We start from the raw sequence: 72,089 nt of genomic DNA, 5'->3' as shown, positions 1-72,089 counted from the left end.
CTAACAAATGCAAAATGGGCCTGAAATGTATTGCTGTATTCCTTGATATTGCCTCCAGCAGGAGTGCCTGAGTAGACACTGATTGTATTTTGCTTTGGGACAATGGAGACAGGTGATGGAGATGAATAATGTGCAAGGATGCATCACTGTTCCAGCTGCCTTTATTCTCATTCAGAGGCTGACATGAGGGGGGGGTGTAGGGGTGTCGGGCTCTATAGTGTCAACAGCAATTCAGTTCCTGCCTCTTCTGCCTTTCACTCAGCCTTTCCTTATTTGCATCTGAATCCATATCTTTACATCTGCCAGGCTGCATTTGACCTGCAAAAATGTGAGTTTCCTTAGTCTCTCAATCATGTTCTTATATACAACAGTTAAATAATTCTGAGTATAAATGCCTTGTGGAAGGGAAAAGGACAAATGGAAATTCTTGAAAGAGGAAGAAATTCTGCAAGAGGTTGCATTTAGCCAAGGAACTAATGATAGTTTTTGCCACGGGAAGACCTCTAAGAAAATGTATTCTATAGTACTATTTACTATATGATAGAAATGTAGAAACCTACTTCAGGGTAATAGTGAACTGAATGTCAGGATTTCCAATTGGTGACTACCAATATCAGTGTCTCTGGCGATAGTTTCATTGGCATCCACCATACTCCAAAAGCTAGGTAGCAGAAGAGCATGTACTTAATTTCCAAGACAGACTCTGGATACTATGCAGACTGTGGAGGGATTCTTGAAAAGTAAGAATAGTGAATAGCTGCAGCCTAGTTTTTTATCTTTCTGAAAGGAACAGAAGGAACTGACTGACAGGGAGCATACTGACATATTAAAATGTGGTTCTGATATATATACTGATATATTAAAATGTAGTTCCCATCTTCAAAAAAGGAAAAAAACAGATCCAGGAAACTACAGACTTATCAGCCTAACCTCAATACCAGGGAAGATTCTGGAAAAGATAATCAAGCAACAAATCACCGAACACCTAGAAGCAAACAAAGTAATAACGAAAGCCAACATGGGTTTGTCAAAAACAGATCATGCCAGACTAATCTTATTGCATTCTTTGACAAAATGACAAAATTAGTGGACCAGAGGAATGCTGTCGATATAATTTACTTGGACTTCAGTAAAGCATTCAGTAAAGCATTTGATAAAGTAGACCATAACTAGATAAAGTAGAAAAATGTGGGTTAGACAGCACCACCACCAGATGGATTCATAACCAGCTGACCAACCACAGTCAACGTGTAGTCCTCAATGAAACTATATCCACATGGAGGGAAGTATGCAGTGGAGTATCCCAAGGCTCTGTTTTAGGCCCAGTATTCTTCAACATCTTCATGAATGACTTGGACGAGGGGATAGATGTGGAACTCATCAATTTTGTCAAATTTGCAAGCTGGCAGGAATAGCCAACACTCCAGAAGATAGGCTCAAGATACAGAAAGATCTTGACAGACTTGAACATTGGGCACTATCTAACAAAATGAAATTCAACAGTGAAAAAAGTAAGGTTCTACATTTAGGCCAAAAAAACAAAATGCACAGGTACTGTATATGTGATACCTTGCTCAATAGTAGTACCTGTGAGAGGGATCTTGGAGTCCTAGTGGACAACCATTTAGATATGAGCCAGCAGTGTGCAGCAGCTGCCAAAAAAGCCAACACAGTTCTGGGCTGCATAAACAGAGGGATAGAATCAAGATCATGTGAAGTGTTAATACCACTTTATAATGCCTTGGTAAGACCACACTTGGAATATTGCATTCAGTTTTGGTCGCCACAATGTAAAAGGATGTTGAGGCTCTAGAAAGAGTGCAGAGAAGAGCAACAAAGATGATTAGGGGACTGGACACTAAAACATATGAAGAATGGTTGCAGGAACTCGGTATGCCTAGTTTAATGAAAAGAAGGACTAGGGGAGACATGATAGCAGTGTTCCAATATCTCGGGGGTTGCCACAAAGAAGAGGGAGTCAAACTATTCTCCAACGCACCTGAGGGTAGAACAAGAAGCAATGGGTGGAAACTAATCAAGGAGAGAAACAACCTAGAACTAAGGAGAAATTTCCTGACAGTTAGAACAATTAATCAGTGGAACAACTTGCCTGCAGAAGTTGTAAATGCTCCAACACTGGAAATTTTTATGAAAATGTTGGATAGCCATTTGTCTGAAATGGTGTAGGGTTTCCTGCCTGGGCAGGGGGTTGGACTAGAAGACCTCCAAGGTCCCTTCCAACTCTGATACTACTACTACTACTACTACTACTACTACTACTACTACTACTACTACTACTATTATTATTATTATTATTATTATTATTATTATTATTATTATTATTATTATTATTATTATTATTATTATTGAGAAACAGGAAGCTACTTTACAGTTTCTTTTGGTACCTAGGCTTTTATAGTTGGCTGCACATTCCATGAACACCATTTTGCAATGATACACCTCATTTCAAATATAAACACTGGCTCAGAAATATTTGGGAGCCTTGGTTTAGGATTTAGCTCATAAAAAATTCTGCCATAATAAATTTGCTGAAGTGTCCCTAGACATTTTCATTGTCTTTCTCAAATAAATTGAACCTGCAACTTCCAGAATATCTTGCTTACTAGCTGATCATTTTGGGTTTCAGCATTTGAGAGGTTCTTATATTAAGGAAGACTAATTGAAATATTACCAGTTGTTTAAATACTTTGAAAATGGTTCTCTTTAGTAGCCAAATTGCTTCAGAATTGCATTTCATAAATCTCTACCTCAAATTCAAACAAAGTCCACAAGTTTATTCCTCTATATTAAACCTTTTCCCATACATTTTCCTTTTACCTTTGTATACATTTGTTTTGATAAGCGTCAGGAGGGAAGTGATCAGGTGCCCAGGTAATTGGTTCTTTTGGATCTAGAGACAATGAACATTCAAGTAAATATTTTAAGTTTTATTATTATCTCATGCAAATAGATTTAAAAACTGAACATAAAAAGCATACATAGCAAGTAAGATAATAATATCTTACAAGGTATAGAAGCCTCTTAATAATGACAGCAGAGACACCCTTAACGTGTACAGTTTCCAAAATACCCAATGCTGGCTTCTGTGCAGAACTGCCAAACAAACCACAACAGCCTCAAGGATTTTATCAAAACTTGGCACTATGCCCTGTTATGATCAGGGGACTGCAAGGCCTGACCTTGACTGAGTGGAACAAGGGGATGGGTATCGGAAATCTGAGATTTACATAGTGAGAAAAGCTTTGAAGCTATGTGAAAATCCTTACCCCCTCCTTATTCATTAAACAAGGAGGAGTGGGAGACTAGGCTAGCTCAGAATCAGCTCTAAATTTCTAGACTTTTCTTAATATTGAGAAATAAAAATATGTCACTTTGTTTTCTGCATTGCCACTACAACATTAAATGCTAGACTGGTATTATGCTTTGGATTTATTTATTTTTATTTATTTATTTTTGTTACAATAGTATATATAAGCATTAGCATGAAAATAACTATATAATATATAAGCATATATATGAGCATAAGTATGTAACAACTATATTAATTGGATATAATGAAAGGAAACAATAGGATAGGAATGGTAGGCATGTTTGTGCTCTTATGCACGATCCTCATAGACCTCTTAGGAATGGGGTGAGGTCAATAGTAGAGAGTTTTTGGTTAAAGCTTTGGGGATTTTGAGAAGAGACCACAGAGTCAGGTAGTGTGTTCCAAGCACTAATAACTCTGTTACAGATATTTTCTGCAGTCAAGATTGAAACGGTTAACATTGAGTTTAAATCTATTGTTTGCTCTTGTATTGTTATGATTGAAGCTGAAGTAGTATTCAACAGGAAAGACATTGCAATAGATGATTCTATGAGTTAAACACAGGTCTTGTCGAAGGCGGTGGAATTCTAAGTTTTCTAAATTCAAGATTTCAAGTCTGTGGCATAAGGTATTTTGTTGTATTCAGAGGAGTGGAGAACTCTTCTTGTAAAATATTTCTGGACATGTTCAATTGTATTGATGTCTGAAATATGGTATGGGTTCCAGACAGGCGAGCTGTATTCAAGAATTGGTCTAGCAAATGTTTTATATGCTCTGGTTAGCCGTGTAGTGTTTCTGGAGAAGAAGCTACGTAAGATTAGGTTTACAACTCTTAAAGCCTTTTTTGCGATGTAGTTGCAGTGGGCTTTGGCACTTAGATCATTGGATATGAAAACTCCAAGGTCTTTGACAGGGTGGGGGTCATCTGTAAGGTAATGTCCATCGAGTTTGTATTTAGTGTTTAAATTCTTTTTTCCAATGTGTAAGACAGAGCATTTGCTGGTTGAGATTTGGAGTTGCCAAGTTTTTGACCATTCTGACACAAAGTCAAGGTCTTTTTGAATGGTAGCTGTATTGTTGATAGTGTTAAATATTTTGACACCGTCAGCGAAGAGAACACAATTACTTTTAATATGGTCACAGAGATCATTAATGTATAATATAAAGAGTGTTGGTCCAAGAACACTGCCTTGGGGAACGCCGCTATTGACAGGATCAGGATTTGATAGGGCACTGCCTATTTTGACTACTTGTTGTCTGTTTGACAGGAATGCTGTTATCCAATTGTGGAGGGGTCCGAAGATGCTTTAGGATTTTAGTTTTAGGAGAAGTTTGTCATGTACCACTGAGTCAAAAGCTTTACAGAAGTCTATGTAAATTGCATCTATTGTTTTGCCTTGATCAAGAGCTGAAGACATATCTATTCTTTCGAGCAGGACTGGCTTAAATAGGGTTTTTAAATATGGATTTTATTGGGGTTTATTTTTTTTATATTTTGTATGGTATTTTAAATTTTAGGCTATTTTGAATAAGTTTTTTAAAATGTGTTTTATTGTAATATATTGTATTATTTTATTTGCCTGTTCACCGCCCTGAGTCCTTCGGGAGAAGGGCGGTATAAAAATTATATTATTATTATTATTATTATTATTATTATTATTATTATTATTATTATTATTATTATTATTATTATTATTATTATTATTATTATTATTATTATTATTATTATTATTAAGATTTGTAGTCCATATGTTTTTGCAGTGAAGAAGTTGTAAATTACATGATGATTTTTTCCTGAAACCAAATTGTTTATTAGAGAGTAGATTGTTTGTTTTTAGGTGGAGGGTAATGGATTGGTTGATGATAGATTCCATAACTTTACAGGTGACACAGCATAGAGAGATAGGGCTGTAATTTTCAACTAAGCTGGGATCTCCTTTTTTGAAGACAGGGATGATCGTGGCTAGTGACCAACGTTTGGGAAGGGAACTGGTCATGAAGGCTTTTCCAAAGATTATGCTTAGGGGTTCTGCTATATTAGAGGAAAGTTTTTTTAAGAAATATGCACATCAGGTCCAATAGATAGGGATGGTTTCAGTTTGTGAAGAGCTTTTTCAACATTATCTTCTGTGAAATCTATATGTGTTAGGTTGTTGTTGGTATGGTTTGGGAATGTTGGGTATGTATGTATTTATTTATTTATTATTTACATTTCTATACCGCCCTTCTCCGAAGACTCAGGGCGGTTTACAGCCAAGTTAAAAAGACATATACAAAAATTAAAACACATGGTATGAGCCATTACTGTTAACAAAGACTGAGCCGAATTGGGATTGGGAAAGTCGGGATTGGCAATTTGAAAGTCTTTTTCTACAAAAATGAATCCCATTGTTTTACTACTACAAATCAAAATGTGCAATGTTAAAAAAATCAAGAAATCAAAAGCAGCATTACAAAGAATTGCTACATAGCATCTTAGGCATTGCATACAAGGTTACCCTGAATAGAGAAGGGCAGAGGAAATGCCTCAGTTAAAGAGGCAAGTTTCTTTTTCCAATAGCACGGCCTTTATGATTTAGCAGCTTCAGCTGGGGGAGGGACAGGAGTAGAGGACAGGCAGGACTGAATCATCTTTATATAAGATGAATGGAGGAAGAATAAAACAGAGAGGTTTAGGAGAAAAAAGCAAATGGATGGAAGCTGGGCTACAGGATTTATGGGAGGACTGGCTTTCTATTAGGAGCTAAATTGTTACATTCATTCTAGAGACTTAAGCAGGTGGCCAAATGGCTTTTCATTAAGTCTGGGCGAAAAGGGAGAAAGCACTGTAACAAAAGTCCTGATTTATTTGGTTTCCTCCTAACATTGGTTTTCCTCCCATTGTAAAGTCAACGGGAAAAGGCCTGTTTTGTTTCTTTAGAACTGAGCGTGACAATTCTGCAAACTACTAGAAGAAGGCCATAGAAAAGTGCCAGTTAAATAAAAAAATATTGAGACTGGTGGCCATTCCCCACTATTCAGCCAGAACTGCAGAAGTTTCTTGGATGAGAAACAAAGAATTTTCAAAGAAAAAAAAACCCAAGAAAGTTCAGTTGCCTTTTGAACAGCACTTTTGGGACAACCATGATGTGCAAGCCTGAGACTTGCCATAGACACTTCTCAGCCTTATCTTGGATAGACAGAATATCTAGTCTTCCTAGATCTTTCAGTAGCATTTTGATGGCTCTGGTTTTTGTTTCGCAGTGACTCTATTCCTTAGATATAGCAGTTCTAATTATCATTAAGGTTGAAGAATTATCATTAAGGTTGAAGAATTATCATTAAGGTTGAAGAAAGGTTGAGCTCTTTAGGACTTGTGGATGTCTTAGGAATTGGCTCCCTTCTCCATTTTCTTTTTCCATTTCCATTTTTCCGTGCAGGACTGGCATAGAATTTTTAGACGTTATTATTGGGTTTTTAATTTTTAATTGGGTTTTATGGTTTTTAAATGTATTTTAAATTGGAGCCAAATTTAAATAAGTTTTTTAGTTATTGTTTCATCTGTATTGTGTTATTGATTGTTGTTTTTACTTGGCTGTAAACTGCCCTGAGTCCTTCGGGAGAAGGGCGGTATACAAATTAAATTACTACTACTACTACTACTACTACTACTACTACTACTACTACTACTACTACTACTACTATTATTATTATTATTATTATTATTATTATTATTATTATTATTATTATTATTATTTAGAAATGTATCTGAAACTATCACAAGAGAAAATCTCTTTGCTGGGATGAGGTATTGTCTGTATAGTGATATTATCTGGTCTAAAAGCCATAATAAAGGTTTTGATTTCTATACGCCAATGTTACTTGCAAACATCTAACCAGGCAGAAGCATAGAATTTTTTATTGGCCAAGTGTGATTGGACACACAAGGAATTTGTCTTGATGCATATGCTCTCAGTGTACATAAAAGAAAAGATACGTTCATCAAGGTACAACATTTACAACACAATTGATGGTCAATATATCAATATAAATCATAAGGATTGCCAGCAACAAAGTTACAGTCATACAGTCATAAGTGGAAAGAGATTGGTGATGGGAACAATGATTAATAGTAGTGCAGATTGAGTAAATAGTTTGACAGTGTTGAGGGAATTATTTGTTTAGGAGAGTGATGATCTTCGGGAAAAAACTGTTCTTGTGTCTAGTTGTTCTAGTGTGCAGTGCTCTATAGGGTCATTTTGAGGGTAGGAGTTGAAACAGTTTATGTCCTGGATGTGAGGGATCTGTAAATATTTTCACGGCCCTCTTCTTGATTCGTGCAGTATACAGGTCCTCAATGGAAGTCAGGTTGGTAGCAATTATTTTTTCTGCAGTTCTAATTATCCTCTGAAGTCTGTGTCTTTCTTGTTGGGTTGCAGAACCGAACCAGACAGTTATAGAGGTGCAAATGACAGACTCAATAATACCTCTGTAGAACTGAATCAGCAGCTCCTTGGGCAGTTTGAGCTTACTGAGTTGGCGCAGAAAGAACATTCTTTGTTGTCCTTTTTTGATGATGTTTTTGATGTTAGCTGTCCATTTTAGATCTTGCGATATGATAGAACCTAGAAATTTAAAGGTTTCTACTGTTGATACTGTGTTGTCTAGTATTGTGAGAGGTGGAAGTATGCAAGGGTTTCTCCTAAAGTCTACCACCATTTCTACAGTTTTTAGTGTGTTCAGTTCCAGATTGTTACGGTTGTACCACAAGGCTAGTCGTTCGACCTCTCGTCTATATGCGGATTCATCATTGTCTCGAATGAGACCGATCACTGTTGTGTCATCTGTGAACTTCAGTAGCTTAACAGATGGATCATTGGAGATGCAGTCATTGGTATACAGAGAGAAGAGAAGTGGGGACAGCACACAGCCTTGGGGGGGGGGCTGTGCTAATTTTACAGGTATTTGATGTGATCTTGCTTAGCTTCACTTGCTGCTTCCTGTTTGTTAGGAAGCTTGTGATCCACTTACAAGTCTGTTCCAGTACCTGTAGCTGTTTAGCTTAGTTAGAAGAATGTCTGGAATGATGATGAATGAAGCAGAAGATACAGTAAAAATCCTGACCTGAAGAGGGTCCCAATGGGATGGTGCAAACTTAGAAGGAATCCTAACAAGATGCAATTGTTTGTTCAGAAAACTTCTGATACTTCTTCAAGTATCAGAAATGACACTTGATCTTGGGGTCCTTCTTGACTCATATATTAATTGGTCACCCATGTATGAGCTTTACTGAATTAAGTATAAATACAGCAGCTCATACCTGTGCCATTCCCAATTAAACTACTGCAGGTCACTGAAATTGCTGCCACTGAAGATAACTCAGAAACTCCAGTGAGTATAGATTGTGGGTAATTACCTGTTAATTGTTGCAAACTAGCAAATGACATAAATTTTGCAGGGACAGCCTGATTACAGGTTTCTTTCCAGGCATGGTTCTGAATGGAGAAGTAAGGGTATGGAGTGAAAGGATAGGAGGTTGATTTTCTGAATGGCTCCATTGCTCTAGAATAGCTTCCTGCAAGTCCAGGATGGGCCTTGATCTGTTATTATTCATGAAAGTAATTAAAATTATACTTTCTTAAGAGCTTTTGGGGACAAAAGTGCTACACAATGCAATCAACACATTTTGCGGAGGGGGGGGGGAACTGTTGGCTTGCTATGACAAGTAGAGTACTATTAGTTATATTACTGCCACTGTTTTAGAATTCTAAGGTTCTTAGAATAGCTTTGAAAATGTATCCAACTATCATCTGATTTCTTATGGATCAAGATTTTCTACATTACATTCTACGCTAATGTGCTAATATAGTATAGTCTACAGTATTGTATTCTGCTTTGGGAATTGCTTTTCAGCTTAGTATGGTGTAGAAGAGACTTCAGTGTGATATAGTTTATATCTAATTATTTTTTAATAATTAACATTCACTCATTTTCTTACCATTTTGCAATGTTTCTTATTGTGCAATTTCAGAGAATAGGACATTGTCTCTTACAACTTTGACTTACTTTGAGAATGTCTCTGAGGATCTCCATGATATCTCTAGGATAACATATTTTTCTCAGAAGATTAAAGTGTTGCTTAACACAGCTGTTCTTCTGACTGATAAAAGGCAACTGGAAAAATCCTTAAATTTGCAAACTCTAGTTTACTTGATAACTGATCTGCATTTGACAAGTTCAGACAAGTTAAATTCATTATTCATGCTTTTCAAATCATTTTCTTAATAAGTGATTATTTTTCATTCTGCTTTTCCATAAAAGTTCTTAAAATTATTCTCCATTCACTGACTTATGGGAGAAAAAATGGAAATGTAATCATTTTGACAATATCCTTTTCTATTCTTTTATGAAGATGCAGAAGAAAATCAAGTCAATTTCATTCATATTCAAAGTAGAATTGGAACTTGCAGTTCCAATATGTTTTCTACCACATAATGTGCTAAAATAAAAATCAACAATCTGCATGGGACGATTCTTTCTTTCTTTCTTTCTTTCTTTCTTTCTTTCTTTCTTTCTTTCTTTCTTTCTTCCTTCCTTCCTTCCTTCCTTCCTTCCTTCCTTCCTTCCTTCCTTCCTTCCTTCCTTCTTTCTTTCTTTCTTTCTTTCTTTCTCTTTCTTTTTTTAAGTCAAGATTAATGCTATCATTGCAGTAAGAAAGCCAATGTAGCAATTTAGCTTTAAGTCCTCAATCCTTTGAAGAAAAAAAAATCTAAATAACAAGAGATTACAGAATTTTATATGTTTGTGTTGTTTTTGTTGTTGTTGTTGTTGTTGTTGTTGTTGTTGTTGTTGCTAATTGACAGGTGCTTGTTGCTCTGTGCAAAGTAACTTTGCTTCTCTTTGGTTCTTCAGGGCAAATGACCCTTGAAAATATCTGTACATATTGGTGAATAGGCTTTAGTTATTGCATTGATCAGGATAAATGAAGCAGTAAAATGCTGGGTGCCAGAAACTGCTACAGTGGAACATAAGTTCCAATGTATCCCCATAGAAATTCAGTGTTGTAATGTTAGGCCTCATAACTAAATCAACAAGTCAAGTGTATCACACACAAATGCCAACTACAGAAATTGTTCCTAGAGTCACTATGTTGTTTGGCTTTATAGATTCAAATATGTGTTTTTTTCTAATTAATCTGCAGAATTTTGGAATTCAGTTTTAACAGAAGATGCTCATGTTATGGTCCCTGAGGATGTAATCTGGCATTGGATGCAAAATTAATGCTAAATCAATTCATCTAAAACTACTGGCCAAATTGATTTGTGGCTACTAGATTATAAATTGTATATGAATCATGATTTTATTTTATTTACATTTATTTGTTAGATTAATTTTCTTTTTACCCTGGGTATGAAGACGATATATATAAGACTTCTTTCTCCAATTTTTCGAAAAACAACAATCCTGGGAGGTAGATTGGACTGAGAAGAACTGGTGGGCCCAAGTTCACTTAGTGAATATTGATGTATAGATTTGAACCTGATTTACTACAGTGCCTTAACTATATCATATCAAAACACTTTCTTTCATTATAAGCTATGAATGTCAAATGAAGCTAACATTAATAAAACAGTGAATGAGCTGCATGAGACAACTTTCCTACCAGAATTTATGCTATGCTAACAATGTAGAATCTATTTCTGTATTTCTATTTTATCTATTTAATCTTTATGTTTTATCTTATTGTTACCTCTCTGTCCATTAGTACAACAATGAAAGATGATTTAATGTTTTCCCTAGGGATTCTGCCAATGATATTTCTCTGCAAAGGGATTTTTTGCCCAATTCGAAAAGTCAAGATGGCAGCTATGACTGCAGGATTTACCCTTTGTAGATGTATATGCCAATGCATATACAAACAGGTGGAGCTTCATCTCCCAGTTGAAGTTGTCACTTTGATTATTTTAATCTATCCCATGCAGACTGTTCAGTCTCCAATGCAGTGTAATAGAAAAATTATATATGAATGACATTTGTACTCATGAACAAATTCCAAGATGGTTCTTTTGACCAACAAATACTTTAACAGAAAAGGGATCGGTTGACCTCCTTTTGTGCCCTAGTCTGAAATTCCTGCTTTATTCCTTTTGCAGCAAATACTTATATTCTATTATTATTATTATTATTATTATTATTATTATTATTATTATTATTATTATTATTATTATTATTATTATTATTATTATTATTATTAAATTTTTATACCGCCCTTCTCTCGAAGGAGTCAGGGCGGTTCACAGCCAAGTAAAAACAACAATGAGTAAATACAATACAAATAAAATCAATAATTAAAAAACTTATTCAATATGGCCCCAATTTAAAACACATTTAAAAATGATAAAACCCAATTAAAATTTAAAACCCAATAATAAAAATTCTAAAAAATTCTATGCCAGTCCTGCGTGGAAAAATAAATATGTCTTCAGCTCGTGGCGGAAGGTCCGAAGGTCAGGAAGTTGACGAAGTCCTGGGGGAAGTTCGTTCCAGAGGATGGGAGCCCCCACAGAGAAGGACCTTCCCCTGGGAGCTGCCAGCTGACATTGCTTGGCTGATGTCAACCTGAGGAGTCCCTCTCTGTGAGAGCACACGGGTCGGTGGGAGGCAAACAGTGGTAGTAGGTGGTCCCGTAAGTAACCTGGTCCTAAGCCATGGAGCGCTTTAAAGGTGGTAACCAGCACCTTGAAGTGCACCCGGAAGGCCACAGGCAGCCAGTGCAGCTTGCGCAGGAGTGGTGTTATATGGGAGCCACGAGTGGCTCCCTCTATCACCCGCGCAGCTGCATTCTGGACCAACTGGAGCCTTCGGGTGCTCTTCAAGGGGAGCCCCATGTAGAGAGCATTGCAGTAGTCCAAGCGAGAGGCGAATATTTTGCATCAACTCTCACTTGTTTTGAATTAGTAATCTGGAAAGCGTTCAACTAATGAGGAGAAATGCCTTACATTCTTCAATTTATAAATAAATAGTCATGTATTTTATATCTGGGCACTTCTTTATCAGGAACAATGATTTGGTCTTCCTTCTCAATGCACTGAGTCAACAATGCAAACAATTACAATAATTGTGAATCACTCTGAAAACAAACTGTACCAATTAAGCTCATAAAAGGAAAAGACCCACACAGAGGAAAAAAGTATGGCATTTGATAATATCCATCAAAAAATCCATCCTGAATAACAAGTTGAGAAGGAACACCAATCAGGTGCCCATAATTTTCTATTCTAAAGTGATGTGTAGTGGGTTGGTTTTTTTTGGGTAGTTATGTATCTTCTGTTGTTTTTTTGAGGGAAGTGCATTTTTTTTTTTGTGGCCATCTATCTATAAGCACCCTTTGCCTTCTAAATCCAGCACTGATTTCTTCTATCCAACACAAAAGGCCCAACTGAAAGGAAATAAAAAGTTGGTAAACCTTCTGCATTAGATCCATTTGACTTGGCTTGTGAGCTGCATGTAAATATGAAAAAACTAGTTTCAATCCACAAATTGCAGCTGGTGTTTTTCTGAAGGCATCTGGTTCAATTGCTATTTTTTTTGGTCCCTGATAGGAAATTATAATTGTACTTTTGGAAGATGAGGCTAAATTTTGCATTCTGCTAATAACACAAGATAATAGCAACAAACGTGTAAGAAAAACCGGTCAGAAACATGCCAATTTGGAATGACATTTCATGTAAGATCCTCCTCTTAAGTATGCCATATCTCTGGCTGCAGATTGAGATTCTCAAGACATTTAGCTTGCAATAGGCATTCTGAAATGAGCAGCATTATTTGGAGCATGCCGTTTACAGATTATATCTAAAAAGAACTCACCATCCGTAAACAATGCAGCATAAATGATAATCAAACAAGGAACGTGTACGTGTGTGTGTTGTGTGTGTGTGTGTGTGTGTGTGTGTATGTATGTATGTATATATATATATATATATATATATATATATATATATATATATATATATATATATATATATATATATATATATATACTGAGGTTTTCGCAGGTGTTTGTATGTAGGTCTTTGGTTATTCGGGTTTTCTCCCATGTAAAATTGGAAGTGTCTTGGTGACGTTTTGACAAAGTCTCATTCATCATCTTCAGGCTTCAGATTCGTGCTTCTGGGAGCAATGTGTGACTGCACCTGTTTCTTCCGTTTTAACTGCTAGAGGGGGTTTGAACTGATTGGATGGGGTTTTTTTGTGCTCTGATTGGATGGGGGTGTGTCCTGTTTGGGTGGGGGCTTGGTTGTGCTCAGATTAGTCTGAGTTGCAGGGGGATTTGAGCTGGTGAGCTGCATTGCTGTTGTTTGGCTTCATGTTCGTGCTACATCTTCATAGTGGGTGTCAGTCTGCTGCATGTATGGATTGGAGGGGTTTGAAATGGCTAATGTTGCAACTGCGGTCTGGCTTCTGGTCCTTGGTCGTGCTTCATGATCAGTGTGGGTTTGGGTCTGCTTTCTGGGTGGATGTGTGGTGGTGAAATCCTGTGTGGACCTCGTGAGTGTGGGTCTGGTGTCATTCCTCATGTTAGGGACTCGTTTGTCAATAAGGGTGGGTTTCCAAATGGCTGTTGGTGGGAGGTATCATCTCGTTTGTTCATGCTGTGTAGGTGTTTTTCTATCTCGATGGCTTCTCTGTGTCAGGCCTGGAAACCATACTAGACTTTAGGGTTCCAGACGCTGCCACATTTTTCCCCTGAGGGGAAGAAGGGGGGTTGAGGGGTATGGTAACATTCTTCAAGCGGTCAAGGTCGGATGGTGTTCACATCTGCAGGAGGAATGGTGAGAAGATATTCGAATGAACTGGGAGAACTTGGGACCATGTGACCAGCAAAGGGGTTAGGGGGGTGGAACTCTTTGGGTTTGTATAACTGGGAAAAGAATCCGGAAGTTCAGTTTTGGAATTTCACTCATCGTGTGCCAGTTTCCTCATGCTAGTAAAGAACTCTGAAAGACAATGGCTTCTGAGGTTTTTTTATGCAGAAGAGGTTTTTCTGGAACCTTGACACTCTGATTATTCTGTTGTTAAAGTGTTCAGTTTTATATATGGGAGGAGGGCTGTGCCATTTTCTTGTTCTCTGTCTTGGATTTTAGTGGGGGGTTCTTTTTGGATTAGCTTGGTAATCTTATTTCTTTGGAATACATTGGATGTTAGTACGTTAGTGAGAGTGTGTAGTTCGGTTTTTAGGTGTTGTTCGTCAGCTAAGCATTTTGTTCTGGAGATGAGTGTTATGGCTACGGAGTTGATCTGTGCTGGGTGGTGGTGTGAGCGTGCAGATAGCGGTTTGTGTATGTTTTCTTCTGGTAGATGGTGTGTTCTAGGGAGCCATTGGGTTTCCTGTAGACTAAGACATCCAGGAAGGGAAGTTGGTTGTTAACTTCTGTTTCCATGGTGAACTGTATTTTGGGGTGAAGGCTATTGAGGTGTGTGAGGAAGTTGTCAAGTTTTTCTTTCCTGTGTGGCTAGATTATGAAGGTGTCGTCTACGTATCTGAGCCAGAGTTTGGGTTTGTGATCAGATTTTTCTAGAGCTTGGGTTTCAAAGTGTTCCATGTAGAGGTTGGCAATGACACCAGACCCACACTAATGAGGTCCACACAGGATGTCACCACCACACATCCACCCAGAAAGCAGACCCAAACCCACACTGATCATGAAGCACGACCAAGGACCAGAAGCCAGATTGCAGCTGCAACATTAGCCATTTCAAACCCCTCCAATCCATACATGCAGCAGACTGAAACCCACTATGAAGATGTAGCACGACCACGAACACTAAGCCAAACAACAGCAATGCAGCTCACCAGCTCAAATCCCCCTGCAACTCAGACTAATCAGAGCACAACCAAGCCCCCACTCAAACAGGACACATCCCCATCCAATCAGAGCACAAAAAACCCCATCCAATTAGAGCACAGCCAAGCTCCCATCCAATCAGTTCAAACCCCAACTAGCAATTAAAAAGGAAGAAACAGCTGCAATCACACATTGCTCCCAGAAGCACAAAGCCGAAGCCTGAAGATGATGAATGAGACTTCGTCGAAACATCGCCAAGACACTTCCAATTTTACATGGGAGAAAACCCGAATAACCAAAGACCTACATACAAACACCTGCGAAAACCTCAGAAAACATATATATATATATATATATATATATATATATATATATATATATATATATATATATATATATATATATATATATATATATATATATATATATATATATATATATATATATATATATATATATACACACACACACACATATATTATTATTATTATTATTTATTATATTTGTATACCGCCCATCTCCCGAAGGACTCACGGCGGTTCACAGCCAATAAAACAACAGAAAACATATAATACATATAAAACAGCAAAAAAAATAGACAATTAAATTCAGTTGATGCCTTAAAACTTTTAAATACAAATTTACTAACTTAACAATTGCAACAGTTTATTTAACAACTGTGACAAGAAATGTCATAAAATAGGGCAAAACTCATAAATGTCTCACTTAGCAACAGAAATTTTGGGCTCAATTGTGGGTGTAATCTGTACAAATTTTTCAAGATCAGACTAATAATGTAAGTGCTGTCGCCTGTTGTAAGTTGGTTGTAAAAAGTAAGGGGCAGAAATGGGCTTTTAATATGCTACAGTAAATATTTGCTTAGAACATTGAAAGGAACATACGGCCCATTAGCACATATGAATGAAAATCAATTGAATTTCATTTTTCTCAAATTCTGAGTTGAGAGTGCTAAACTAAAAGCATCAATTTCATTGAAAGCAGAGAAGTTGGCTTCTGATTTGAGCATGGGTATTAGGATAATATTACAATAAATAAATTTGACTCTTGAACATGTCAGCCAAGCATATATAATAAAACTACCATATGACTGAGAATTGACCCTTTTTGAAAAATTTTTAAACATTTAAATTATTTTTCTTATCGGTACTATAATACTTTATTTTACGGACTTCCGGTGGTGCCACTTTTCTCGCCAGGCACCTAATTAAGGCGCTCCGTGCTGAAATCTCGTAAAAGCCGGTGAAACAGTGAAAATCAGCTGTTCGCCAGCTTCAACTTCTCTCCCTGGGAGAAAGGGAGAGGATAGAGCAGTGGGAGAGTGGTAGATCTCCCCAGGTGCTTGGCTTTGTGAAGTAGAGCCCCAGAGGGTTGAGTCCCACTGAAACCCTGCCAAGCTCTGAAATTCAGCACGCTCCTGCAGAAGCAGGAAAAGACTGCCCAATTGATTTTTTCTATGGATTTCTACATGCAGATGGAAGAAATGCGAGTGAACAATTATTGGATCGCAAGTATTTTTGACTTCCTGACTTCTACCTTTTAAAAAGTGAAAAACAATTTTTTTTTACCTTAACTGACTGTTTAAAATGGCATCTGAGAGGAAGTGAAAGTGAAAGTGAAGTGAAAGTGGAAACTGGCTGTGTAACTAAGAAACGTTATTTGTGGATTGCAACGAATTGAGCTCTCCTATATTTAAAAGGAAAAAGAAAAGTTTTAAAGTTAAATTTTGTGACTTTAAAAACTGAAATGGCTACTAAACCACCTAAGACTGCTGGCAGAAGGGGATCTGAAGTAGCTTTGGAAGATATGCTTAAAGAGCAAAGGAAAATGTTTGAAGAGAGGTTTAAGGAGTTGATGGAAAATAATGAAAAGATAAGAGAAGAAATGAAAGAGAATAATAAAAAATAAGAGAAGATATTTCGATGGCTTTTCAAGGTTTGGCAAAAAAACTGGAGGGGTTGGAGGAGGAGGTGCAAGAAATTGCCCAGTCAAACCAGCAACTAGAAAATAAAATGGGAGGAATGCAAATAAAATTGGACAAAAATGAAGATCAAGTGGTGGCGATGCAGTATAGGATGATGGAAGGAGCACTGAGAATTAGGAGATTACAGGAGGAAAAAGGTGAAGATTTAAAAAAAATTTATCAGAAGCCTTGGCTGAATTTATTGAATTTGATCCACGAGGTTGGTTATCAAATTGATAAAATATACAGAGTTAATTCCTGGATTGCTAGGCAGAAGAAACTCCCTAGAGACATTGTGGTTTACTTTGTGAAAAGAACAGTGAGACACCAGATCTTGCAAGTTGCATATCAGAAAAAGCTGAAAATAGGAGATCAGGAGTTGAAGGTTTTGAAAGAGATTCCTCCCAAGATGTTAAGGGACAGGAAAGACTTTATATTTTTTACACAAGAACTTAAAAAGTACCAGATTCAATTTAGATGGGAAGTTCCAGTTGGTTTGACAGTGTATTATCAAGGAAGAAGATATCATATTGATACTGTGCTTAAGGCCAAAGATTTTCTTTCTACTGTGTTGAAAGTTGAAATAGAAGTAATAGAAAAAAGAATTCAAGAGAGTCAAATGAGTGTGGAAGTTGAGGTGACGCCAGAGATGTTATCATCTGAGGAACAACCCACAAGAACAAAGAGTGATGAAGGGAGCCCTTAAGTGTAAAGAAAAGGAACAATAAATTCAAAGCAAAGGTCAGGATTCTGCTACAGAAGCGGTGGGAGGAGCAAGGCTGAAAATATGGGAGCAGGATCTTCAGCTGATTGCTCAAAAGCTTAAGGAGGACCATAATGGCAAATAAAATTCTGACCTGGAATGTTAATGGTTTGAATTCAGCTCAGAAAAGAAGAAAAATATTTCATTATCTGAAACAATTTAAAAATGATGTGATAATATGTGTTTAGAGACACATATTAAATCATCAGATCAAAAATACTTAATAAATTCAAAATTAGATAAACATTTTGTTGCTTCAGCTTTGGATAAGAAAAATAGCATAGTGGTATATTTAAGAAAGGATATACCAGCTAAGTTAATAGAGGCAGATGTTCATGGAAGATATATTGCTATTGAACTTACATTAGAAACAAAAAAGATTCTTTTGCTGGGTATATATGCACCTAATCAGCAACAAGAAAAATACTACAGAATGTTGTATGATAAGTTGATTCTGTGGGATTATAGAACATATATTATATTAGGAGATTGGAATGGAGTAATTGATACACAAAAGGACACGAGGATTTCTTCTAAAAAGATACCTGCACATGCAAAGCTCCCTAAATCCTTTTTTGAGATGATAGAAGATTTTGAGTTGAGAGATGTATGGAGATTGCAGAACTTGGAGGAAAGAGACTATACTTTTTTCTCTGATAGGCATCAATTTTTTTCACGTATTGATTTTATATTAACCTCTAATGATTTGTTTTCTAGGGTAAAGAAAATTAAGATATTTTCAAGATGTTTATCTGATCATAGCCCAGTTTGGATGGAATTGCAATATGGAAAAGAAGAACATGGAGATTAAATGAAAATTTGTTAAGATATCAGGATAATGTAAATCAATGTAAAAAGCAGATGAAAGAATTTTTTGATTATAATTTGAATAAGGAAACATCGATAGAAATGGTTTGGGATGCCAGTAAAGCTTTTATGAGAGGTGTATTAATATATATTAACAATAGACAGAGAAATAAGCAACAAAGACAGCGTAGGTATCTAGAAGAGGAAATTTATAAGTAACAACAATTATTAATATATAATCCGCATGATCAAAAACTTAAAGATGCAATAAAGTTATTACAGAGTCAATTTAATATGATAATGGCTGACCAGGTGGCAACAAATATACAATATGGCAAATATAATACCTTTTGTAATGCAAATAGACCTGGTAGGTGGTTAGCATACATTTTAAGGAAAAAACAAAAACAACGTACTATAGAAAAAATAGAATATAAAGGTATAGAGACATATCAACAGGATAAAATTAAAAAAGCTTTCTTAGAATATTACACAAATTTATACGCTAAAGATAATATATTGAATATGAATATCGATAATTATTTGAAAGATTATAAGGTTAAAAGCTTAACTTTAGAACAAAGGGAAGAATTAAATCGGCCTATAACTTCTGAAGAAATTATTTTGGTAATTAAACAATTAAAAATGGGGAAAACTCCTGGTATGGATGGGCTTGCAACAAGTTATTATAGGAATTTACAGGATGAAATGTTAGGTCCACTTAAGGAATTATTTAATCAGATACAATTAGGAGGGGGAATTCCCCCTTCACGGAGAATATCTTTTATTTCATTGATACCAAAAGAGGAACAGGATTGTTCTAAACCTGGGAATTATAGGCCAATTTCACTTTTAAATACTGATTATAAGATTTTTGTTAAAATAATAGCAAATAGATTAATGTTAGTTTTACAACGAAGAATTCATACTGATCAATCTGAATTTATAAAAGGGAGGCAGATGAGGAATAATGTTAGACAGATTATTAATATATTGGAATATTTGGAAAAGAAGAATACTCCAGCAGCACTTATTTTTTTGGATGCAGAGAAAGCTTTTGATCTATTGCATTGAGATTTTTTATTTAAATTAATAGATAAAATGCAATTTGGAGATTATTATTATTATTATCATTATTATTATTAAATTAAAAAATTAAAAAATTATTATTTATTTATTTATTTATTTATTTATTTATTTATTTATTTATTTATTTATTTATTTATTTATTAAATTTTTATATTCTAAGGGACTAGGGAATAAAAATGACAGAATATACACATAAAACCATGAATTAAAAAAACAATGAAATTAAACTTTAGAATAAAACCCCATAAATTATAAAATATTAAAACATTAAAACTATTTAAAATATGATTGACAAATAAATAGGTCTTCAGTGGGAATAAGGTAGTTGAAGTAAAGTTATGAGACAGAAATTTTAAGACATTGCTTGGATGGCATAAGGAGTCCCTCTGTGAGAAATAAGGTTGAAGAATTAAAGCAGGCGGAGATGTATGGAAGCCATTGAGCGCTTTAAAGGTAGTCACTAAATTGAAGAAAAGAAACAGGTAGCCAGCAGAGGAATGGTGTTAATGGAGAAGATTACTATCATGCAGCTGCATTCTGAACCAACTGAGCCTCCGGGTGCTCTTCAAGGGAGCCCCATGTAGAGAGCATTGCAGTAATCCAAGCGAGAGGTAACCAGAGCATGAGTGACCGTGCATAAGGCATCCCGGTCAAGGAAGGGGCGAACTAACCAGGCGAACCTGGTAAAAGCCTCCTGGCGACGGTCATCAAATGATCTTCGAAAGACAACCGCCATCCAGGAGGACGCCGTTGCGCACTTTCCACTGGGGCCAATGATTCGCCTCAACAGTCAGCCGCCTGCAGCTGACTGTACCGGGTGCCGCATCCACAGCCACTCCATCTTGGAGGGATTGAGTTTGAGCCTGTTTCTCCCCATCCAGACCCGCATAGCTTCCAGACACCGGGACAGCACTGATAGGCTTCTGGGATGGCCTGGGTGGAAGCTGCATATCATCAGCGTACAGTTGGTACCTCACCCCAAAGCCATTGATGATCTCACCCAGCGGCTTCATATAGATGTTGAACAGGAGACAGAATATGATATGTGAGGTGGTGATCTCTGCCTCCTGAAATGATCAGAGAGATGGAGAACCATGATAAAGAGTATAAATTAACTGGTGCAGCAGGATACCATGGTCGATGGTATCAAAAGCCGCTGAGAGGTCTAATAGGACCAGGGCAGAGGAGCAACCCCTGTCCCTGTCCCTCCAGAGATCATCCACCAACGCGACCAAAGCCGTCTCCGTACTGTACCCGGGTCGGAAGCCAGACTGGAATGGGTCTAGATAGACAGATTCATCCAGGTATTGGGGTAATTGACGTGCCACCACACTCTCAACAACCTTCGCCACAAAGCGAAGGTTGGAGACCGGACGATAATTTCCTAAAACAGCCGGGTCCAGGGAGGGCTTCTTGAGGAGGGCCTCACCACCACCTCTTTCAAGGCGGCGGGGAAAACCCCTCCATCAAAGAAGCATTGATAATCCCCTGGAGCCAGCCTCGTGTCACCTCCTGTGTGGCCAGCACCAACCAGGAGGGGCACGGGTCCAATAAACATGTGGTGGCATTCAACCACCCCAACAACCTGTCCACGTCCTCGGGAGTCACAGGGTCAAATCCATCCCAAATAGTCTCAACAAGACGTGTCTCCACCCTCTCACCTGGATCTACCCAATGTTGATCCAATCTGTCCCGAAGCTGAATGATTTTATCATATAGATAACCACTAAACTCCTCGGCACGGCCCTGCAAGGGGTCATCCCGCACCTCCTGATGAAGGAGGGAGCGGGTCACCAAATGAAAGGTTATCTGCCGATGCAATGAGGGAGGAAACGTAAGAACGCTTCGCTTCCCTCAGTGCCACTAGGTAAGTCCTACTATAGGACCTAACTAGTGTCCGGTCAGCCTCGGAACAGCTGGATCTCCAGGCACTCTCTAGGCATCTTCTCCGGCGTTTCATCTCCCTCAGCCCCTCGGAGAACCAAGGAGCTGGTTGAGACCTGCGCCGGGTCAGAGGCCGCAAAGGCACGACACAGTCTAAAGCACCAGTCGCAGCCTGTACCCAGGCCGCAACTAGCTTCTCAGCTGTGCTGTGGACCAGATCCTCAGGAAGTGGCCCAAGCTCCATCAGGAACCTCTCCGGGTCCATTAGGTGCCTGGGACGGAACCAGCGTGTTGGTCCCGTCTCCCTGCAGTGTTGAGTGGCGGTCCGAAAGTCTAGACGAAGGAGAAAATGATCTGACCATGACAGTGGCTCGATAATTAAATCTCCTAAATCCAGATCATTTAACCACTGTCCAGAGATAAAAATCAGATCCAGTGTGCCTCCCCCTATGTGAGTAGGGCCATCAACTATTTGTGTCAGGTCCAGGGCCGTCATGGAGGCCATGAACTCCCGAGCCGCCGTTGATGACAAGCTGGTTGATGGTAAGTTAAAATCCCCCATGACTATAAGTCTGGGGATCTCAACCACCACCCTGGCAAGCACCTCCAGAAGCTCGGGCAGGGCTGTAGTCACGTAGCAAGGAGCCAGGTACATGATCAACAAGCCCACCTGCACCCTATGACCCCATTTCACAAAGAGGGATTCACAACCGGCTATCTGAGGTACAGTAGTCTCCCTTGGTTCTAGACTTTCCTTAATCACAACTGCCACCCCCCCTTGGGCCCTCGGTTGATGGAATGCTTGGAAACCCGGTGGGCACATTTCGACAAGGGGAATTCCCCCTTCAGTGCCCAACCAGGTCTCCATAATGCCCATAAGGTCCGCGGATCCTCCTGCATAAGATCGCAAAGCAGGGGGGCTTTATTAACCATGGACCGTGCATTGCAAAGCATCAACCGAAGACCCAAGCTCTGAGGATCCCCGCCGCCCAGGGAACGGGAAAAGTCTGAGGGGCCGGGGCGCGTGATCGCTTTTAAACATCGAGCACGCGCCCCCAACGATCGATATGGCCCCTCACTTCCGCCATATCTGCCCCTCCTACTAATGAAACAGATGGAACCACCCTCATCATCAGGAACATCACCCTCCCCCAGAACCTTCGGACCTATTAAAACCCCGCCGCAAGCACGCACAGTGACTGGCCCCTCCCTCGGTGGGCTACCCCCAGCACCCGCCCTTACCCTCCCTCCACTTAAAAATTCCCTATCTAAAAATCCCCAGAGGTTCTTTCTATGTGCATGCCACTTCTGTGGGTCCCAAGACCCGTCATTGAGGCCGGCCCTCGGTAATGTAGGGGGCCATTCCTGCGAGGTGGGGGCACCTCGCAGGCGCAAGAGTTCATTTGAGGAATACCGCATAATAAAAATTCGGCGAAAGATGGCTCCATCTCAAAATTGGCAAGAATGGTTGGTTTTGTAAGAATGGTTTTGTAAGAATAATAAGAGATGGTTTTTTTTTTTACTTTAATTTTTTCCCCTCCCCCTTACCCCCCCACCCCCCACCTCGATTTCCCAGAACAAAATGCAGAGTATCAAAACTAACAATCATAATCCAAAATAATTCCTAAATTATAATCTCTAGTCACTCTACACATAATCACACTCTCAATTCCCCTCTCCTTCAGAAATATATCTAATACAAAATATTTCCTAAATTTACTCATATGCTATTCGATATTTTTTTATCTGATACTTATTTTGAATATAATCAATCCATATTTTCCATTCTAAAATATATTTTTCTTGTGTATAGTCTTTCAAGTAAGCAGAAATTTTTGCCATTTCTGCCAGGTTTGATACTTTGAGTGTCCATTCTTCAATTGTAGGTAATTCTTCTTTCTTCCAATATTGAGCAATCAAAAGTCTTGCGGCTGTTATTAAGTTCAAAATCAATTTAGTCTCTATAGCTGTACAATCCATAATTATTCCTAGTAGAAAGAACTGCGGAGTAAACTTAATCTTCTTTTTCAAAATATTCTGCATGATCCACCATATTTTAATCCAAAATGCTTTAACTTTTTTACAAGTCTACCATATATGGTAATAAGTGGCATCTTCACAATCACATCTCCAACATTTAGCCTGTACATTAGGATACATACATGACAACTTTTTGGGGTCTAAATGCCATCTATAAAACATCTTATAAAGATATTCTCTCATATTTTTCTTGTGTAAATTTAACATTCCTCACCCAAATTCTTTCCCAAGTTTCCAACATTATTGGTTGCTGAAAATTTTGTGCCCACTTAATCATACAATCCTTAACCAATTCAGTCTCTGAGTCTATTTCTACTAATATATTATACAACCTCTTAATATGCTGTTGGCCTTGATCTCTCATTTGTTTTAACAAATTATCCTCAGTTTGCTTAACACCTATTTTTTGATCTAATTTCCATCTAGCTTGTAATTGTCCATATTGGAAGCATGTATAATTTTTCCCTTCTTCCCCCATCTTTTCTCTGGATTTTAATTGTAATTCCCCCTTTTCCATACAAAGAAGTTCTTTATAGGTAACTACCTCCATCTTTTGATATATATTTATATTTTCTATCATGTGTCTCGGGATTGCCCATATTGGAATCTTTCCATCTAATTTATATTGATATTTCCTCCAGACCCTCAATAATGCATTTCTAATTATATTATTTTTAAATATTTTATCTACTTTCTTATCATATAATAACTCGGCATGCCACCCATATAACAAACCATAACCTTCTATATTCAAAACTCTTTCCTCAGTTAAATTAATCCAATCAGTAATTAATGATAAGACAACTGCTTCATAATACAATTTTAAATTAGGCATTTTAAGACCCCCCCTTTCCCTTGTATCCTGCATTATTTTTAATTTTATTCTTGGTTTTTTGCCCATCCATACAAAGTTATTAACCCCCTTTTGCCATTCCTGTAATTTGACATCATTCTTAAGTACCGGTATCATTTGAAACAAAAATAGAAACCTGGGCAAAACATTCATTTTTATAGCCGCTATTCTTCCCAGCAAGGAAAGTTGTAACTTCTTCCAATTCTCCATTTCTTTCCATACCTTCTGCCACAATACCTCATAATTATTTTTATATAATTTGACATTTGAAGCTGTAATATATATTCCTAAATATTTAACCTTTTTAACGATTTCAAAACCTGTAGTTCTTTCTAACTCTTCTTTTTGTTGTATATTCATATTTTTAGTTTTTACATAAAAGAATAATATTTTGGGATTATAAATCATATATATTAATGGGTGATTGGAATGGTGTGTTGGATACTCAAAAAGATAAAAAAAGTTTAAGGAAGATGTCAAGCTGGGCAAAATTACCAAAGGCTTTTTTTGAAATGATGGAGGACTTGGAATTAAGAGATATTTGGAGAGAACATAATACAGAAGAGAGGGATTTTACCTTCTTTTCTGACAGGCATCAATCATTTTCGAGGATTGATTTTATTTTGATTTCTAATGATTTGTATTCTAGAGTGAAGAAGACTAAGATTTGTTCAAGAACTCTATCTGATCATAGTCCGGTTTGGATTGAATTTGATCGGGAAAAGGAGGCTAGGAGATCATGGAGGTTGAATGAGAATTTGTTTAAATATGAACAAAATGTAAATGAATGTAAAAAGCAAATGAAAGAATTTTTTATTATGAATATGAAAAAAGAGACATCTATAGAGATGATTTGGGACCCTAGCAAGGCTTATATGAGAGGAAATCTTATACAAATGAATATTAAATACAAAAATAAATTGCAGAAAAAGAAAAAGGAATTGGAAAAGGAAATTAAAAAGAAAGAACAGTTATTGATACTGGAAATAGTAAAGGAAATAGGAAATAGGAAATAGTACAGGAAATAGTAAAATAAAAGAATCAATAAATATATTAAGAGGTCAGTTTAATATGTTGATGGCAGATCAAGTAGCCATTAATTTACAATATGTAAAACATAATACGTTTAATAATGCCAATAAGCCAGGAAGATGGCTTGCCTATTTAATAAGGAAAAAACAGAAATCACGAACGATTGATAAAATAGAATATAGGGGTAAGGAAGTTTATCAAAAGAACTTGATTAAAAAAACATTTTTAGAGTATTATAGTAAGTTATATACTAGGGATATGATTGATGATACAGAGATAGAAAGATATTTACAACAACAAAATATTTGTGAGCTTACAGAAAATCAAAGAGAAGAACTGAATCAATTAATTACTTCAGAGGAAATTTTGTTAGCAATTAAGCAACTTAAAATTGGTAAAGCACCAGGTACAGATGGTTTAACAGCTGTTTATTATAAAAAATTATAAAATGAGATGGTTGAACCACTTAAAGAGTTATTTAATAAAATAGATGTTCCCCCTTCATGGAGGACAGCCTTTATTTCGTTAATACCGAAGGAAGATCGAGATGGTATTAAAGCAGAGAATTATAGGCCTATATCACTTTTAAATACTGATTACAAGATATTTGCCAAGATATTTGCCAAGATACTTGCTAATAGATTAATGCCAGTGATGAATCAAATAATTCATAATGATCAGTCAGGATTTATTAAGGGTAGGCAGATGAGATATAATGTGAGGCAAATTGTAAATTTACTTGAATATTTGGAACGAAACAACCAAGTCTCAGCGGCATTCTTTTTTTTGGATGCTGAACAAGCTTTTGATAGATTGGATTGGCAGTTTTTGTTTAAAGTAATAGGAAAAATGCAATTTGGGGATTATTTTATCCATGCAATTAAAGCAATATATCAGAAGCAAACAGCACAAATCATAGTAAATGGCGGGTTAACAGAAACTTTTAAAATTGGGAAAGGGATGAGACAGGGATGTCCCCTGTCCCCATTACTTTTTATTTTAACTTTAGAAATTCTTCTGAATACAATACGTGGTTCCGATCGAATAAAGGGAATTAGAGTTAAACATCAAGATTATAGATTAAGAGCTTTTGCAGATGACTTGGTTGTTACTGTATCCCAACCAATATACTCAGCTACTGGTTTAAAAGATATAATTGGTCAGTATGGTAAAGTATCTGGATTTAAGGTGAATCAGCAAAAGACAAAGATAAATAAGAGATGGTTTTGTAAGAATAATTAGAGCGATTTATGAAGAGCAAACAGCCCAGATAATAATTAATGGTAATTTAACAGAAGCTTTTAAGATTGCGAAAGGAACAAGATAGGGATGTCCTTTATCACCATTATTGTTTATTTTAACTCTGGAGCCACTATTGGATAAAATATGAGAATCAAAGGACATAGAGGGAATTAAAGTTAGACAATATGAATATAAACTCAGAGCTTTTGCAGATGACTTGGTGATTATTTTAACAAATCCTATAAATTCAAGTGTTTCTCTGTTGGAAATAATTGATCGATATGGAAAGGTTTCAGGGTTTAAGGTAAATCAGCATAAAACAAAAGTGATAATAAAAAATATGACCAGACAACAGAAAGAAAAATTAGAGGAAATAACAGGATTTGAAATTGTAAAAAAGGTTAAATATTTAGGGGTTTATATTACATGATCAAATGTGAAATTGTACAAGAATAATTATGAGGTGTTATGGCAAAAAGTTCAGAAGGAGTTGATTGTTTGGAAAAAATTGCAATTATCACTGCTGGGGAGAATAGCTGCTATCAAAATGAATGTTTTACCTAGATTTTTATTCCTCTTTCAGATGATACCAATAATTAAGAAAGATAAAAATTTGGAGGAATGGCAGACTGGAATTAATAAATTTATATGGGAAGGTAAAAAAGCAAGGGTTAAAATGAAAATAATTCAAGATTCCTGGGAAAGGGAAGGTTTAAAAATGCCCAATTTTAAATTATACTATGAAGCAGCTGCTCTCTCTGCAATAAGTGATTGGTTTAATTTAATGGAAGAAAGAATCCTGAATTTAGAAGGTTATGACTTGCTATATGGATGGCATGCATATTTAATTTATGACAAAAAAGTGGATAAGGCTTTTAAAAATCATGTGTTAAGAACTGCTGTCTTGCGTGTTTGGAAAAAATACTCTTATAAACTAAATTATAAGGTTCCTATGTGGGCGAGTCCCAGGTATACAATAGAGAATATAAATATAGAACATAATCAGGAAATGATTACATATAAAGATCTTTTGTATATTGAAAGAAGTAATTTGCAATTAAAATCTCTGCACGTATTAAAAAAAGAAGGGAAAAATTATACTTGGTTTCAATATGGCAACTACGTGCTAGATGGAAAGAAGATCAGAAAATTGGTATAGTGCAGAATGAGGAAAATTTGGTAAAGCAAATTAGAAATCAGTCCCAGGAGCATATAAAGAGATTGTATAATGTGTTACTTGAAATAGATTCTGAAAGGGATTTGGTAAAGGACTGTATGATAAAGTGGGCACAAAATTTTCAGGAGCCAATATTATTGGAAACTTGGGAAAAAATTTGGGTTAGAAATGTTAAATTTACGCAGGCACAGAATTTAAGGGAAATTTTTTATAAAATGTTTTATAGATGGCATTTAGATCCTAAGAAATTATCATGTATGTATCCAGATATGCAAGCAAAATGTTGGAAATGTAATTGTGATGATGCTACATATTTTCATATTTGGTGGACTTGCAAGAATATTAAGGCTTTTTGGATAAGAATTTGGTGGATTTTACAAAATGTTTTGAAAAAGAAGATAAAGTTCCTGCTGCAATTTTTTTTACTGGGAATTATCACGGACTGTACAGTAATTGAGACTAAATTGATTTTAAATCTAATAACAGCAGCAAGATTACTGATAGGACAGTATTGGAATAAAAAAGAATTACCTACAATAGAAGAATGGATATTGAAAGTTGCCAGTTTGGCTGAGATGGCAAAAATCTCAGCCTTTTTGAAAGACAATACGCAAGAAAGATACTTAAATGAATGGAAAAAATGGATTGACTATATTCAAAACAGATATCAGATGAAGAGATATCAGACTGTCTTTGAATGATTAGGATGTATTATTTCTGATTGCATTGGGGGAGGTTAGGATTTGATGAGAAATGCAGAAGTATAATTGACTTAGGAGGGAAAATTTTTAGCATATGTTTGTTTTATTTTTAACTATACCTTGTGTTTGTTCTGGGAAGTTGGGGGGGGGAGGGGGAGGGGGATTTGAAGGGGGGAGGGGGGAAAGGGGGGAAGCTTTTTTTTGTAAAAACTTTTTCAATTAAAAAAAAATACTTTATTTTACATGAACCTTTATAAATTTTCCTCTGAGCAGATTGGGATGACATATGCGGTGATAGTTAATATTTAATCATTTCCAATTCTAAATTAATATAACTTTTTTATCATAAACAATGTCACTACAGTGCAAAAGGCAAACGAAAGAATTATATGTTCATTTGAAATTGTTATTTGACTAATGTGTTTTGAGCTAATCAAAATCCCTTAAAAATGGGATTCAAATGGAGGAAATAATTTCTAAAACTGTAAGACCTCTGTAATATTTTCCTCTAGCACTCTGAATGATAGCATGAATTGGACTTGCTTAATGACAGTGTGAAAGAGCCCTCTCTCGATGAATTTACACAAAGTGTTAATGAAGACAAAATCTATTTAAATGTAGCTGGACAGCCTCTATTCAAATAGCAGCTGGCATCATTGTCCTCCGTCAAAAGATAGAAGCAAGTGACAAATAACAGAATTAATGAAAATCTGAAATGACAATTGACTAAATTCTCATTAGTACTTCTTTTCTTCTTGGACAGCTATTATAATCATCTTGATTAGCATTAGTGTTAGCTGTTTGTTACTGACAAACACTAAAAAGTCAGCATAAAAATCTATTGCAGATGGAAAGACGGCAAATCCTTCAGAGAACTTTTGATGTAAAGTTGTCAGCCTTCACTGTTCTTGGAGTGACAAAAAAATAAAAAAAACACCATAAAGGCTCTATGATTGTTGAGCTGCTTGAAGGCTGCATCATTTGTTTGGGATATAAAGCATATCAGCATTTTTTAATTGATTATGTGCTATCAGGTTGATATCCATTCTTAGAGACCACATAAATACTATTATTTATTTGCCGGCTATGGCAAACCTCCTTCCCAGGCTGAAGGTAATCAACAACTGGCAGATGACCTGAATGAGTTTTACTGCAGGTTTGAAAGGAAACTACAGCCACCTATCTCCACAACCCCCATCTCAGACACACCAACAACAGCCAAGCCTCCTACAACTGACCCCATTTCATTGGGTTCACAACCCCTAGTGATCACAGAAAAGGAAGTGCAGGACCTATTTCACAGGCAAAAGCCAGGAAAAGCTCCAGGCCCAGACAAGATAACTCCTTCTTGCTTAAAAGTCTGTGCTGACCAATTGGCCCCCATCTTCACCCATATTTTCAATAAATCACTAGAGATGTGCTATGTTCCTTCTTGCTTCAAACGCTCTACCATCATTCCAGTGCCAAAGAAGCCCACCATCAAGGAACTGAATGACTACAGACCAGTTGCTCTAACATCTGTAGTCATGAAAACCTTTGAAAGGCTAGTGCTTTCCTACCTGAAAACCATCACGAATCCGCTCTTAGACCCCTTGCAATTTGCATACCGAGCAAATAGATCAACAGATGATGCTGTTAATATGGCTCTGCACTACATCCTACAACATCTTGAGTCTCCAAAGACCTATGCAAGGGTCCTTTTTGTAGACTTTAGTTCAGCATTCAATACCATCATTCCAGACACTCTTCTAACTAAGCTAAACCAGCTACAGGTACCGGAACAGACTTGTAGGTGGATCACAAGCTTCATAACAAACAGGAAGCAGCAGGTGAAGCTAAGCAAGATCACATCAAATACCTGTACAATTAGCGCACGGGCCCCCCAAGGCTGTGTGCTCTCCCCACTTCTCTTCTCTCTGTATACCAATGACTGCATCTCCAATGATCCATTTGTTAAGCTACTGAAGTTCGCAGATGACACAACAGTGATTGGTCTCATTCGAGACAATGACGAATCCGCATATAGACGAGAAGTCGAACGACTAGCCTTGTGGTGCAACCAAAACAATCTGGAACTGAACACACTCAAAACCGTAGAAATGGTGGTAGACTTTAGGAGAAACCCTTCCATACTTCCACCTCTCACAATACTTGACAACACAGTATCAACAGTAGAAACCTTCAAATTTCTGGGTTCTATCATATCGCAAGATCTCAAATGGACAGCTAACATCAAAACATCATTAAAAAGGACAACAAAGAATGTTCTTTCTGCGCCAACTCAGTAAGCTCAAACTGCCCAAGGAGCTGCTGATCCAATTCTACAGAGGAATTATTGAGTCTGTCATTTGCACCTCTATAACTGTCTGGTTCGGTTCTGCAACCCAACAAGAAAAACACAGACTTCAGAGGATAATTAGAACTGCAGAAAAAATAATTGCTACCAACTTGCCTTCCATTGAGGATCTGTATACTGCACGAATCAAGAAGAGGGCCGTGAAAATATTTGCAGATCCCTCGCATCCTGGACATAAACTGTTTCAACTCCTACCCTCAAAACGACGCTATAGAGCACTGCACACCAGAACAACTAGACACAGGAACAGTTTTTTCTCGAAGGCCATCACTCTGCTAAACAAATAATTCCCTCAACACTGTCAGACTATTTACTGAATCTGCACTACTATTAATCGTTTCATAGTTCCCATCACCAATCTCTTTCCACTTATGACTGTATGACTATAACTTGTTGCTGGCAATCCTTATGATTTATATTGATATATTGATCATCAATTGTGTTGTAAATGTTGTACCTTGATGAACGTATCTTTTCTTTTATGTACACTGAGAGCATATGCACCAAGACAAATTCCTTGTGTGTCCAATCACACTTGGCCAATAAAATTCTATTCTATTCTATTATGGTATCAGTGGTCAGGCATAGAAATATAAAACTTCTTGTGAGCACTTTTGCCAGAAAACCACAGATTATAAGACTGCTTTGGAAGCTGAGATTTTACTTCTCAGCATGCCAACTTCAATTTTTAATATTATTTTTTAAAATACTTGTGCGAAAGAAGCCTAGTGCATATATTTTTGCCCAAGTGTACAATGTGTGAGGGGGTGTTACTGGTTTTAATATAACAGCCTAACAATTCATTCTGGCTAAAAAGCAGTCAAACTTTTTTCATCAGATTATTTCTGTTGCTTACAGACTGTGACCAAGTTCTAGCCATAGATGCGAGTGGGGAAAGAAAGAATAGAATAGAATAGAATAGAATTTTTTATTGGCCAAGTGTGATTGGACACACAAGGAATTTGTCTTGGTGCATATGTTTTTGTAATATGATAATATTTTTGATCCAATAATTCCAGTTATTTTTAGGATTTTTTTCTTTTCCAAAAAGATCATAGATGCAATTAAATCTTGCAGCCTAATAACTTGCATTTGAGTGGTGGCTCAATGGTTGAAATGCAGTGTTGCAGGCTAATTCTGCCCATAACCTTGAGTTTGATCCTGACAGGCTCAAGGCTGACTCAGCCTATCCTTTAGAGGACCCAGATTGCTGGGGACAATATGCTGACTTTGTAAACCACTTAGAGAAGGCTTTAAAGCACAATGAAGAGTATATAAGTCTTAGTGCTATCACTATTGCTATTTTTTTAAGGAAATATATAAAAAAATTATGCTGACTAAAATTTCCACTTTATTCCCAAATGCTGACTTGAGAGCTACAAACCAGGATCTAGAAAACTGCTAACAAAAAAGGAAACTTTTAAAGTTCCTTCTTTCTCAAAGTAACAATAAATTCAGAAATGCCTCTAACGTGAAAGTGTCTGTTGAAAGAAAATTTAATTAACTACATGGCTTCCTTTGCCATTCTCCCAGAAGCTACTTCGTGACTTTGGGAGTTTGACCAGCCCGAATGGGTTGAGGGCAAGGGGACTGGTAATGAGGTTGATCAAACGCAATTGGGATGACCAAAAGTTTGTCTCTACCCCTCTAGTCACAAGGGGAAAAAAAAGAGGTGTGATGATTCAGGGATTTAAAGATGACGGAGAAGATGACAGTCCTAGCACTGCACAGGAGCTCCTGTCATTTGCCTCAGCTTCTGCCAGTTTAGCAGTTCAAAAACATGCTACATGCAAATCGATATATAGGTACCACTTTGATGAAAAAAGTGCTTTGTGTGGAAAGTATGAATCCAACTGACACTGAACCTGCCTGAATGCAAAGTGAAATAATTGGAGGGGAAAAGCAACATTCTGAGCACAGAGTTACTTCATCCCCTGGACAGTGTGTGACTGTGAACCGAACGGACTAGCAGTTTTAGGCAGCCAACAACTACTCTGTATTAAAATTGGGGTTTCCTGGCTAATGTATACTGCCATATGCTAAATAGATAAATAAGAAATATGTACAAATATAGTTCCTTCTGGGATAAATAGTTTCTATATGGCTTGGACAACTTGTAAATGATAGTGGAGAGCTTTTAATGATTTATTTTACCTGTGACAGTGTTGCCACTGAGCAGCTCAAAGCTACAGCAATTTTGTTTTCTCTGCAAATTAACATTTATTCATTTTTAAAAGTTAGGCTAAACGAATTCAGCTTGATTTCTATAGAAACCAAACTACTGTATGGCAACAGTGATCATTTGCTGTAAACAACAGTGTTCTGAGTGCATAAAGGGTGGAGAAAAATAAAATGCTCTTCTTCCAATTTGGGCTTGGCATCCTCAAAGTGCTGAGCCAGCCTACACTTGCTGGCTGAAGTTTGAGTCATTCTCATTATCCCTATTTTTTTAAAATCTGTTTTTGTTTGCATAAGTATACTTAGGGTTAGATTGTTGTTTTTCTTCTTGAAAGATAGCAGAAAGATACATTACTGGCTATGTTCTCACATCTCATTAAACCGTTATTTGATTTGTTTAATTTTGGCTTAGTGTAGTGCATGGATGGAATTGATTATGATTTGTGATTCAACAAATCACAATTAAAATAAATGCATGATGTAATATTTCATGTACTATCATGAATTAGAATAATGAAAATCATGTGCACATGGTCCTCAACTTATGACCATAATTAAGCCCAAAATTTCTGCTGCTGAGCCAGTTGTTAGATCAGTTTAGTCCCATTTTACAATCTTTCATGTCACAGTTGTTCAATGAATCACTGTAGTTGCTAAGTTAGTAATATGATTATTAAGTGAATCTGATTTCCCTATTGCTTGTTAGAAAGTTGCAAAAAGTGATCACATGACCCTAGGATACTGCCATCATAAATATGAGTCAGTTTCAAGCATCTGAGTTTTGATCACATGACCATGGGGATGCTGCAATGTTTGTAATGAGTCATTTTTTTTCTATACTGTTGTAAATTTGGTCACTAAGTGAACAATTGTAAATCAAGGACTACCTGTGATTTATTCGAATTATTTGGATTATTTTGCTATTTCCTCTTTGCCTGAGATACTTAATTAAGGTGGTGAGGATTCCATTTATAGCAGGGCTGAATCATGTGTTTGACCTTGGAGGGCTGGGGGATTGTGGCCAGCTTGAGGTCATGTTGGGGGCACCTGTGGTGGTCTGAGCACCCTTCCAGGGAGGGCCACCCGCAGCCCTCCCAAGCTGCATTTTTGCTGGCAGAAGGTTGCAGGAGGCCATTGCAGCCAAAAATGCAGCTCTGTTTTCGCTGGCAGAGGCACCACAGGCTGGTCCTTTGCTGTTTCCAGGGTGGCCCTGCAGGCCAGATCTAAGTATCCTGCATGCAGGATTTGGCCCATGGGCCTTGAGTTTGACATCCCTGATTTATAGCTTACAAATTGGGAGATTCAGCATACAGACTATTTGTTCCTGATGTAAAACATACAATATGGACTTTTTATCCTTTGAAATGCTGCAGGATCATAGACACTGAATCTAAATGCAACTGTTCCTCCTATACTAGGCCTTTGTGACAAAAATATTTAGTCCTGTTGGGGGAGGGAGTGGCAGTTTGGTATAGTAGTTAAGGTCAGAATAGAAACTAGGAGAACTTGAGTTTTAGTCAATCACAAGGTCATCAGGTGATTTTAGGGCAATGCTGGCAAGAACATTGCATAGGGAAGTATCTTTGAGTCAAAAACAACCAGAGCAAACATATTTGAACTGCACTAAGAAAAGAGATAAAGGATCTCTCAATGTAGATCCTTGCTAAAAAATTTTTAAAAAAATTATAATATTCCTATTATGTTTCACCCTTTTCTGTGCCTTTCTTGTTTTCAAGGGTCAGCATTTTTAATTTTTGTTAAGCCTACAGATCTCAAAAAATCTGAAGTGTCCCTTTCTGGTTCTTGGTAGTATGTATCAAGCTTGGTTTCCTCTATCCACAGAGAGTTTATAAGAGATTGTTATTAGGAGTAAGTGATTTATATTCTGAAAATAATACAAGACAAAACTATGACTCTTTCTTCCTTACAAAAAAAAAACAAAAACAAAAAAAAAAACCCACCACCCATTTAACCAGGTTTGGCAGAAGGGGAGAAAAAAAGAGTGGAGTTAAATGACTGATAGAGGGATCTTCCAATTGCAGGCATGGTTTCATCTGGAACTTTTTTTTTTTTTAATACAATGCTTTGGAGAAATGGGTACTGGCCTATTCTGATATGATAATATCACATTGCTTACGTGGTAAGCAATTGCAAGAAGCTTTCCTTAGTGATGTTATTTGAGCAGAGAAGTCTGCCAGGTTTAGTATCCACTGAATTACACTCGCCTCTTCTCAATCTTATTGAGAAGATTGCCTGAATATTCACCTTTTTGGTTCTTCACCTTTTTGGTTAAAAATGTCATTTACAATTGTATCCAAAAAAAGAAAAAAATGTGGGTATAACTTCTCCTTAAAAAATAAGCATATAATTTTAAATTTAAACTCTCCTATCCTTTTATAATTAGGTATGTTTCATACCTAGAGATACCTCCAGAGAATTTGCAATTTTCATTGATATTGCCAATCAGGAGAATCAACTACTTAAAAAAAACACCTTTTAAAACCTGTAAATATACTTTATCCACATAATGACATACAAAATGCTCTGACTATTTCTTCTGAAAGATAGCTATGTCTATAAATGTCAGTTATTCTATTGGAAACTCAAAAGATTTTCCTTAAAAAAATAATAAAAATGCACAGGCACTTAAATTAGTGTAATTCATATATACTGTACCTATATGTGGGATTGGTTCCCAAATATAACAATGGTGGTTAGTTCTTGTTTTACTCCTGATTTTTTTCTTTACTACAGTGTGTCAGTGATGTAATATCTGTACATGCATATCTATTTTCCTTCTCTTTTTAAAAATAAAATCTGAAACTTGTTGATGCTCTAATATCACTTATTTTTTTATCTGCATGTACAAAAGTTTATATTTAAGAAGAAGTATAAATATGCATATAATTTGGATTTACTGGGTGCAGAATAAATCTTGGAAATTGCATGAGCAATTCTTCCACTATCATCCATTATTGGCTAAATTCTACCATGGCAAATGGCAAATAACCTCTATTATTTATAAATCTGACGTACAGAATAACCTCTAAGACTGAATTGAACTGTAGTGATCAGAGAATTACTAGCCATTCCATTGTTTTACCATATGGTAAGACCATATGATTCATATTTCCAAATTTACCATCTCTGAAAGTACATTTTGCAAGAATTATATGTCAGCTGAGGTCCCAAACTCTAGCTTTCTGAGAAGGGTTGAATTGGGGAGGGGAGTCACACTCAAGTCACAAATGCTTATCTTCTTATTTTGTTTTCTTTAATCATTTCCAGATGTGTGAAAGGTTTTACATTCCACTTTAGGAGAAGTTTGAAAGTAAAAGTCAATGTGATACTTGTTTTCAAGTTAAATGACAATGGTTTACCACACTATTTACTATAGTGTGGAAGTTCATCATGGTGCTTCCTGAAAAACTGTCTTGGAAATAGCAGCTTTTTCTAAAATCTTCTTGGATCATCTGGACCCCAAAATAGATCTCGGACTAGGTATATATAGATGCCAGATATAGATGTTTAACAAAACAAATATATTTTGAAAGAAACATTATTGAATTTCTTGTTTCAAACAACAACAACAATAAATCCAAAGTTGTAGAGTATTTTCCTAGTATTAAATTTCACTAAATGAAGTGGGAAATAGGTTGTTCAAAGCTTTGAACAAATGTTTTACTTTCAGAAAGTCCATATGCAAGTATAGTGTTGAAGCTGGTGAAACAACATATCCCAATTCCTGATTCTAAAAAGAAAGTTCAGCAGAGACAGTGGTGTACCATAAGTATTTATTTATTTATTTATTTATTTATTTAATTTTGTCATAACAATATACACAAGCATAACACAAAATATTATATAATATATAAACATTTATATGAGGAGAAACAAGGTAGTATAAGCATATATATATATATATATAGGGGAGGAAACAATAGGACAGGAACGGTAGGCACGTTTGTGCTCTTATGCACGCCCCTTAGAGTCCTCTTAGGAATGTGGTGAGGTCAACAGTGGATAGATTTTGAGTAAAGCTTTTGGGGTTATGAGAAGAGACCACAGAGTCAGGTAATGCATTCCAAGCATAGATAATTCTGTTACAGAAATCGTGTTTTCTGTAATCTAAACTGGAGCGGTTGACATTAAGTTTAAATCTGTTGGTAGCTCTTGTGTTATTGTACTCAGGAAGGACATTACAATGGATGATTCTATGAGCTAAACCCAGATCCTGTCGAAGGTGACAAAGTTACAATGTGTACAATATAGAATTCATTACCACAATTTGGGATGGTTTTAAAGCGGAACTGGACACATTAGTTTTGATCAGGATATGTGGCTGGTGGCCTTCATGGCATCCTATGATGTCCAGAATCAAAAGCAGCATGTCTTAAATATGATCAATATGGTTAAATATATATTGATATGGACTATCACCATACAGTGGTCGGTCAACCTCATGTCATAATCTTCCTAGCCACTATATGGAGAAGAACGCTGGATTAGATAGGTCTTTCGGCTGATCCTGCAAGGTTTTTCTTTCTTTCTTAATGTTCTCAGATTTATTTCTTTGGAAATTGAACATTGCAGCTTAGACTGCATTTTTAAACAAAAGTAATTCTATTCTCCCAGTGAGATTTATTTTTGAATGGATTACACTGAAGCTTATGAACATGTTGTTTAATCATTGTAAAAATGCCCTGCCAGCTGGTTTCCTATTTCTCTTTTATAATTGTGAAAATACTGAATGCACGCATGTGTGCACGCACGCACACACACACACACACACACACATATACAGACAAACACACCACTTTTTTCCTCCATTGCTAAATACATGATGAAGCATTGTCTTTTTCTCTGTGTGGTCTCGTTTGATTATAATGCAGAAGTGCCTGGCCACATTCCATATGTAATTAATTGCCACTTTGGTGTTAGATGGTAGGAAGACCAGCTTGGCTTCCAACACAGTGCTTGTTCCCATCTTTAGATTGTGTTTCACACTGCCAGCTGGTAAGTGAATGAAACCTTTCACAGTGAGTCTAATGGACCTGAAGTTGAATCACTGCCCTTGTCATCTCTCCAGTTAATCTAGTGGCAAACAGGGGCTAGGATTCTGCTGTTGACATGCTATTTAGGGCTTCTGATTTCAGGGCAAACATGGAACTTTAGCAAGACAATTACATTTCCCCCCACAAAGATTGATGGTCTTTTAAATGTGAAATGTTCCTTGTGAGGTGTGATGGGCTCTGGAGTTTCTCTAAAATTCAAATTGACTTTATCTATTGTTTAGAAATGGTTGCAGTGTGGGTCATGTGGGTCATACAAGGTGGGTCATATAGTATGGGTCATACAAGGATGAGAAATGAATATTAAAATCAAAATGCAGTTCAGATAATTCGACCTATTATGCTCTCCATATAGATTACATACATAACATACCTACATAATAACAGAGTTGGAAGGGACCTTGGAGGTCTTCTAGTCCAACCCCCTGCCCAGGCAGGAAACTCTACACCATTTCAGACAAATGGCTATCCAACATTTTCTTTAAAATTTCCAGCATTGGAGCATTCAATTTTTGCAGGCAAGTTGTTCCACTTATTGATTGTTCTTTATGAAGGCAGTGAATAGCAGAAAGTACAATGTTTTTTTTCCAGGTAGCACTGGATCAACATCCTTCTTTGGTTTCCTTCTCCCTGTAATTCTATTTCAATTTTGTAGAGTGTAAGTAAACATTTCAATTTTTTTGTCATGGCCAAAGAGAAGGGATGATTATATTATGACCAAAGGTCATTCATTTTTTATTTATATATTTTTATTTTGTATTTCTAAATGACCCATTTCCCTCAGAGTACAAAATGTCTTGCCTTTTACTCTTCATCACTTCAGCAATCTCCCTGGCTTCCAGTGTTTTAATTTAATCCCAAGGGAAAACACCAGTAGGAATCTCTCTCTCTCTCTCTCTCTCTCCTTCCCCCTTTCCCCCTCACCCTCTCTCTTCCTCTCCCTCCTCTCTCTTCCTCTCCCCCCTCTCCCTCCCTCCCTCTTTCTGTTTGTGTTCTAGTTACAATTCATAAATAGGTAAGAAGGTTCATGGAGATATATAAAACAGGAAGGAAAAATCCCACAATTCCACTGGGATTCCACTATCCAGATTCCACTATCCAGATTAAATACAAAATTTCATACCAAAATAATTTAAAGGCTTTCTTAATATGATACTGAAAGCAGAAGGTTGTTTTTGTTTTTTTGTTTTTTTGCATAAAATAGCATCTTGGGTATATGGGTCAAAAGATGCTAACAAACTTTTAGGATAAAATATGGGCCTCATAGTGTGTTGTGATTATCAGAACAGATTTCATTAATGTTAAGTTAAATATGTTAAGGACATATTTACTACTTTGCCCATGTAGCTGAAAAATTCCATTGGAGATGTAAGGAAAAGATATCATTTGACTTGTATGAGATGTTGCATTTTTGTTCCCTGATTAATAATTTATGTCCAGAATATGCTTAGATCAGTCAGAAAAATAGTCAATATAAAATCATTGCATTTTCACCAGTGTGATAATTTGGAATTATTATTAAATTGTGTATGTCTCTGCAGACCCCTAGTGATGAAAAATTCAATAGGCCCAATGTTTTAATTGCTGAATTTGTTTCTTTGAAAAAAGCATTTCATTCTTGTTCTAACTAGATTTTATTTGTTTCTGAGTAAGAATTTTTCTTCTCCTTATTATATACAGTACTATAGATTATATTTTATCAACCCTGTAATTATCAAATAGATTGGGTTGGTTTAGAACTTAGTTTCATAGGACTTATCAGAACTAGGGTTTATGCACTGTAATATAGAATGAAAAATAGAGATTAATTAGTTGAGTTCTTTAACAGTAGTGAAATGAATGTTAAGTGTGAGTTTGATTGAACCCTTTTACTGGGTGTCTTCCTCAATTGCACATCTTCTATCAGAACCTAAGGAACTTGAGGGTTCTGTGTGGTAATATAGCGGTTCCTCCCACTAGGCAGAAAGCACTGATATTGTTTCTGTTGGCACCAGTCTCCTAATTTAGAAGTCACAAGTCTGAGTGCTCTTACTAGCTGGGACCAGTTTTCCTTTACTTTCATGTTTCTGCTAATTCTGTTTCAGGGTCTGGCTTTTTCCAAGCTTTTTCCTGATGTTGCTGTTATCTAGCATCAGTACATCTATCACCATCACTGTCTTCCAGTCCTTGTCTGCTACCATGATGTCTGTTTGATTGGCCAGTAGCTGTTTGTCTGTCTGGATATGGAAGTCCTACTTATTCTCAACACATTTATGTGGAATCTCCCATCAGGACTTAGGAGGGTCCAGTCTTTGCTAGTATTGGATGTTACCATCTTCCTTGCCTCATCATCATCATGCGACTGTGGGATACTGAGCTACTTTAGCATGTCTATAGTTCTGCTATGTGGCCTGCTGATAGTTCCACCTCATCAGTCTTAATTACCTTTCTTCTCTTTACTACCATCCAGCCACAATTCTCCAGTCATCCAGTCATGACATCCCAATGTCCTCAGTGTAGCTCTGTGTTAGGTGCATCAATAAATCTATGTCTCATTCACTATCCAGATATATAGCAGGTTTTGTTTATTTGTTGTACTTGCAGCTCCAAAGTCAGGAAATTTGGCCTTCACCTACGTGCACTGTTTGGACAATTCTACATTCTTAGTTAAGTAGAAGTTAATATTCTAGAACGCCGAAGTTCTGTCCTTTCTTTCCAAAAACCCTAGTCAGACTGCAGGCCTAGAAAGAGAACTTTAGTCCACTGTTTTGTGGATGCCTCGGAAGACTCAGCAAGACAAAATTTCTGTACACGAAAAAATTCCTTGCTGAAATTGCAGCTATCTCTTGCAAAAGACCATGTCTCTGTAACTTCCAACCTAGTTGCTACATTTTTTCCTTTTTACAACTCTGTAATCTCTTGATTAAGTATCTGAATGGAGCTGAGCATTCATTGGCTAGATGCCCTTCCTGATGCCTACATAGAGTTTGCAGCAGATATTTTCTTTTTGCACCCTGATAGAGAAACATCTGCCAGTGCCTAGGATTGAACTCTCAACCTTCTGAGTGAAAGGTGAGAGTTTCAGAAAGAAATTCAGAGTAATGGAATAATGGAGGGCAAGAAAAGAGAAGCGAAAACTTGCAGTGTAAAATCATTTTTATTATTCTGTGATCTAGATCCAGCATGTTTCTTCTCTATAGATACCAATCTAAATAATTGAAACAGGACCCCTTAGGAACAATGATTTTTTGAAACTTATACTTTACCTTTGGAGAGAATTTCTGTCTCCAAAAATGTCTTCCTTACATTTTTATCCCAATCCTTTAAAGTAGAGACTTGGCAATTTCAAATGCATCAGTTTGATAGCTTAATTGAGTGATCAAAGCCCTATCCTTTTTTTGCACATTGGTGATGTGTGCAACAATATTAAAAAGAGCAGGGTTTTGATTGCCTGTTTACACTTACCATTTTGATATTACAAACATCCTGTCTTGAAATAAATCTCTGTGTTTTCCCTTTCTTCTTTTCTATGCATTTTATTTTGTATTCCAACTTGAATTAGAGATGTCATATTAAAAAGTGGTTGGCTTTAGTTGTACAGCTGCCTGACTTTTTTTGCCTCCAATCTTTTCTTCTGACAGATAATTGTAATGGTCAATTACAATTGTTTTTGCTGCATAGGTAAACTAGTTCTAGCTTTCCTACTTAATCAGTTAGTTGTTTGGTCAGCTTGCTTTATCAGAGTACTCAGGATCCTTTGAAAATTAGGCATTTTTGAAGGAGTATAAACCTGGTGTGAAATGGCCTTCCTGCAATTCAGCCAACTCTGCCATACATTGAATAATTTGCAATGTGTGTCAGATTTTATACACCTTGAAACTGTTGAGGGTTGTTGCTTGCTTAAGGAGGAAAACACAACTTTAAAACTAGAACACTTAAGGATAACTTAAGCTGGTGTTACTTACCAAAGGACTAGGGATAAGTGGCAGATACCTAGAGAGCATGCCAACATTCGCAAGATGAACCTAGTGAAACCGGTTGACTGGCACCACCAACCTTACTTGGTCCAATCTCTGAAAATGAAGTAGGATCAGTTCTGTTTTAAACTTTATGGGAGACCATCATGGAATCCAAAGTTTGTAGGCTGAAATGGAAAGTTGAGGAAAAAACACAGAAGAAGATAAAAGAAAACTACTTCTGAATGGTAGCCAAACAAACTTTATGTATATAATGGCTGTATACAGTGTATGGATACATGCAGGACCAGTGGTGAAATTCAAAAATTCTCCTTACCGATTCTGTGCATGTGGCTTGGTGGGCATGTGACTGGGTGGGTGTGGCTTGGTGATCATGTGACTGGCTGGGCATGGCTTGGTGGGCATGTGACCTTGAAAACCAACTATCACACTTTACACAAAAATAACACAAAAGCTATACAACTGATTCACACACAATGCAAAAGCAGCTGGACTTCACACAAAATGGGCCCTGCAACAAGCAGGAACCTCACAGAATCACAGAGAGCTCAAAAACAAACTATCACACTTTACACAAAAATATTGGTTCGGGCAATAAGTAGTAAAAAAATGCTTTAAAAAGTAAAAAAAACTTCCCACAATTACGTGGCATAGCTAAATTGTCATAGCTGATTATCGGAATCTTTTTTTTTCTTTTTAAAACATTTTTTTATTAGCGGTTCAGGCGAACCAGTAGCATTTTCATTACCGGTTCAGGCGAACTGCCCAAAACCAGTAGCATTTCACCCCTGTGCATGACTCATTAGAATTTAAGTTCAGCTCTATGGAGACTCTACTGTTTTTCTTTTCTTTTCTACATAATAAGACAGTGTTCCCGAACACTGTAAAATAAAGTCTCTCTCTCTCTCTCTCTCTCATTTGTTAACTCTCAGGTCATTGCAAATGGATGTCAACAAAATGAAAAACATGCCAGGCTGGAAAACATGTGCCAGGATAGCTGCATACTTTTCTTAAACAGAATGTTACCATTTTTCCTCCAGGGATTTTGTAGGTTTCATAATTTTTAACTCATTGTATGATTTTGCAGAAAACAAGTATTCTTGGTTTTTTGAAACTTGTATAAAGCAGTGCGCTTAGAAGACTAAAAATGCCACATCAGAAGGGCTCAACTTTTCTAGCTCAAGGATCACGTATGCCCTTTGCTGAATTGAAGTTGGGAAAAGAGTTAGAAATGGTTTAATTTTTGTTTAATGGAATTGAAACGAAGGGACTTAATATGTTTGCTCCTCATGTGTTTAATGCAGGGGTACTATTTAGCAAGTTCTGACAGGTTTTGGAGAACTGATAGCAGAAATTTTGAGTAGTTCGGAGAACCGGCATCTACTACCTCTGGCTGGCCCCAGAGTGGGTTGGGACTGGAGATTTTGCAATATTTGCTGTATCCTTCCCCTGGAGTGGGGTGGGAATGGAGATTTTGCAATATTCTTCCCCTGCCACGCCCACCAAGCCACACCATGCCCACCAAGCCATGCCCACAGAACTGATAGTAAAAAAAAATTGAATTCCACCACTGGTTTAATGACGGAACAACTTTTAAATGAGTTGTGGATGTCACAGTTCATAAGTGATCACAAAGAATTGTAAATATCAAGATAATAAACATCAAGATTATTCTCCAAAATACTGTATCTGAAGGCAGAATAAGAAGCAATGGATGGAAACTAATGAAGAAGAGAAACAACCTAGAACTAGGGAGATATTTCCTGACAGAACAATTAATCAGTGGAATAAGTTGTCTGCAGAAGTTGTGGGTGCTCCTTTAGGAGTTTTTAAGACGAGATTAGACAACCATTTGTCTGAAATGGTATAAGTTTTCCTGCTTCACTAGGAGTTGAAGTAAAAGACGTCTAAGTTTCCTTCCTACTAAGTTATTCTGTAAAAGTTGGTGAATGTATTGATGTAATATGTGCATTTGGAAGCTGCATGTCCATAGCGTACAAGAAAGACAACGTCTAGCATATTTTCCTCCTAAATAAATGATAAAAGTATTATTTTCCAACTTGTGCTGAATAAGTGGTTTACTAGCTGCATTTCTTTTATCACATGAAATCCGTCTGTTGCTGCAGCCCAGAGACACTTCACCCAGGTCTGCTCGACCTCTGAACAGTCTTTGACCCATGGAATCTTTCCCTCCTTTTTGTTTTCCAATCCTACCTATTGCATGAAAAATTTTGTTTTCCTTCTCACTGAGCCAGCTTGCATTTTGCTATTAAAATAAGCACAGTAATGGGAAAAAGATGCTTTCATTTCTCATTTTGCTCCTCCTCTTTACCCCTAGCTTTGGAAACAAAGTCAGTCATTTGGTCAATATATAAAGAGCAAATAACATTATTTACCCTCATTGCTCCTCAGGTTTCTGGGGAGTCACAGAACAAGGGACAGAGTGAGAAAGCAAAGAGTGCTTGTTGGAAAAAGGAGTAAGTAATTGTTAAAAATGCAGTGAGGGATGTTAGTTATCATGGCTTTTAGAATTGCATTTGGGATGAAAAAGGAAGGGTATGAATTTGATTCTCTGTTTATGAGTTTTTCTATTTGTATTATTTTATATAAAAGAATATTCCTGATCCCTCTTGTTTAGCTATATATCCTGATATTCTACTTCGCTAACTAATGGAAATATGTGAAGGTATTCAGTTTACAAGTAAGCCTGGGGATTTTTAAAATAATTTGTTTCTTTTCATCCCAATCAAAACCCAGTAGTTACCGTATTAAGTTAGCAAAGATAAGCATTTTCTTTAAATGAAGTGTGTATGTTGCAAATAAATGGAATTCTCAGATTATTTTGTGTTTGGGAAAATGTGGTTTTGTCCTCAGTTGGTCATTTCTGTTAGACTATTATAATTGACTTTACATGTGGCTGCCAGCATTAAACAATTCAATAGGATAATACCTATGCTGATGGAACTACACTGATTGGCTTATAGGTTTTTGGGCCCATTTCAAGGTTTGGATCACTTTCCAGAAAAATCTAGACACCTTATCCAAGGAGAATTTACCCACCCTAGCAGAGAGAAAGACTTGGGTAATGCCCATAGAGCTCAGATATGCTACTACCTTGATGATCTATAAGAAAAGGTTAAGACAATTTTTTTCAACATCCATTCAGTTGGAAAGATCTAAAAGCAGCAATACTTTTATGATGAGTACTGTTTTATTTATAAATTGCTTTTTGTGGTTCATGTACGTCATTGTTTTGATATATTATGAATAATGTAGAATTACATGATACAATATGTAAACTTACGTTGTATTAGCCAGCATACAGATGTGGATAAACAAACAAGTAAATAAATTTATTTGTACACCTTTTCTATTTTATATATTTTAGGCCAAACAGATTCTTGCTGACAGCGACTGACTTGATTTCAAAGTCTGTATATTTATTCATTTATTTATATAATTTAATTTATTTATTTATTTGTTTGTTTGTTTTTTAATTTATCAACCTGCTACTCCAAAATTGCTACTTAATGGCTCTTGGTAGCTGAACATTTTAAATATCTGATGTTGATATTTATGATGACAAGCTTTTCAGAATAATTCCATAATCTTTTCTAGGAAGGTAATAAGTTGGTTTTTTTTTTTTTTTCCCCTAAAGGGATTTAATTGGGTAGTCCCTCTTTGTATAGTCACCTTCTTTTTCTTAATTATATTATTTCTGGGATGTGAAAGATTTTAACTGATGAGGAAAGAATGCCAGACCTGCTTACATTTAGCCAGATTATGTGGCTATTTTGGGAAGCAGATATCTGGGACACGAATGTTCCATACTAAATTTTAAATTAAAAATCTGTAGAAAAATGCCCAAACCAAGTCGTTTTTGCATTTGCTTTTTTTCTGCATGATATTGCATGGTTTCATGACCATTTAAAGATGTATTAGGAAAGATGTTTCCACTATATAAACTGATGGTAGATCAGCTACCAACAAACAACAAGATTTGTAAAAATTAAAGGAAAATGGGGGAAAAAATCCTACCTACCATATATATTTTAGAGAACAAGTGCAACTCCACTCTACCCTCTCTATATGTTATGTTCCTCCTAGAGAAGAACAAAACAAGAGGATATCTGATTGCAAGTAATACATTGCATGTAGCAATTTCATACATTAATATATCACCATTAAAATTTTGGAATAACATTTTAAATTTTTAGGTGTTGTTGAATGAGATCCATCATTAATAATCAAATGTAAGAATTTTATTTATGTAACATTTAGAATCATAGAATTAGAAAAGAATTTTAAGATTTTTGGTTGCAATCTAACGATTTACCGTAATGAAAGAAACATAATAGATGGCACATTATGAAACCATGAGGAGTCAGAATTTGGGTCAAAAAGGTGTGACATCTGTGAAGCAAAACTATAGAAACATAGCTAGCAGAACATTTTGTTCTTTCATTTCAGGAATTCAAGACGATCATGATGAGAGTTTATGTAGCTCTGATTGCATTCTTCTCCTTCATATCTTGGACTTCCTCCCATATTGTTCATTACACAAGTTCAGGGGGAGTATGTACAAATACTTGTGGGTACCATGGTAATAAGTACACCTGGTGCCAGCAAAAGGGTGGCAGTGGACATGGTTGGGATTATTGTTCCTTAAAAGAAGGCCTGGCTGTTTCTGGTGAGAAATGTGACTCACCTTGTGATTTATGGGGAGGTTCCTATCACTATTGTTACTTCAGAAATGGAAAATGGAATTACTGTAGCATTCTATCAGAATGGGATTCTTTTGAATATTCATTGAAAAACAACTCGTGTAAGAACCACTGCCGAATAACCGAAGGACATTTCCAATGTGAGACTATTCATGGACTTGAACCCTGCTCTCCATTCCGAGATGTGACTCCCACAGGTTTGCCCTGCCACATTAACTATCAATGTGCCAAATATGGTTGTTCAGCCTATCACTGTCAAACGGGCAAGGGAGAAGATGACTGGGATCTCTGTAGACCAAAGGACAATGATGGCTGCATATGGAAAGTTTCTGTCACAAATACTACTCTGACAGAGATTTGTACACTTGTTTATTCCCAAAAGAAAAGTAATATCTTTTTCCGCAGAGAAATGCAAACTAAAATAGTCAGTCCTACAAAAGAGCAATTCAAAGATGCTGTTCATTTGATTGATAATTTAAATACCATCAGAAATTTTTCTGAGTTTGATGCTCCGTCAAAAATGTATTTCTATAAGGAAAGTATCTTATGCAATGGCATCAATTATACCAGTGTGAAACTGTGGCTTAATAATAACACGAATAAGACTATTGCACATGTTATTTTTTCAGAGATACTGAGCATAATTAAGGTGTTGCATTTAGCATTTTATACCAGCCTCCATAGTGCCTTTTATTCACCTGCCTATACTATTATTGTATCAGTTGGTGAACCAATGCTATGTTCCATTGATTACTAATTCATCCATCCAACTTGTTGTACCAATACATTATTGCTTTCTATTATATCTGTTTTGGGTGAGCCTAATACTTATTGCTTCTTATTACTTTATAACTAATTCTAAATCTTTTAATGGTTTGTGTAAAGTCCAAGCAAATTGTCTTTTAATCACAATGACATTTTCATGGAATTAATGCTAATAAATATAATTTTGAATGACATTATATCTGTGAGATTTTTCTGCATTTGTATTCTATTTGTAATCTTCCAAAATTATATGTGATAATCTATGCAGTTAATAAAATATGCTCTTGAAATATTATCTAGTGGAGTCTTAAAAATTGATTTTAAAGATCTGCAATTCTGTGTGAAGATGTCTGAGATATTTTTAATGCATTTACATTATTTGATGGTTTTTAAAAAGTCATCACCTCCATTTTCTCTTTCTGAGATCTTCCCTTTTAAAGAAGGCAAAGCTAAACATTACCCAGTTCAAATAATTAGCAGGGACCAAATCTTTTCTGCAGGAATCCAAATTAAACATTCTGATGGATTCAGCATTTGCTTGATTATATCCAAAAAACAAAAGAATCAATTTGATGTAATGGTTAAGACACCGACTAGAAAGTGGGAGATAGTGAGATCTAGTCTAATTTTATACATATTGGCTGGGTGATCTGGGCCAATCAATCGCTCTCAATGTTACCACACAAGACTGTTGGTGGGAAAATAGGAGTAGAAAGGACTATTTATTTATGTTCAATGCCTTGAGTGATTTATAAATATAAAAAGGCAGAAAAAAACCTTTAACAAAAATTTAAAAGAAAGCCAACCGCTTCCTCAAAGTACTCACTGATTTCCATATGATTGTCTATTATTTCCCTTTCTTATAGGATTTCTGTTGATCTTTGATCTAAGTAATTAGACAGATTCAACTTCATCACATTAACTAGGCAACCCGCTGAGACCAAAGAGAATAATATGTGGTGGGGGATTTCTTTTTTTCCTTTTTTGTAGAATAGCTTTACTAATGCCTTTCTAAGATCTGTTTGCTCTCAAACAAGTTAAATGGGAATTTTGGATATTGCAGATCTTACAAATCTGAGAAGTTCCTGGGTTGAGGTGTATTATAGAATAAAGAGAAAGGTATTAATAGATAAAGGGGAGTCTTACAATTTTAAACTAATTGGCGTTTGGAATTATATCACACTAGAATTTGAAATTAAAGCTTGATAAGTCAAGACATCTGTAAACATTTGCTGTGCAGTTAATCACTTACTAGCATTTTCACAATATATTGGCCTGGAGCTCCTGAATCAATTTTGTAGCCTCAGGGGTGCTACTAGCAACCACTTTGACATGTCACAACTGCTGGGAACTTGTCACTCAGTTTTTCATTGGCTGTAGAGTTCTAACATTTTCAATTTTAGAATTGCCACAAAATATTAAAATAAAAATTGTTAGAAAGTTTGTAAAATAGAAAAAACACAGAAAATAGGCCAAAATTGCTTCCCTGTTGGGTTGGGAATGGATAAAAGCAACATTATGTGTTTCTGGCTTCAAGAATCTGTTAATGACTTACACTTACAATAACATCACCCTAGGAGAGAGATATACCCAAGGATCCTAGTGGGTCCATGCAGACCTGAGAGGAGTTAAGACTGCTGCTTAGCAAAATTATTGAACTAATTTTTCCCAGCTAGGGAATTCTGGGAATTCAACGCTACACATTGTAGGAAGTTAGCACTCACTCCTCTCCTAGAAGAATGAAATATTTTAGAAAATATTAAAAAGGGCAGAAGATTATATTACCCTGGATAAGAAATGGAGAAACCTGTTTTAAAGAAAGCAGCTTCCTGCCTCCCCACCCCCCTTTGTCAATAGGTCAGAGATAGAAACTCACTCCCCCCCCCACCTTTTCAATGGGCAATTAAGGCTTCAGCCAAGCTCACTCAATCCCCCCACCTTTGCAAATGGACCGTCATTTGCAACAGAATAGGACTCATCTAGCAACAGAAACTCACCACATGGCAAGGCTCAAGCAAGCTTGAGAGACAACCTACAACCTTAGCTAAGACCCCTAGACCACCTGGGAGTTTGACAACAAATCAGGGTACATTTCTTATACAGGAACAGGAAACACCAAGGTGGGGCCCTACAGAGAGTATAAATTCAGGCACTCAGCATCCCTTCTGCCCTTCGATCCTGCTCCCCTCTTCTTCTCTTCTTCTACTTTCCTCTCTGGTTCTTCACCCAACACCGTGAACATGTGACCACCATTAAACCATCTTTCCAAGCAGTCTCCATGTTTCCAGTGTCTTTGTCCCCACTTGGAACTGAACCCAGATGGATATTTCTTCCAACAACATCTTAAAGTTTCCCAGTTTGAGAAACCTCACCTGTTGGACGTAATCAGGATTTATCTTGATTGTTGTTCACAGCTATCATGGATAAGGCCAGTTATTTTTTATGTTGTTACCAAGAAATGCTTGTTCATAAATATTTCAGTTTTCTGTTATCCTATGTACAATCAAAGCAGTAGGTGAAATATTCTAAATCTTTTTAAAATTTGCTACCACATTTGTAATTTTTAATAAATCAAAACTGGGATATTTAATTAATTGAGGTATTGGAAGATTTATATGGCCGTGTTGTGGAAAACAACCCCGGGCAGCTTGCAGCAATAATATAGGGTCCAAAATAGCAAAACCCAAACTTGACATCTCAGCCAGCATTATCCAGTTCATCTAACAGTACAATTTCTGAGCTATCTCAGTGCTTTCCAGAAGGTTAAAAGAGTTTAACTGTAATTCTGCTTTTGTTTCTCAAGAAGAAATGCTCAGGCTCAAACCACCAGCTGACATAAAATAAAACAGAAGCTTTGTCTTTATCACCTAAAGACTAAGGAAAGTCAGAAGAGCTCTTTTCATAGAGCAAGAATTCATGAATTTCTGGAAGAAGATTATTTCTTATAATCTCAGTGTACAGCAGTAATCTTAGAATGATTTACTGATTTGCTGTCAGGTTCCACACAATTGCTTGTAATTTAATAGTTATATGCATCTTAATAAATAATTTATGTCTCCTTCATATACTTTTATTGCATATTGTAGTGGACACAAAATATTGCATTCAAGACAATTGAATTCTCATTAGTCTTAAGTATCTTACTTAACCAACTTGTTCAGGATTCAGTACAAACCTACTATTTGAGTTGCACTTCAGAATACAACACATATCTAATTGTGTTAATTCAGCATTCATTGTTCATAGAAATTACATCAATTTCTACATTTACTGTAAAGTAAAGAAGAAAATGCATTTTCTTTTTAACTTCCCCCCTTTTAAAAGTTAGCTTTCATTTTCTTCTCCCAACTCTGGCAAAATTATACATGTGCTCTGACAGACGATGGATAAAATCTCATTCCAGATGACTCATAACAGTGCTTTGCAATTTAATATGTTTTCTTTCTCATAACAATGTCATGTTGACCAGGAAGGAAACCTCTTAGCAGCAGCCAATTGCTTTCCAATCATCTAAAAAGAAATTTTCCAAGTTTATTCTACGTGGCAACTTCTTGTTACTGTTTTGGTCCCAAAGTGATAGCAGAATTTTATGAGTGGTTTGCTTTATTTCACTTTTTTCTCTCATTAAAACATCTATCTACATAGTTAAAGATCACAATTATAATCAATCTAATTTTGGAAGGTCATTTTCAACCACTATGCAATAAAATCCAGAATCAACAATTATGCAATTAAAAATAATTCTACGTTTTTCCTTAGTGCTGAGTTTTGGATGCAAATCTTCTACTTCTCTGAAACTTAGAGCTGGGTAAGGCACATACTTTTTTCCTTTGGTAGCAAATATTAGTTTGAGAGAAGGGTAAGGCTTCCGATCTAAGATTTTGTTCTAAGAGAAATATAGAATTATCATAATATTATAATAGTTTGTTCTGACACTAAAAAGAGGTCAATTGAAAAGGCCAGAGGCTAATTTTGTTACTTTACTGTGGACATGAAATGGGCAGGGGGTGGGGAGGAACCTGCTGTGATTACAGCCACTACCGACAGAAGCCTTCATGTTCAATGGAGGATTTTGCTGCCCCCATCACAAAAGAAAAAAAGAAAGAAAAGTAAGAAGAAAAGAAAAAAGAAAAGGAAAAAGAAATAAAAGCAAAAACATAGCATTATGGGATAGTGGTGCAAGTTTAGCCTCTTTTGGAAATGCATACCATGTTGTAATGCATCTAAAAAGAAGGCTTGTATCATGGAACATAGGTCTGATTCTCTAGTCCAATGCCCTGCTCAAGGACAGTACAATTGTCTAGTCACAACTCTGGGAGGCAAACTATTCCATTGATTAATTTTTGTTCCTGTCAAAAAAGAGTTTCTTTACTTCTAGGTTGGGATCTGTCCTTAACAAGTTTCTATCTATTACTTCTTGTCCTGGCCTCTGGTGCTTTGGAGATTATCCCCCCTTTTCTGTGACAGCCTCTACAACACTGCTTTTGTCTGTGAAACTCTTTAAAGACAACACAACACATTCACACACACCTAGGGCATTGTTTAGATTGATATATTAGAAGCAACAAGCATGCAATCAAATGGACTTTGGGTGGTTAAGGAATTTGCACCACTGCTAAAAAGGCCTCTAAAGTTAGTAAGCTTGGGCTGGGAGGGCAGAATTTAGTATTGTAAGAAGAGGAAGCCTTCCAGTCCAAATAAATGCTACTAAAAAGCGGTATGAGGGCCAAGACCTGCAGTTATAGTAGTGGAAGATGTACTCTGTTATAGTGGAGAAGACTTAAAGAGGCAGCAGATCTCAGAAGATTTTGAAAAAAGCTAGAACAGGAGACAAATAGCAATTGAAATAACAAAATTGATTACAGCAGAAGACTATTTTACAGTCTCAGTTCCAGTTGCTAGACGTTTGACTAATTTAGGGAATTCTATTCTTGGGGAAAGCTCACCGAGACCCTGTAGTTGGAGAATACTCCAAAATAAGAGAGAAATGCCGACAGATGCCAAATACTGGTTCTAATGCAAGCTCTGTTATATATAAAAGAGATAATTACAATTACATTCCCCTAATTACAGAATTTTAGTGCTATCCCAGAGGCATAGGCCACTTAGTCAAGGTTAGGTCTTGCAGCGTCATGACTATAGAAAGAAAGCCATGAAGTCATGGTGCCTAGTTTGGATCAAAACCTTGGGTAATTGTTGGGAGCTAGGCATGTACTAGGCATAGAACCCAATATAGAATGGGATGTTTAGGCTCCCACTTGGCTTTGACCAGTTCACTTCCAGTCACCCACCTCAGCCCATTCACAGCCAGCTTTCCTTCTCCTGGACTCTAGCCGAACACTATCATGCACCACCACTGTTCACCTCCCCCCCAAAACAGTAGCCACACTTACCACAACATCAGGGCAGTGGGAATGGTTGCCGGGGGCAGGGGGTAGCCAAATTGCTCATTTGGTGCTAGGCCAGAGTCCAGGCACAGAGGCAATGGCAGTGAGGAGAAATTAAAATGGGAAGCTCCCGGCCACTGCTGCTTGCCATTGCCTGCTGCAGCTTTCCATTTTTACCACTACCATGCCCACCATTGCCTTCACACTTGAACTCCAGCCTGATGCCAAAAGGGTAGTTCAATTCAGTGGTGAAATGCTCCTAGGTCTGCTACCAGTTCACTTTGCTACTGGTACTCTGTGTGCGCGCATGCACGGTGCGCACCAAATATGTGCTTTGCGCACATGTTCACTGCAGGCACTACCATGCAGTGCTGAAAAAGGAGGCTTAAGAAGCCTTTTGTAAGGTAAGTAGAACAGTGAGGTAGGGGGAACAACTCTGTTGCACAATTTAGATTCACTAGAAAGCAGGTTTTCCTGATTTCTAGCTAAAATTAATCGTGTGGCATAGCTAATCGTCGGGAATACTGGTTCGTCCAAACCTGCAGCATTTTTTTACTACTGATTTGCCTGAACCGGTAGCTTTTATTACTACCAGTTTGCTCGAAAAAGTCCGAATTGGTAGCATTTCATCCCTGGTTTGGCTGTCCCCTCCCCATGTGCCACCATTATTTGACCATCCCCCCGCACTGGCAGCAGCCGGGCTTACCACTAGTGCCCTGCCACCCATCTGGACCACCAAGAGCTGAGCTCAAGTAGCATTTTCCTGCCCCCCCCTCTAGCAGCTATGTGCAAGCAGTGTTGGCCTGCCATCTGATTGGCTGGCAGCTTCTTGTCCCACGGAACAAAACACCTGGTGTCCAAATGGTGTCTGGACAAATGGGTCCAGGCTGAAGGGTGGACGAACAGGAGCCCCTTGGCCAAGGGGGATCGCTTAGCCAGGAGGAGGAAAGCTGGCTATGAATGGATTGAGAGATGTGGCTGGAGGCCAAGTGGGTATGGCCAATGCTGAGAGCCTAAAGGTCCTAGACCCTACCTAGCATTGGGTACTATGTAAACTGCCACTTTTATCGCTGCATAACAGCTTATTGACAGCTTATAAGAAATTTGGGTACTATTTTGCTTGGTATGTCAATAATTATAATCAGTAATTATTAATATAAAAACTGCAAAAGGCCTTTTTAGCATTCTCAACAATCACGTCAAATCATTTCTTTCTATAGTGGCAACTGATCACTGAATTTAAAAAACAACAACCTCAGAGCTCACATGGAATCTCTTTATTCACATCTCCTGTCTTTGATTAGATCAAAATAGTTCTTAATTGATTACCTTTATCAAGAATAAAAATATAGAATATGGATGTTTAATATTTATCTGTCTCCTTCAGATCAGGGATTATATGGAGTCCCAAATTATGCTAGTTTTCTTTTATTTGTTTTGTATAATTTGTTTCTTAATTTTCTTCTTATATACTTGGGAGGGGATTTTGGTTGATTGTTGTATGATTAAATTTAACAACTACCAAAATGTATTTTCCATAGGAAAGCAAATTTGCTTGCCATCTGGTAGGGATACCACTAAAAGTGTCTGTACAAGATTGTTGCAAATGTGAAACATGGAATTCTCATTATAATATTTATTAATAATACATACACACAAAACAACCTGTTTCATGTTGTCAAGAAAACAGAAAATAGCAATCCGCATTATTCCAGAACGCATAGGCTTTAAACTCCTACACAAATAGACATGTAGATACCCACACAAAGGTACAAATTGTACTAACAAGTTATTTAATAACTTCTAAGGTAGGCCCTACAAAGGCATGCAAATACTTAAACCCTGTACATTCTGCTGAAGATCAGCATAGAAATAAAACAGACCATCTGTAATGATATTGTGAACTATAAATAAATGGGATCAGTTGGCTGGAAAATTCTGAGCAGAAAAATATGTAAAGGCCACACTATATTAAGCTCTTTTCTTCAGTTAGTTGGCTAAAAACATTTTATACTTAGGTCAGGCATTTATTGGGATACAAAGGGCTTCTTAGCTTCCATAGTTAGTAAATCAAGGCAGGGAAAATAATTCCAATCAGCCAAGAACATCTGAAGAATGTTTAGCTGGAACTGCCCTAAGGAGAAGCTCAAATAGGATAAACTATGTTCTAACCCTTAGGATACTTAGGATACTATGTGTGGGTTTTAAACTGCCTATCCCTGTTCTAAATAAGGTGATACATTTCACTAAGGAATCAGGCTTCAAAATGAAGCAAATACAAACAACAAAACTAACAACACAACAAAACATAAACGTAACATAAACGTAACATATTATAATCTGGAACTGTTTTGTATCTGTGCTTTTCTAGTCCCTCCCTGCTCCCTACCTTTTAAAAAGTCTATGAATATATTATGGTTTGGAAGACAAAACATGGTTGACACGGCCACTGAAACATTTATTGTTGGTCTTGGGTGGCATTTATTACTAATTTATCTTACGAATCAGCTTGGATAGAATAGAGGAAGTGGCCTCTGTGTTTAGTACCACACACCCAAATTCCAGGAAATAGGCATCTTCAGTGGCATGCTAAAATGGAAACTGAAGACAATTTCATGTTCACTATTTGCTCAAGGATATCCAGAAGGAGATCAAAAAGTTAAAATGACAGGTGATTGATGTTTAGCTCCTTTTTTTATATGCATCACACATAATGTACATTGAATATAAAAAGGAAGCAGGGCTTTGATCATTATGACTATTTTCACATTTTGAACCCTTTTTCCCCCCCATGGATGCAGATGGCAGCCATAACTGGCGGAGCCTTTGCACAGATTTGTCTAGTGTGCCAGTTGTGCTCTTTCTTAGTCGTGGAGGTCTTGTTCATTTCCCATTTGGTTTATTGCAACACAATCTATATCGTGCTGACCACCTGGGTCTTCAGCTGGGCCAGAACATGACAGCATGCACTATGATGGGTATCTCTTAGTTTGCCCAGGTGACATTTCTGTTGTGTTATCTGCACTGGTTTTGTTTCTTTCCAGGTGCGATTCAAAATGCTAGTCATCATCTTTAAACTCTACTATGATAGGTCCAGGTTATTTGTGAGACAGCTTTTCCCTAAGGACGTCATGAGATGGAGCAAGATAAGAGGCAGTACAGCCTGGATAGAAAATACATGAAAAGGGTAAAGATAGCCATTACCTAGAAACTCACAGAGTAAATCTCTTAGGGTTGGAGTAGTATAGACTTAGTCTGGCAAGATTCCATTTATTGTGTTTAAGCAAATGAAGAACTGAACTCTGTCTATGTCATTCTTGGGATTAGCTTGTGTTCTGGCCCAGCTCCCCAAACATGACAAACCCTCTGAAGTTAACTCAAATATTCCTTTATTAGGAGTGTCAGCAGCCCTGGCAAAAAGTTTCTCTATCACCACAGGCTCACAGGTCTGGCCGATCGGAAGATAAATAGTTATCTGCCATATCTATTCATCTCCACCCTCTGCCTTTTCTCCCCAGAGCTAGGGTGGGGCTTCACTAGCAGCGGTGGCTCTTCCTTCCCAAGGATTGGGACATGGACATCCACTGCTCTCCTCTCTTCTGCTTCTGAGCATCTGCACGTCAGGCACTGGATCCACATGTTCCTCCTCTTCCTCATCAGCCACCTCCAGACATGGGGGCTGTTGGCTCTCCATCTGAGGGCTGACAGATGGACCAGGCTCCACTTCTATCTTCCACTCTGCCAGCTCCACTCCGTCTTCCTCCTCAGAGCTTTCAGGTTGCCTTGATGCTGACCATGAGTCCCATTCCTTGTTCTTCTCCTCTGATTCAGCTGCTGGAGGGGCCAGTGGCTGACAGGCCATAACAGCCTGACAGACATCCACTGAATTAGTCCCTTCATTTAAACATTGCTTCTTTATGGAAGCTAGGAACCATGCATTTCTGTGGCAGCCTCTGCCCTAAGGAATACCTTTGTCTCTGAAATTTGGCAGGCCTTTGCCCTCCTAGCCTTTTGAAAAGCACTGGAGACCTGGCTTTACCTCCAAGCTCTGAATAGGATGAGGTTATTGCAGATTGGAAGGTAGACTTGGCACCAGGTTTTTGTACATTTGGTTTTAGTAGTTTAATATGGTTTTTATTTTACTTCAATTTTTGATTGAGAACTGCTCACAGTTTTTTATAAAATGAGTAGCTATATGAATATTTTAATATATAGAATAAATCTCTAGTTAATGGAAGGCTCTAGTATACAAAGATAAAACTTTGTGTTTTCCTTCCCATTTTTTGTTTTTCGCAATTAAGAAAATAATATGAACCTACTCTGTGGCAAACAGACCTGGTTAACCATCCATTTGTCATGTATTTTTCAGAGTTATTTGGTATTTATGTAAGTTTTTCTAATGCATTTTAAAATTGGTAGGTTGTATTGTTTCCAAAATGTACTGTTTGTATTGCCTTCATTTGTCAATTTACATTCGGTCTATCTTAAACATAAACTAGGAAAATTGCTAAAATTCTGATTCAGCCATGAAGCCATGAATTACAATTGCTCAAAAACTGTTGCTGAAACTCAATTAATTCTCAAAATTATTTGAGAATATATACAAAAACATATACATGCACATATTTATATGCACATGTGTGCATGGATATATATACATACTCAGGTTTGAGCTTTTTAGTTCATGGAGAAAGGTGTAGTGTAAATTAACAAACAGATGAATACTGATACAAGAAGTCCTCAACTTATGACCATTTGTTAAAACAAAAGTTTGAAATTAAGATGGCTCAAATGGCTAATTATTAAGTGGTCCTTAGATAAACAGAATGATAAAATCAATTAATGTTTTCAAAACTGAAACTATACATTGCTGGAAACCTCTCAAAAGAAAATGTTAGATTTTATTAGTGATTTCTGAAGCTTGTGTAAATGTGTTTATTATCAGATTGAATTCTATCATAAAAGTCTTAACTGTGTTTTTTCAAGAATATTGTACAAGTATATACATATTCCTTTTTGGGTGAATCAGAATGAGTTTAACTTGTTCCTTCTGAATATTGTTTACATGCAAGTTTTAGCTTGAATATATGAATCAAGCCTGGGAAAACACAGGAATTTGGCATTAAACAGACTTGTATGTTGAGTTGTAAGGAATATTCTATATATCACATCTCTGTTGGTTCTCTACATAACTGTGATGGAACGAAAAGACTTGTTGTTCTGACTCTTAAACTAAGAAACTTCTATATCATTCTATGGCATAATAAACCTGTAAACAATGTGAAATTGACAATAGGCACCTGGATGGTGGCCATAAGATTAGTCATATTTTTGACAAGGACTATGTTATTTTTTTTTCTGCTGGAAGTATACTCAAACAGCACAGGTAAACACAAAAAGCTGAATAAACACCCTGGTGTTATAATATCAAAAGTAAGATGAAGCAAAACAGAAACTAACCCTATGCTCCTAATCTTCAAATGCTTTCACATACAGCTGTTAAAAGCTATAGCCAAATGGTGTAGTAGCTGCAAATTTCAGCAAGGCTTTTTTTTTCTTTTGTAACTAAGAATTAATTCTAAAACCATTTGTTCCTTGCTTCCTATCCATTCCATAAGTGATGAGCGTTTTGGGCAACCGAAGTCATAATGGATGAGTGATAAACTAATTTCCATTAATGCTATTGCCTAGAGGGCATTAAGACATAACATACTGTAACTGACCCATATATTCTCTCCTTTAAGTATAGTTGTAACACATATTAGTTAGAGTCATAGTTCTCTTGGGTCAAAAGTAAATTAGCTTCAGCAGTCAGTATTTCAATGTCTGGAGTTGGAAGATTTACAGCACTCTTCTCTGTCCTTAAATGGCGGGACAAAGTGTTAGAAAGTATTGATGGTGGACAGTAAGACCAGAGGCAAGCAGCTTTTGTGGGTGTTGATGGACACATTTAAGTCTTTCCAGAAAATGACTACCTTGAAGGATTGTCCATCCACAGATTGATTGCCTTAGTACAATGTTTCTCAATCTCAGCAACCTTAAGATATGTGACTTTAACTCCCAGAATTCTCCAGCCAGCATGTTCACCTATCTTAAATTTGCTAAAATTGTCTACATCTATTAAGACAGTGTTTCTCAATCACAACGTAGCTATTTACCAAAAGATAAACTGACTCCTTGTCATCCATTTACTCTTCCCAGGGTGCACTCAATAACTGCTGGAAAAAAACAGACTTTATACCTTAGAATCACAGAAAAGCTTTTTAATTCCAAAAATGGAAGGGGAAAAAACTACAGTCCCTAGAATTTGTTTTGCAAGTTTATAAAAGGAAGGCTTTTAAAACGCCTTAATACAAAAGGTGTTTGATGGGCAACAGAAATTGTTCCTATTGTTCTCTTCATTATAGTATTATATTATATTAGGACAGGAATAGTAGGCACACTTGTACTCTTATGCACCCCCCTTACAGACAGACCTCTTAGGAATGGGGAGAAGTCAACAGTAGTCTTTGGTTAAAGTTTTGGGGATTTTGGGACAGGTAGTCCCAAAGAGCCAGGTAGTGCATTCCAGGCATTAACAACTCTGTTACCAAAGTCATATTTTCTACAATCAAGATTGCAATCAATCAATCAATCAATCAATCAAGATTGCAATCCTGATTGGGTAAGTTCTCATCAGTCACTCATCATTGTCTGTGTTGGTTGGAACCAGGGAGAACTATAATTTTCTACAGCCTCTTAGAAGTTAACAATCCTTTTCTTGTCAGTGAAGTAATATGGATAACCATCCTGTCTTTTCAAGCAGCTTACTTTAGATCTTGGGTATGAAACACACACAGAGAGAAACACACACACACACACAATGTTACAGAGGACATAGTTAATGCTTATCTTTAGTCTGAGATATTTGAGAGGGGGGAATAAAAAGTATCCATTGTAAAATCCATTATTTTCCCCTGATAATAAGAACAAAACATTCTGATTGCAAAGAAGTCAGAACAAAGATGTGATTAAAGCATTTATAGAAGCACAGCAGTAGTATCTGTTTATTTCTTAGCCTATGGTAAACTAGCTTATGGTAAACAGTAGCAGGGCAAATAAAAACTTTTTTATCCCCTTAAAGTCATTCTACTTTTTGTCCTAGTTTAGATTCTTGAGGGGAAAAAATGCTACAGCTGGGTTTCTCCAAAACCCAGCCTTGGTGGATGTCTTGAAGACAGAAGAGACAGTGTTGCTAATTGTAGATTCAATCGCCAGGAGGGTTGAATGCAATTATAAAAGATGCTGGGAAATTCTGCACGTCTACACTGTCATCTTTTGTACCTGTGTCTTTCCATGCTGTGCTTATTCCTTGGTTTATGGTTTCCAAGCTGCTCATTTGGGGAAAGGAAGAGCATTTAACAGGAGGGCAGGGAGTAATATTCAGGCCTGTAGCACGAAGCAGACAGTGAAATTATAATTATTAGCCAAATCACTCCATTGGTATGCTTCAGAAGTATCTATATGAGTGTACATTACAAGTACCATCAAAGAAATTGGGGGGGGGGGAGGGGAAGAGGGAAAGGAATTAATTAAACTCTTTTGCTAATGTCCTCCAGATGTATGCTACAATCTCCATCACCTTATCACAATGAAAACAGGAATTGTTCTCTAAAATATTTTGAAATGCTTGAGTGATGAAAAAGGAAGTCAAACTAATATAAATGGCCTTGATGTCAAAGGTGGCAAAACATTTAACTATGAAATCTACTGGAAATGAATTTAGAGGCGCTTTTCTCACTACACTCCATAGGAGATGAGCATTAACATTCCAGTTAGTGCCTTCAAAACAGTTTGTGCTTTCAAAACAGAAAGTCTAGAATAAAGCTGTCCCCTTCCAAGCATCTGAAAATGAAGCATGCTACTGAAAATTGCAAATAATTCCACTCTTTAATTAATTTAAAAAGTAGAAAATTTTATTCTTAAAGGTGTACCAGAAAAACTTGATTATAAATATAATAAATAAGAACTACACCTTCTAGAAAAGTTGCACTGAGAACAAACTCCTAAAAATTGAGTGACTAATATGTGTATATCTGAGGCAGGACCAAAGGTGTCCAAAGGACAATGGGTCAAAAATGTCAGGGTGGTAACCCACCCTTTTTTACAATCATTGTGACATACGTAAAAAGGGGCAGGGCTTTAATCACATAGTTGTGGTCTCCAAGTACATATCATCTATGATAAGGTGTAGTATGCAAGATTCTTTGATACTAAGATAGATATTTTACGTATTGATTTTTTTTTTTTTGGTGTGTGAAGCTTCCATGTACAGCCAACAAAGAACACTCATGAAATGCTCCTTTTTGTTTTAAGTAATGAAATTGCTGACACTATGTGTTACCTTGTTCATTTTGCAGCTTTGCTTTATGCTTTTATTGGCAAGCTTACCCAAGTTGAGCCTATAAACATTTTTTCCTTATATGTTTGGGTTGTTATTTTTTTTCCACACAGGAAAAGTCTGCACAGGACACTCAGTTCTATGAGAGATCTCTGTTGTTTTTCCATGAAATGCAATATTAGTTAGCATTTTTTTCTTTCTATTGAAACAGAGGCCAAAGACAAACAATTCAAGGCTAGAGCACTTGGATTGTTTGATCTCCTAATAATGGAATGAGTAATATTAAACCAGAAGGCAAAACTCTGCAAAGTTATATAATAAAAATGTGCAGGGAAACATCCTTCAAATTAAACTTGGCTCCTCGTGACTATAGTAACATGGAGTTTTCTTGGCTATGGCACAAAAGTGCTTTCTTTCAGGGCATGCTTTTCAACCTCTTCGTCTAGTCTAAAATTCTGGTATTTCCTGGTAGTCGCACATCAAAATATAAGACAGGTTTTATCCTGCTTAACGAGGTCTTCTTGGCACTGCCCATTTTAGATAGAAGTAAATATCACCACCACGGAAAATAAGTACTGCAAAAAATAAAAAAAATAGATACCAAAAGTAATGTGGGCACTTAACAAGCTCTCCCAAGGAGAAAGAAAAAAGTTAAATAAACCAAAATTGAATATTATAAGGATGTTGTAAGACTTGAGAGGAAGTCCAGACAAAAAGCACATTCAGATAATCAAATTCTAGTTTATTGTAGGGTTACATTAACAGAACCTGTAGGCCTGAAAGTACATTACAACCAGTGATGGGATTCAGCCAGTTCGCACCACTTCGGGAGAACCGGTTGTTAACTTTCTGAGCAATTGGTAAACTGGTTGTTGGAAGAAATCATTAGGGCAGAGAATCGGTTGTTAAATTACTTGAATCCTACCACTGATTACAATTCAAGAAACTAGGAAGATCCCTTCTGAGATATTTAAATTTGTACTCTATTGTATTGTACATATGGAACTTTTAGGTAATCCAGATCAATGTTTTTCAATTTAGCAATTTTAAGTTTTGAAGCCCACACATCTTAAAATTGTTGCAATTGAGAAACCTTGATTTAGATCAGGGGTATCTAATCCTGGCAACTTTAGGACTTGTAGACTTTCAACTCCCAAAATTTCCCAGCCAGCATTCTACAAGTTTTAAAGTTGATTTAGACAATATATTCCTTCCTAACGGGGAAGACTGAGATTGGGAGTTGGCCAAGGCAGATATTACATATACTTTGTCAGCTTATCACTCACAGAAAACGTGATGCATGTTCCTTATTCTTGCACTTCTTGTCCTCAAAAAAGACAATTTATTTTTTTCCAATCTGTTTTTGTGGCAGCTTTTTCAAAGAACCCCTGAGTCCGTGCATCTCTAAATACAGTATAAAGTTTTTATGTAATAGTTGTAATATCTGATACACAAAAGGGACACTGTTCATAAGTAGGTGTGAGCTACTTTTATGAGCCATAAAAAGCAACCAAGAATTAGAGTATTAAGAATGTGTTGGTCTAGAATGTGAACTTGTCAAGAGGAGGTCACTTCCTTCTTTATTTCCCACAAAGGATTAGCGTGGAGAAAAGGATTAAAAAAGGAATCTAAAACAAATTATGCAATTTGTATACAATTTATATTAAAAAATTCAGACTAAAAACACACCAGTCCTTCCCTTATCATAAAAATGATCACACTCAAAAAATGAAGAAATAGTGTGAAATAGATATCATTTATGTAAATGTAATGCAGCTGAACCAAGAGGAGCCCTGGAGCCTTCTATGATATCTGTTTTTTAATTTGCTCTGATAGAATCCAAAGCAAATTTCTTGCAGATGGAAAAGTGTATTTGGGGCTTGTTCTCAATAATTAAAAAGTACTTTCTGGGTCTATGCTAATTCAGAAAACACAATATTCCTTTTCTGCACGTACGAAGTATTGTCTGAAAAGTACATTAAGAAAGTAGAAAATCGTCATCATTATAAATGTGAAAGAGGCAGTTTAAGCATCTATTTTGCCCTGAAAGTTGTACCTCAGAATAGCAATTCCTTGTCTTCCTTCATACTTTAGAACACCTGCTTATCTTTGCCCTGAATTTGTAACATCTGAGATCATTTTTATTCTTTTGCCTCATTAATTTACTTTGATGTTATAACAGTGAACTTCTATGTGCTTTGAAGCACATAATTATAACCAGGACATATCTTAAAATGAGCATTTTCAAGCCCTTGTTTTATCAGTCTGTAACTGAAAGGAGGGTTAGAAATGTTTGATATTTTATACTTCCTAATTAATATGGGAAAATCTCTAGAAAAGCCTATAAACTATAGAACAGGGAAGGTACTTGTGTCCTCTTGGAAAGTTTGGTAAATTTAATCATCCATTTTATTTACTGTACAACATTTATATCGTCTGTTATCTCTTGGAGTTTTGTAGTGTGTACTGTAGAGGTGTGGATTTTGTTTGTACTGCAGAGATTCAAGGAACATGGAAAATAAATCTTTTCATTGGTCAGATGTACAGTCACTGTGCAATTGTTGTGGACTCTAGGGAATCTGAAGTGATGCTGTGTTGAATTTTCTTTGGATCTAAATCCTGATACACAAATGAGGGTCGGGGAAAAAGCAACAGTGAAAGAGGAAATTTTTGTTTGCCACACTAAAGGCTTTCCTATGATAATTTTATCGCAGTTCTCATCAGCTGCCCTTTTACATGTAACTTTTAAAAGCTTTCTCTGTTTCCTGTCTATCCCTGTCTGGACTTGGAAGATAAGCAGAATTAGGCCTGGTTGGGATGCCATTAGGAATAGTGGAGCTATAATCTAAAGGGGAACTCCATGGACACAGTCTTAAAATTGTCTGGGCAACCGGTTGGAACCACTAAATAGGCCTCGTTCCTCAAGCAAGATTGCACTTTTCTTTTCTAGTAAGCATTAATTATTCCTAGAAAAAGCTCTTTCTGTATAGATGATAATCCTCAAATTAAGATTGCTTGTTCAAAGTTAAGATGGACTTCCCCAGAGCTATTTATAAATCAGTTTCAAAGTTCTGATGGCTGCCCCTCCATGGTCATGTGATTGCATTTTGGGCCCTTGGCTTGCATTTACAGCCATTTGCAGTGTCCCATGATCACATGAGCACAATTTATACCTTTTTTTGCTGAACTTCCAGCAAAGAATATCCTTTGGATACAATAGGTTCATTTAATGATGGCCATGTTCACTTAACAACCATGGAATTCACTTAAAGACTGCCTCAAAAAAGGTCATAAAATTGGGTGTGGTCACATGATGACCTGCTTCATGAACTCCATGATTTCCGGCCATAAATCTGGGCTTAATTATAGTCATACATTGAGGACTATCTATACAATGTATCTAACACCACACAAGAAATAATGCAGAGAAAATCAATTTATCTTTTTTTCTTGTCCTAATTTGTGAAATCAATGTATTCAAACATTTTAAATATATAGCACCTTTTCCAGAGAAGAGAGGTTGATCTGATCTCACTATGGAACACAGATCTGACACTGGACAGTTAGGTTCAGTATGACCAATCTATTATATTCATCAGAATAGTTCTAGTTGTTTATAAAAATCTATTTTTTGTGTAGTATTCTTCTTGTACTTGGACAATTTTTTTCACTGCACGAACTGATTAGAATCACAACATGAGAAGGAGGGCTGGAGGAGCCTAAACTAAAAAACAACATTTAATAGTAGCAGATTCGGTGCAGTATTTTTTATTTCCAAAATTGAAATTTCTTGTAAAATAATAGACAAAATAATGATCACTTTGGATAGTTATATAAAATTAATGCTACTATTCCACAGGGATTATAAAATATAACTGCCTGAAGTTTATGACCATGGAAAGTTTGAGAACAAAATTATAAGTAGATAACACTGAGCCTCTGAATCTATCTCTTTCTTGTCATCCTTACTTTAGCATTGGTTCTTTTTTCTTTTCATTTATTTTTTCCAATTAGTTTTACCTTTTTTACAGGATGGACAAGGCTGCATAATTTTTTTTTAATGCTTGGGAAATAGATACTTGTGCTGTTATTAGTTGTTAACATAAACTGTTTGTTTTTCTTAATTAAAAAATAAACATAAAACCTAAGAGTGTTTATTTTTCTTAATTTTCTGCTTTCAGTACAAATGGCATTGCTTTTTTTTTTAAAAAAAAGAATAAAATTACTTGCTCAGGCTTTTTCAGACCCTGGAAACTAATTCATGCTGAAGGAGGCTAAATATTATGAGAAGTGTGGCATTTAATCATGTGATAGGCCATCACAAAGAGTCCCTAAAACATAACTGTATGCCATTACAATATTATAGATTAAATGAGATGAATGACTAAGCAATAATTCATCTGAAGATATAGATACCATAGTAAAATCAGAGAAAATCTTGTGCATTTTAAGATGCCATCAGATTATTCTGTGATTGAATCATCATTTAGCAATCACTCATTTGCTTGCCTTTAACTATTGCTTCTTTGGGTACAAGGGAAAACACTGTTTTGATCCAATATTTCATTTATGCTGGTGTGGTTATGTGAGAAATGTCTCATAGAAGCAAAATTTTCTTGTTTTTTTTTTTAACCAATTGTGATGCTGAGCAAAGTGGAAAGAAAGAGAAAAGAACGATCAGTAACAAGGTAGATTGATTTGGTTATAGTGCTGATGAGTGTACTGTTGAAAGATTGGAAGGACCTGTTTAGGTCATCATAGAGAAAATCTAAAGATGCTCAGTTTATGAGGGGAATTAGGGCCAGAACTGCTATTGCTAAATGACAGTCATAAAAGGTGATATTACATGAGCATGTCATGTAGTGATGAAAGTTTTGGCTTTCCTGATTGCTCTCATTAAGCAAAGACCCTATGAGTCATTACAGGTAGCATGTAACTTACAAGTACAATTGGATCACAATTTACATCACTAAGTGAGACAGTCATTAATAAAGTCATACTTGACTTTTATGACATTTTTGTCACAGTTATTAAGTGAATCACTGCAGTCATTAAGTGAATCTCACATGCAAATCTGGCTTCTTCCCAGGGGTGAAATGCTCCCGGTTTGCACCGGCTCTCCCAATTAGGTAGCGATGGCAGCTGCTGGTTCGGAGGACCGGTAGCAAAAATCCCTGGCCCTGCACCCCCTGTCTCTGCTGAGCTTCACCGTCAGCAGAGGTTTTTTGGGTTTTTTTAATTTTTAAAAGTTTTTCTTCAGCTGAAAACATGCCTTTAAAAGTTAAAAAAAAAACACGCTCTGATGATCGCGAAACTGAGCAGAGATCATCAGAACACTTTAAAAGTTTTTTTTAAAAAAACCTCTTCAGACGAAGGGGGAAAAAAGGAAAAAGAGGGCCGGGCTTTAAAAGGCTTCTCTGGCCATCCCAGCTGAGCTCCTCATCACCAAAACCTTAAAAAACATGTTTTCTACATGTTAAAACAATTAATTTAAGAGGTTCTGGGCTGCTATGAGGGAACTTCAGCTGAGATCGTCAGAGGAGCTGACTTTAAAAGAGACATTTTTCCTCTGGCGATCCCAGAGGAGTTTCCTGATCCTAGCAGGCTTTTTAACAGCCCCCACTTACAAGAGCCCCCACCCATGCCCAGCCAATTCCCCCTCCTCACTTACCTATAATTACTGCTCTTTCCGGCTTGCAACGGCATGCTTTCTTCAGCTACTGAAGGAAAAAAAAAAAAGCTTGCTTTGACTTCCTGCTTTGCTGGCTGAGGAACTCTGGGATTTGAAGTCCACAATAAAATAAAATAATAAAATAAAATATTTGTACAGCTTTCTGAGATTTGGTATGTTTCTGTAGTGTTTCACTCTAACTACACAAACACACAAAAACTCAGAAAGCTGTATGTAGCATTTTGTGTGTGTGTGAGTCAGTTGTGTTGTGTGTGTGTAAAGTGTGAAAGTGTGAAGTTCCTGCTTGTTGCAGAGGCCATGTTGCAGCTGCTTTTACATTGTGTATGAGTCAGTTGTGTTGTGTTGTGTTGTGTTGTGTGTGTGTAAAGTGTGAAAGTTGGTTTTTGGTACCTCTTATTATTTTGTATACTTTGTTTATTATTTTTATTATTTATTGTTATTGGCCACGCCCACCCAGTCATCTGACCACCAAGCCATGCCCACCAATTAAGCCACGCCCACAGAACCGATAGGGAAAATTTTTAGATTTCACCCCTGCTTCTTCCATTGACTTTGCTTGTCAGAAATCAACTGGGAAGGTCACAAATAGCAAACATGTAACTCTGGAACACTTTAGCTATCATAAATACATGCAGATTACCAAGTGCTCAGATTCTGATCGTATGATCATGGGAATTCTGAGTTATGAGTGCAAGTAATGGCTGTAATTCCCCTTTTTTCAGCTCTGCTGTCATTAAAGCAGTGCATCCACTAAAATGAATCCCAATAAGTGGAAGACTACCTGTAAGGGAGAGAGGTGACCATGACTTCCAACTTCCTTTTGGCTTCTCATTGACTTTGCTTGTGGGAATGTCAGAAATAAGTATCATGTGACCATAGTTTGCTATGGCATCATCATAGCAAGCTGGGTACCAAGATCATGTGTCTGTAGGGACACAGCCAGAACACCTGAAGCCTGGTTGTTAGCTACTACTTGTTCAGCATTGAGGTAAATTTGAATGATCGCTAAGCAAGCAGTTTCATATCAAGGGCCATCTTTATCTATGCAGTAGCTAAAAGTCAACACCAACCTGATGGCACATAGCCATTTTAATTGAAAATGCTTAATATGTGTTAACAGGGAAGATGATTTGGCATTGCTGGAAAACTAGTCAAAATATGGAAACTGCAGTTCATTGTTTCTGAAGACCATGAATTTAAGGAAAAATAATCAATATAACAATATAACAACAGAGTTGGAAGGGACCTTGGAGGCCTTCTAGTCCAACCCCCTGCCCAGGCAGGAAACCCTACACCATCTCAGTCAGATGGTTATCCAACATTTTCTTAAAAATTTCCAGTGTTGGAGCATTCACAACTTCTGCAGGCAAGTCGTTCCACTTATTAATTGTTCTAACTGTCAGGAAATTTCTCCTTAGTTCTAAGTTGCTTCTTTCTTTGATCAGTTTCCACCCATTGCTTCTTGTTCTACCCTCAAGTGCTTTGGAGAACAGCCCGACTCCCTCTTCTTTGTGGCAACCCCTGAGATATTGGAACACTGCTATCATGTCTCCCCTAGTCCTTCTTTTTATTAAACTAGACATACCCAGTTCCTACAACCGTTCTTCATATGTTTTTGCCTCCAGTCCCCTATCCTCTGGCAGGGTACAGTATTGGAGGATTCAGTGTTAAACAGAACAACATAAGAAAAGGATTTAGGTGTAGTCATAGCAGATAACTGCAAAATGAGTAAACCAGCTATGAAGGCAAACAAAATTCTGGGACACATCAAGTAGAAAGATCACCAGCAGGAAAGAGAAGTTTTAGTCCCTCTACTGTATATAGGGATTTAGTCAGATCCCATTTGGAGTTCTGTGATCAGTTCTCGTGACCTCACTTTAAAAAGATATTGATGAGACTGAGTAAGTCCACAAATGACCAACAAAAATGGTGTAAGGTCTAGGGGACAAAACATATCCAGCAGAGATTGGAGGAACTGAAATATGTACAGCCTGGAGGGAAAAGAGGGACATGATTAAAACCTTTAAATATATTAAGGGTGTGAATTAGTTTCTAGAGGCAGTATTTTCAATATTAAGCAAACGTCAAGAGCACAGGGGCGTAGACTGACAGGAGGGAAGTTCAAAAGTAATGTTAGAAACGTTATTTCACAGAAAGAGTCATGGAAGCTTCCAGTAGAGGTAGTGGGCCAAACATGTTTATTTCAAGCAGTAACATGCTTAGAATAAACACAAATCTGTCACCTGACAAAAATTAGTAAATAAATAAAATATTAATTAAAATAATTAATTAAAAAGAAACAAAACAAACAAGCAAAAAGCTCAAAGGGCAGATTCAATGGATCATTGCCCTTTTTCTGCCATCATTTTTCTGTGTTTCTATAGTTCTAATTTCTAAGACAGATATTAATGCCATCTACTTTGAACCCCATAATGTCACTAATATGACAGAGTTCATTCATTTGATTATTTTCCAGAGGGTTTTATGAAATTCAGTAAAAAGTAGCAATTACAGATTTTAGAAATAGGAAAGCAGGTGAAATCTCATATTTGAAATAGCAGTATTCTAAAACAAAGAGAAAACTTTGGCTTTAGGATAATTTTTGTGTGAAAATTCCATTTTATTTCAATGCAAGCATTCTTCATCAACAGATTCAATTCTAGGGATAAATAGAAAAAATAAAGGAATGTTATCATTCTACGTGTTTAATTTAGCTCACAAGTGAATAAACATTGTTACAATTAATTAGTCCTATTTGTATCTTCCACATTTTCTTTCTTTTTGATCTATTCTTTTTTTTGCTACTTCTCCAAGCCCTGTAAATTTTGTTTTGTTAGACAAGTATTCCAGATACATGTAAATATTATCATACTTTGACCATAGTTTTCTGTTACTTTATACAGAAAGAAATGGATAGAAACACATTACAGTTCAGGTTTTAAGATTTAAAATAATCTTAAGGTATTTTCAAAAAAGAGAATGTCCTTCAGTCTCAATTCTATTTGTGTGACTCAGATGCTCCTACTCCTATATTAGATCTACCCTAGCTAGTGCAATTCTCTGCAATATGAAATGAACAGATGGCTTTGGTCACCAAATGGCTGACTTCCTCTTCTTTAGGGTCTTTGCTGCAGTGAACTAATATTTATTTATTTTAAAAAAATTATATGGCCATCTAAGTCAATCACTCCAGGTGGCTTACAAGGACATGCTTGTAAATCTGTATGTTGGCTTAATAACTATGCTCATGCAAATTTATTAAATATAAAATTGGGGTGGTTAATCTGATATTTTTTTTTCAATCTTGGCTCTAATTCCTATTTCCTAGTGATTTGCTTTTTTTAATTGCATTTTTTCTCTTTACATATCTCTATTACATATTTAATAGATCATTATTCATACAACTAGAACCAATATTCAGTACATTATATACATTCTATTTCTAAACATTCTATACCTTTATATACATTTCCATTCCTTATATCTATTATCTATCCATTCATACCATTTCTCCCATACCGCATAATATTCCAAGTTATTCTCTCCTTTTAACTCCAATGTGAGTTTATCCATTTCCACACTATCAAATATTTCTTGAATAATTAATCCCTCTGGTGGTATACTATCTTTCTTCCAATACTGGACAAAATCAATCCTTGCTGCTGTTAATATATGTAACATCAAATATTTTATCTTTTTATTATATTTCCTAGTGATTTTCTAACCAAGTACTAATTAGGTTTGAACCTGCTTAGCTTTTTGAAGATCAGCCAGGGTCACATGGTTGCTCCTATCTATTGTGAGAAGGAAAATCTGTCAGTAGTGCTAATAAGTAAAATAAGTACAGTTCAAACAACATTCCCTAACTCTTCACAGTTGAGGCTTGGCAAGCTGAGGGTTTTTTTTTTTTTTTGAGGCCATGACTGCCTTTCAATTTATTTATTTTTAATAAAATAAATTAATTAAAAAGCTTAGCTCCTACAATTCCTGATGAATTCTTAATAATGTTTTCATTACAATTGCCTTTTCTTATTTTGAATTTGTAGGGGATCTAGATGAGGAAGATCTAGGGAATCGCCACAAAGACCCAAATGAAAAAGGTCAGGACCCTGTGGTATCAAGCCAATGAGCAAATAATTGCTACACAAATTGGAACAGATTGAATGAGTTGAACTTTCAGCTGCTCCATTAATCTGGAGTAGTTTTAGTCATCAAACTAATTAAATGTAATTACATTTTTTCTTTGGGACCTGGATCTTTCAACTATTATTCCTCTACTAACCTTTATTCAAAGGTTTTTAGGTCTTAATTGAAACAGGAAGAAAAAACTCTGAAAGAAAAAAGTGTGTGTATGTGTGTTGAAAAATTATCTCAAGTTAACTGGCTTCCCAATCAGAATTATAAATCAGAATTATTGTGGCACAACTTTGGGGAAATCAAGGCCTCTCATTTTAACCGTTGGAAATGGCACTTCTTAAACGAGTGTTTAACACAGTGCTGCTGGCTGACCTTATAGAGATAATCAGGTCATTAACATCCTATTTACTTTGTGGCTTGCAGGCTTTGGTCCAATTACTGTCACTGCTGCAAAAGAGTGGCACAGATTTAGTTTGGAGAGAAGGATTATGATTAGAGTGAAATCATTTTGCCTTTTCAGATCTTTCCAGAAGAATATGCATAGTTTTTCAAAAGAAAGATCGGTTGCTTGAACAACAGATGGCAAGCCATTTTTGATAGTCATCCAAATTTCTGGGCTATATAGAATGTAACAAAATTATTTAAGGAAGTCTGCACAGCTGCATTTGTTAATAGCCCATGATTAAAGTGTGCAAAATTAAAATAATTTGGAGCACA

The 72,089-nt window shown here is 36.6% G+C and overlaps 1 protein-coding gene and 1 long non-coding RNA gene across 4 annotated transcripts; one reads left to right on the top strand and one right to left on the bottom strand.

Moving 5' to 3' along the window:
* Nucleotides 1-37,188: 37,188 nt before the first annotated feature.
* Nucleotides 37,189-67,244, bottom strand: LOC131198530 (uncharacterized). The gene is made up of 3 exons (XR_009155107.1): nt 67,215-67,244; nt 42,276-42,454; nt 37,189-38,969 (listed from the first exon to the last, which is right to left on the bottom strand). It is a non-coding gene; the product is annotated as an uncharacterized LOC131198530 (long non-coding RNA).
* On the top strand, nt 44,649-48,071 carry LOC131198526 (uncharacterized). 3 transcript variants are annotated; one of them, XM_058183270.1, is made up of 3 exons: nt 44,649-44,764; nt 45,676-45,717; nt 46,758-48,071. In XM_058183270.1, the coding sequence occupies exon 3, from the start codon at nt 46,773-46,775 to the stop codon at nt 47,766-47,768; it is 996 nt and encodes a 331-aa protein (XP_058039253.1). In that variant the 5' UTR covers nt 44,649-44,764; nt 45,676-45,717; nt 46,758-46,772; the 3' UTR covers nt 47,769-48,071. The 3 variants fall into 3 exon arrangements, with proteins under 3 accessions (XP_058039253.1, XP_058039255.1, XP_058039254.1); XM_058183271.1 differs by lacking the exon at nt 44,649-44,764 and adding an exon at nt 45,404-45,422; XM_058183272.1 differs by lacking the exon at nt 45,676-45,717 and having other exon boundaries at nt 44,660-44,764.
* Nucleotides 67,245-72,089: the final 4,845 nt, after the last annotated feature.

Source organism: Ahaetulla prasina, chromosome 4, assembly GCF_028640845.1.
Source record: "Ahaetulla prasina isolate Xishuangbanna chromosome 4, ASM2864084v1, whole genome shotgun sequence".
Classification (NCBI taxonomy): Eukaryota; Metazoa; Chordata; class Lepidosauria; order Squamata; family Colubridae; genus Ahaetulla; species Ahaetulla prasina.
The sequence above is the reverse complement of the archived record's forward strand: the minus strand, read 5'-3'. Positions and strand labels throughout refer to the sequence as shown.

What these genes read in the sequence shown, in the direction of transcription:
- LOC131198526 (XM_058183270.1), top strand. Translation starts at nt 46,773, where the DNA reads ATGATGAGAGTTTATGTAGCTCTGATTGCATTCTTCTCCTTCATATCT.